The following is a 72089-nucleotide window of genomic DNA, read 5'->3' as shown; positions in this document are numbered from 1 at the left end:
AAATGTTCTTTGTGCCCCCACCTTTCATTTCAATTTGATATTTGTGCGTCAATTATGTAAGACTCTCCATTGCCTTCTCACTTTTTCTGCTGACTTCTGTTTTATTCAGGACCTACGCTCGATGAAGATGATTGGACTGGGAACTGAGTGTGATGGTCTATACTACTTCACTAACACCCGAAGTGCTCATTGTCAGATGGCACACACTACTTCTCAACTATGGCACCGTCGCCTTGGTCATTCTTCTAATAAAAATTTGTCATCTCTTTCTTATAATGTTTCTGAAATTCATAATACAAATTCAGAACCATGTTTTGTCTGTCCACTAGCTAAACAGACTCGTCTTCCCTTTTCCACTAGTTCCATATCTTCTCATGCTCCTTTCCATCTCTTACATGTTGACATTCGGGGAGGATATCGGGTACTTTCTATCCACGGTGCCGAATATTTACTTACCATAGTGGATGATTTCACTCGGTGTACTTGACTTTATTTAATGCATCATAAATCTGAAGCACGTTCTTTTTTGCAATCTTTCATTCAATACATTGAAAATCAGTTCTCCACCACAGTAAAAATCATTCGCAGTGACAATGGTCCTAAATTTAACATGTTCTCTTTCTATGCCACCAAAGGCATTTTGCATCAAACTAGTTGCGTTTCCACTCCTCAATAAAATGGAGTGCCTGAACGTAAACATCGTCATCTTCTCAACATTGCTTGAGCATTGCTTTTCCAAGCCCAAATGCCTAAACAATTCTGGGGGGATGCCATCCTTACCACTGCCTATCTGATTAACCGCACCCCTTCTTCTGTTTTAAATGGTGTCACTCCTTATGAGAAACTACATGGTGTACCACCCACATATCACCATTTACGTGTGTTTGGCTGCTTGTGCTATACGTCCACTCACTCACAAAATTCGTCCAAGTTTGACCCTCAAGCATCTCACTGCCTTTTCCTCAGCTATCATTTTCAACAAAAAGGGTATTGCTGTTCACTCCCCAAGTATAGGGTTGTGATGTAGTAATAAACTCGGTAAGACCGAGGTCGAATCCACAGGGACTGAAACCTGTACGTTTCCTGAAACTAGATAGAAAAACTAGCCTAAGATGCAATCTAAATCAAATAGAATTTCAGAAATAATTGTGGAATAATTATCTAAAAACTTTAAACAATTCAAGGAAGGGAAACTAGGGATTCAGAGGATCCACTTATAGAGATCAGGGAGATCTTATGCCTGCATCAAGGATTATGGGATTAAGTTGAACTTACTTGATCTGGTTTTCAAGAGATGAAAGGTATATGAATTAGAATGGATTCCATCATCTAACCATGCCCAGGCGACAAAGCAAACAACAGGATTAAACTAATTACCAACCAATCAACAGTGCATGAAAGTTAGGAAGGGTACTATCATCCAACCATGCCCAGGAGACGATGGTGAACAACAGGGCCTCCTGATAATCATCAAAAGAGAAAAAGAAATATTCAAAGTCATTGCAAACCCATTGTAATTTCAGTCACAACAGACCATTAAAGACTGAAAAAATATTCCTTTAATAATTAAACCACAATCAAGTTTAATTCACAATTAAATAATTAAATCAACAAATAAAGTCTCCCATCTCAATACAAGCTTCACCTCTTAGCCCTAGCTAAGAGGTTTAGCTACACATGAATGGGCTAAATAAAACAACAAAATAAAAATTAAAAAAAGGAAAGAAAAGAACAAGAAGGAAAGAGAGAAAACCAGCTTCACATTCCAGCCGCTACTTGCTCACATTCCCTGCCTGTGTGTTTCACGTTCAGCCCTCCTGCTCTCCATTTGACGTCCCCTATTCAAGCATACCCTCTTCTCCATGTTCGGAACTCTTTTTATAGCTTTTGGAGTGGTGGAAATCGGATTTGGGAAGCTATCGCATGCGCAGCGAAAGCCTTTTCGCAGCCAAGTTCGGGGCTTCATAACTCTCGCGTTCCTTGCATTATTTCTGTAAAATCAGCGTCTCTTGGAAGTGTTTTAGCTGGCCTACACGATGGACGGTTCAGATCTGCCATATGATCAAAGATGGTGGGCCACAACTGCTTGGAAAGTCCGATTTCGCGGACGTGCGTAGTCTTTCGCACGTCCGGCGCTGACGTGATTGGTGGGCCCCACAGAGGTATTTTCTGGGAAATCCACCCCGTCCATTGGATTCAGGACGGAATTTCGGTCAAGAATGGGTGATTTTGAACGTCCATTGATGCGGAATCAGAGAAGAAATCACCCAACCATCAATTTGAACGTTGCAGGGTAGTCCACTTATGGCCTCTGTATCGTGCACGTGTGCTTGCATGGGTCCAAAAGTTTAACATGGGTTTGAAGAACTCATGGCCCTCTACAATATGGACGGCTTGGATCATTCACTAGGACAATGTGTGGGGCCCATAGGCGTCCGCAAAAACGGACAGCGTCCGTCCGTTACACGGCTTAAAACGGCGACTTTCGTGTTTGGGAAGAAGACGCGTCTGTGAAGAGCTTTTGTTAATTCGGTGCGGCTCGCGTCCGTGAACACGTTGTGCACATACGCTGTACATATGGGGCTGTTATGATCTTCAATCAAAATCCAATCCATTCATTCAATTAGTCCCCCTATTTAAGGCGTTGAGACCAGATTTTAGGCAGCTCCAGTTATCAGGCGGGCCCAGAATCAACGGTTTATGGGCTGACCTGTCAGTTGGGGCACTTCCATAGTGATCCGAGGGTTGAAATTTGATATGTACGGTTAATTTATGGCCCTCAGGCCATATATGAAGTTTTGAGCCAATCAGATGGCGAGAACTATGTGATCTTGCATTTTTCACCAATTTCGGGCCTCTTTAACGTGAATGGCTTGATTTCCTCGGATCCCTGGTGTGTAATTCCATCGATCTTGGTCCCCTGGAGTCCGTCCCTTGCCTTGGGTGTCATCAGAGCGTCAAATCCATAGTTTAAGCACCCTTTTTCAGTTCATGCTTGTAAATACACTCTGCACCACAAACACGATTAAATCAGGCTATTAAACGGTATCATGCTTGTAAATCCATGCAATAAATGGGTCTGATATGCAATATTTGACCCTCAACAATTGCCTTTATGACCTTGCCACTCACAAAACTTTTGTTTCTTGTGATGTCATCTTCTATGAGGAACAATTCCCTTTTGCCTTATCTCCAAACACTTCCATGAACCTTGTCCTGCCCTGTCCCATACTTCCCACTGACGATTCCAATCCTACTCTTCCTGTTTCCATTGATACCTCACACCCCTCATCACCTTCGTCGCCACCACTTGTGCCTCGATGCTCCACTCGCCCCACTCAGCCACCGACATGCTTACGAGACTTTCATGTTGGACAAGCCTTATCGTCTCGCCCCGCTCAATCTTCTTATTCGGCAATGGTTCGTTCTTCAGGTAATCTCTAGCCTCTTTCCAATTTTCTTTCATATACACCATTATCCCCTACTCATCGTGCCTTCACTACCACAATCTTTCTTGCACAAGAACCCACTTCTTTCTTATAGGCCATGGAAGACCCTACATGGCGCGATGCCATGCTGACGCAGGGATGAACGTGATGAGGATAACTACTCCGAATCCACGGAGCTTCTCTGGACTCCTCACAGAGACTTCTCGAATCCACGAGGAAAGAAAACAGAAAATAGAAATAAATTCTAATAAATTCGAAATTGATTAATTGATGAATAAAAACAAGTTTACAACCCTTTAAATAGGGCTACCAAGCAATGGGAAAGAAATTAGAATCAAACTACAACTCAAACTCTTAGAATCCGCGACTTACTATAAATAGTAAACTTACTATTTATAGACGGTCGTGATGTCTACTAGTGCGCAAGGTTTTCGGCCAAAAATAGTAAGTGTCCTATTTGGCTTCACCAAACCGTTCTCCTAATTATTCTAAGCTCTTTTCACGTTGGGCGCAACTCCTAAAGCCCGACGGATGAAGAGTTATAATCAAACTAAAACTTACTATTTATAGTAAAAACGAAATTAAAACAGGAAAACGACCGTCAATCCAGGGGTTTTTCACAATTCCGGGCTGCGCAACCCGGCATAGCAGGGTTGGTTGGCTTCAGTAGCTCGTTCTACCCCAAAATCATATATTTTACGTCAGATAACTCATTCCGGATTGCAAGATACGCCCGATTTAAGGTTCGATGGTCTGGATCACTTCTGTCGTCGACCAGGCCTTTTCTGATCCATCTTGGCCATGTAATTGTCCGCAACCCGCTCTACATCAGTCTTCTCCACTTCAAAAGAACTCGTCCTCGAGTTCTCGTCATGCTCTGGTTCATGATACTCGGTCAGGTCCGCGACATTGAAAGTCTGTGAGATTGCCATGTCATCTGGAAGATCAACAATATAAGCGTTATCATTAATCTTTCGGATGATTGGGACGGGTCCAATCTTCTTATTTTTCAACTTGTTGTACGTCCCGGTCGAAAATCTCTCTTTGCGCAGATGGACCATAACGCGGTCGCCCACCTCGAACACTTTTTATCGCCGATGCTTGTCCGCTTGTTCCTTGTACTTCTCGTTCGAGGCATGTAGCTTGGTCTGCACTTCTGCATGGATGCCCATGATCTTGTCTGCCATATGTTCTGCTGCAATGCTCGTGCCCGGGTGCTTGGGTAGAGGGACCAAGTCAAGTGTGTGGCGAGGCACTCGTCTGTAGATAATTTGGAACGGTGATCTCCCTGTCGAGCGGTTCACCATGTTATTGAATGCAAACTCTGCTTGGGACAAGGACAAATCCCATTGCTTTGGTTTTTTTCCTAAAATACACCGAAGGAGGTTTCCCAATGTGTGATTCACAACTTCGGTCTACCCATCAGTCTGTGGGTGGTATGCACTGCTGAATTGAAGTTGTGTATCGAATCGATTCCATAAAGTCCACTAAAAGTGGCTAATGAACTTCGTGTCACGATCGGAAGTAATGGTCTTGGGGACCTCGCGTAGCCGAACGACCTCCCTGAAAAATAAATTCGCCACGTGTGTTACATCGAGGGTCTTCTTGCATGGGATAAAGTGCGCCATTTTTGAAAAACGATCTACCACCACGAACACTAAATCCATGCCGCGTTGTGTTCGTGGGAGACCAAGAACGAAGTCCATTGATAAATCCTCCCAAGGACCGTTAGGCACGGGTAACGGGGTGTAGAGGCCCGTATTCTGAGATTGCCCCTTGGAGGTCTGACAAACATAACAACGTTGTACGGCTTTTCCCACATCACGTACTAACTGCTGCCAGTAATACCGCTCTTCCACAAGAGCTCGCGTCTTGTCTCGCCCCAGGTGTCCACCAAGGCCACCTCTATGTAACTCTTGAATAATCTGCTCCCTCAGAGAACTTTGGGGGATGCACAATCAATTCCCTTTGAAGTGAAAATCGTCCTGTATATGAAGGTCACTGGGGTGACCTTCTTGACACTTCATCCAAGAATCTTTGAAGTCCTTATCCTCGGCATACAGCTCCTTGAGACAGTCGAAGCCGACTACCTCATTACTCATTGTAACTAGTAGTGATGCACGATGGCTAAGTGCATCAGCCACCTTGTTCTGCTGCCCCGACTTGTGCTTCAGAACGAACGTGAATTCCTGTAAAAACGCAACCCATCTAGCATGCACACGATTCACGTTAGTCTGACTATTAATAAACTTTAATGCTTGATGGTCAGTGTACAAAACAAACTCTCTTTGAATCAGATAATACCGTCAATGTCGCAGCGCCTGAACAACTGCGTACAACTCAAGCTCATAAGTCGACCACTTCTTTCGGGCTTCGCTGAGCTTCTCGCTGTAGAAGGCTACCGGCCTGCCTTCCTCTGATAATACTCCTCCAATTTCGCCGTATGAAGCGTCACACTCAACCTCAAACAATTTGTCGAAATTAGGAAGCACCAAGACCGGTGTTGTAGACAAACGATGCTTGATCTCATGAAAGCTCTTATCAGCTTTATCGGTCCACTGGAACGGTCCTTTTTTCATGCAATCTGTTATAGGCGCGACTATGGTGCTAAAATCTCGTACAAATCGACGATAGAAAGTCGCCAACCCGTGAAAACTCCTCACCTCATGAATGTTTGTTGGGATCGGCCATTCCCTAATAGCTCGCACCTTTTCATCGTCCACACGAATGCCTGTGGACGTTACAACAAATCCTATAAACAATAGGCTGTCAGTTAAAAAACTACACTTCTTCAAGTTGAGGTACAACTTGTTAAGTTGTAGGACCTGTAGCACCTGCCTGAGATGTTTCCTGTGCTCCGCCTCATCCTGGCTATATATCAATATGTCATCAAAATATACTACCACAAATCGGCTAGTGAACGGTTTTAGAACTTGATTCATGAAACGCATAAAAGTACTTGGTGCGTTCGATAGGCCGAAGTGCATGACCAGCCACTCATACAACCCTTCTTTGGTCTTGAATGCCGTTTTCCACTCATCACCGGGTCGAATACGAATCTGATGGTACCCGCTCCTTAGATCTAGTTTAGAGAACACCTTGGCCCCTTCTAACATATCGAGCATGTCGTCCAATCGTGGTATTGGAAACCGATATTTGATGGTAATTTTGTTGATTGCTCGGCTGTCGACATACATGCGCCAGCTTCCATCTTTTTTTGGCGTTAATAATGCTGGTACGGCACATGGGCTCATGCTCTCTCTCAAGAGACCCTTACGGATCAATTCCTCCACTTGCTCCTAAAGTATCTCACACTCCTTCGGACTCATCCGATAATGAGGGCGATTGGGCAGGCTAGCCCCAAGGACGAGGTCTATGTGATGTTGGATGTCCCTCATGGGGAAAATCCATCAGGTAAATCCTCAGGCCAGACTTTTTTGAATTCGTTTATCAACAGTCTTAAACTTGGAGTGATGTTTGAGGGTTCCTCTTCCTCGCCCTTTACTACTACAGCGTATACCTCGCCAATTTCCTTGGATTCCTCCATGAAATCCCGAATGGTCAAGAGAGAACTCCCCTCCACTTTAGAGGCTTCAGGGTGGTTCTCTGGTGCCACAGGGGCAAGGATTATTTTTCGGCTATCCTTGACGAATACATAGACATTATCTCGTCCCCAATGGGTCGCATCACGGTCCGACTGCCAGGGTCGACCGAGTAACATATGACAAGCTTCTATATCGACCACGTCACAAAGTATTTGATCCTTATAATTTTTGCCAATTGAAAACGAGATAGTTCATTGTTCAGTTACCTTAGTCTCATTCACCTTTTTTATCCAGCCAATAGAGTATGGGGAAGGATGTTTCATCGTTGGTAGCCGCAACTTGTCCACCATTACTCTCGAGACGATATTTTCTCTACTACCACTGTCTATGATCACATCACAGACCTTTCCATTGACGGTGCACCGAGTACTAAATATATTGTGTCGCTGTGAATGTAATTCCTTTCGTGGGGCATACAGTAATCGCCTCACAACTAGAAATTCGCCACGATCCTTGCCCGTCACTTCATCGCCACTTACTATTTCTTCAGTAGTTTGTTCATGTTCATCAAAGCGATGGTCTTCTTCTGCGGCCTCATCTTCAGTGCCTCCTTCGTTTATAGTCAAGTGCGCTGTGGGACGTTGAGGACAAGTGTTTGATAAGTGGCCTGGTTAGCCACAGCGGTAACAATTGTTCGACCTTGGCCGATTATAAGGATTTGGAATCCTACTCGGACCTGCTGTTATGGGTGCTGCACGTTGAGGTCTGGATGAGCCGCTCCCCGTATCACGGTTTACGGTTGTAGGAAGTTGAGGTACTGGATCGTTTTCTCGTGGCAGCACTGGATCCTGCGTGGGACCCGTCATGAGGGGTCGATTTGAAGGATATGGACGAGCAGGAGCTCTTGCAAGTTGTGTTTCTGCCCTACCTGCCAATTGAACTGCTTCATCGATGGTCCCGACTGGGTACATCTGAACTCGATCCTGAATTATCGGTCACAACCCACCTATAAATCGTGCCACCTTCTGTGACCCAGATTCTGACAGATCGATTCGTGTAGCCAACCGTTGAAATTCTTCTGTGTAATCTGTGATAGTTCGATTTCCTTGTCTGCAATTTTGATATTGCTGGAATAATATCTGCTCATAATCACTGGGGAGAAATCGTGATCGAAGAAGATGTCTCATCCGTGGCCATGATGAGATGGGTGTCTTGTTCTGGCGGGCTCGTGAGAGTTGTAATTGTTCCCACCATGCAGAAGCACCGGATTTTAATTTAAACGCTACCAATTTTACCCTTTTATGATCTGACACGTCCATGTAATCAAAATATCTCTCTACTTCGGCTAGCCAATCGAGAAAATCTTCTATACGTAATAAACCGTTAAAACTAGGAAGTTCAGCCTTACCTCGATAGTCTCTTTCAGCACGATCTAGATGATCACCTCCATGGATTGGTCGTCGAACAAAACCCTCATTAAGGTCCTCGTCGCTAGAACTTGAATCATCTGGTGTAGCCCTACGGTTTGCCACTGGTAGTGCTCTACGAAAATTGGGGTTGTGTCGTACAGCAACCATGGGTGGTGGAGCACCGCTTAGGGCTCGGGGCGGAAGTAGTGCATCTGCAAGACGGTCGAGAGTTGCCTGCAGCCCTTGCATGGTCAACTGACTCTCCCGGTGGAAAGCTTCCATTCTTTCCGAAAGATAACGAATCCCTGGATCACCGTCCACACGATTTTGATTCATACCTTCGTTGTTTGCCATCGGCCCGAGGAAAATCCTCGCTCTGATACCAATTGACGTAGGGATGAACGTGATGAGGATAACTACTCCGAATCCACGGAGCTTCTCTGGACTCCTCACAGAGACTTCTCGAATCCACGAGGAAAGAAAACAGAAAATAGAAATAAATTCTAATAAATTCGAAATTGATTAATTGATGAATAAAAATGAGTTTACAACCCTTTAAATAGGGCTACCAAGCAATGAGAAAGAAATTAGAATCAAACTACAACTCAAACTCTTAGAATCCGCGACTTACTATTTATAGACGGTCGTGATGTCTACTAGTGCGCAAGGTTTTCGGCCAAAAATAGTAAGTGTCCTATTTGGCTTCACCAAACCGTTCTCCTAATTATTCTAAGCTCTTTTCACGTTGGGCGCAACTCCCAAAGCCCGACGGATGAAGAGTTATAATCAAACTAAAACTTACTATTTATAGTAAAAACGAAATTAAAACAGGGAAACGACCGTCGATCCAGGGGTTTTTCGCAATTCCGGGCTGCGCAACCCGGCATAGCAGGGTTGGTTGGCTTCAGTAGCTCGTTCTACCCCAAAATCATATATTTTACGTCAGATAACTCATTCCGGATTGCAAGATACGCCCGATTTAAGGTTCGATGGTCTGGATCACTTCTGTCGTCGACCGGGCCTTTTCTGATCCATCTTGGCCATGTAATTGTCCGCGACCCGCTCTACATCACATGCGCACTGAGATTGATGCCCTCGAACTCAATCACACTTAGACTCTCATAATGCTACCTCCTGGAAAGCGACCCATTGGCTGTAAATGGGTCTACAAGATCAAATATCATCCTGATGGTTCTATCGAGCATTACAAAGCTCGCTTGGTCGCTAAGGGCTACAACCAAAAGGAAGATATTGACAACACTGAAACCTTTGCTCTCGTTGCCAAGATGGTTACTGTTCGTACCCTTCTTGCCCTTGCCTCCACACAAAATTGACACCTTCATCAACTTGACGTCAATAATGCTTTCCTCCATGGAGACCTCGATGAAGAAGTCTACATGCAATTCCACCAGGCTTCGGACGAAAGGGGGAGACCAGAGTTTGCAAACTCACTAAATCCTTGTATGGCCTCAAACAAGCTTCGAGGCAATAGTGTGCTAAATTCTCATCAACTCTCATTAATGTAGGATACAAAGCAATCTAAGGCAAACTACTCACTTTTCGTCCAATCATACAAGGACACTTTCACTGTTATTTTAGTATATGTGGATGATATCATTATTGTAGGATTGAAACAAATTAATAATCTTAAGAAATATTTGAGTGACTGTTTTAAACTAAAAGATCTGGGAATTTTGAAATATTTCTTGGGAATCGAAGTAGTACGCTCATCAAATGGCATATTCTTATCACAGATGAAATATGCACTTGAGATACTAGAAGATACAGGCTTTCTTGGACCAAAACCTGGAAACTTTCCTATGGAGCAAAATATTGTACTTAATGAAATTGACGGAGAACTCATTCAGGACCCTTCATCATACAGACGGCTAGTGGGAAGGCTAATCTATTTGACAATCACAAGACCAAATCTATCATATGCCATACACGTGTTGAGTCAGTTTATGGATAAGCCACGAATTCCTCACTTAGATGTCGCTCATAAAGTTTTTCGATATCTTAAGCAATCATCGGGACAAGGGATCCTCCTCTCAGCCTCTGGTGAGATTCAACTACACGCCTACTGTGATGCAGATTGGGCACGTTGCAGGGATACCCGACGTTCGGCCATTAGCTATTGCATTCTTCTTGGGGAATCTTCCATTTCTTGGAAAACTAAGAAACAAACAACAGTTTCTCGCTCCTCAGCAGAAGCAGAATATAGATCCATGGCTTCCACATGTTGCGAGATTACTTGGTTGAAATGTTTGTTGACATATCTTAATGTTATACATCAATATTAGTCCGCCAAATTGTATTGTGACAACAAAGTAGCTATTCACATAGCCTCGAATCCAGTGTTCCATGAACAAACAAAGCACATAGAAATTGTCCGCCACATTGTTTGAGAAAAGCTCCAGAGCGGCATTATTCGGACAGTCTCACTACAGGAAATTGCTCTTTTACCGACGACATAATTTGTCGTTATTTTATCTTTTTTCCTCGGTAATGATTATTACCAACGAAATTTGTCGTTGGAAAGATCGACACAATAAGAGCGTAGCTAAAGGCTTTTCCCGACGAAATATGACTTCGTTGGCAATGATAAAACAAATACCGACAACTAAAATCGTCAGCCAAACATGTTACTTTTGGTAGGAACTTAATCGTGAGCCAAACAATAATTCGTCAGTATAAGCCCACTTGGGACAATGCAATTCAATTATCTTCTCAGCAAGTTGGGTGTATCGAACATCCACTTCAACTTGAGGGGGAGTGTTAAGGAAGACCGCCGTGATTCACGGCAACAATCAAGCAAGGGACAAACAGGCGTTCATTTAGGGATTCACCAACCTCAGAATGATTGAAATTGACAATGTTCTCCTACGCTCCATTCCATATGTTTATCAATCTCATTCAATGCTTTGTCTCACCAATACATGTATAAATAGCACTGCATAGACCCTAAAAATACACACAGAAATGAAAACACATTTCTCTTATATCTCTCTTTCTCTCTCTTGATTTTTCTCTCTGTTTTTATCATGCTGAAACTAAAATGTAGAGTAGTAATGGTCTTTCAAGGATAGGCGGCACTAGCAATAATAGATTTTGCAGGTACTTCTTAATCTTGTTGAAAGCAGGCTGATAGTCATTATTTCATTTCTTTAGATTCTTTCAAAGCAACTTGAAGATGGGTTCATAGCTGGGTGTTGGCTAGGCAATGAAGCAACTAATGTGTTGGATTTTTGTGAATTGAGACGGTGTTTGAATTTTTCTTAGTCCAAAGCCTCTTGAGGTCTTCGAGACGCCTTCGATGGTCTGAAACTTGACAATTGTGTCTTTCACACAGACTTTCATTTTCTTATTCATCATGTGAACAAGGCTATCATAACTTGTTGATATGTAGCTTCAGCATTCTTCGACTTGAAATTTGCTCATCCTGCATTGACACGCACAATCCACATAGCTTTTTGTGGCCCATTTCAAACAGAAATTTGTGAATTTTTTAGGGTTTATTGCATAAGAATCTAGATTTTTAGCATACGGTGATTGGAACGCTTCAGGATTTGTGCCCGTATGTAATGGGCCTCGGCCCAAAAGACAAAACATGTCATGTGGTCCAAACGATTTATCTTGATCATTAAATCAAGGGACCCATGATGCTGAATGTGATATGTTACCAACTTGATTCAACCATCCATTTACTTCACAACAGCGCCTACAAATCAGGTGTGTGGCCCAGTCCATTCAACATGGGTACAAATCAGGTGTGTGTGTGTGCATGTGTATAAATAAATAATTTTTTAAAAAAAGAAAAATAAAAGAAGAAGCATGCACTCAACATTCAATATAAAACACACATTCTCTACAAAATCCGACGTGAAAATAACAGGCCGCATCCAACTTATTAGGACAGTCTACCCAGATCGGCAGGTACTTGAGTTAGCCAAATAGATTTAAACTAGTCCAAGTCCAATTTCTGAACCTTTTCTTTAATTTGGATCAACCATGTTGGCCCCAGTAAAATATCGGTAGTGTCACCCAACTTTCAAGTCGAGTCACTGGGAGAATCGGTACTTCCCAGTGACTGATTGAATGACGTGCATTCATGTGTTCTAGCGATTGAATGACGTTTGTTAGGCCACAATGGTGTAAGAAGACCCATCTACACATCATGGGTCCAACCGGTCGATGCCCCGATCCAGACAAACACAACCAAACCCAGCCCAGAAGAACCTAAACCTGACTGGATTTAGGTCCAGGTCTTCACATATGTTATCAAGACCCAAATGCAGCAGTTCTTCTTTTCTTCAGGCAGATCCAGACTTGTAATAATAGATATTTGGCAAGTAATATCCAAAACCGAACAAACAATCAACTTGATAATGGCATCCACAGACTCATAGGAATCACTGACTGAGAGTCGCACTAATAACACAAAGGGAAGTAGGTTATACATACAACTCATACTTCACTCACTGAATCCCATTAATAACAGAGAGAGAAGCAGGTTACAATACAACTCAAGCTTGCACTATCAAATGTTGTTTTTAATCATATACAAAGTATCTTCTCTTACTTGACATACTTAGTGAACCAGGCCAACATGTCCTGACGCGCTTCTTCTGCCTTCTTCACAGCTGCTTCATCATTAACGTCATACCTTGTCGTCCATCCATGTGCCACCCCCGGGAAGATCTTCACAAAAGAATCCACCTGTGGAAAGGCCAGCAGTTTTCAGCCATTGATCAGTAGAATCGTATGAATGCAATTTCTGGAAGTGATAGAATGCCATGAATGCAGTGATTGATATCAAGCTAACACTACATATGTAGATTCACTACTTCAAGATCAGGTCGGGACACTAGTCAGGTAGGCCATGTTTAACTGAAAAAAAAGAAGAAAAAAAAGGCATGATTGTTAAAAACCGGCTGAATTTTCCTAACCCATCCACTTATTTTTAGTATCATGGCATACCTACTGAGTGAACCATCTTTATCCTTAGGTGGTAACATCTACACGTTGAGTTCCACCTGATGAACGGCTTGGATACTTCACATCTGCCTTGCTGGCACATCTGGTTGCATGTGCTGACTTGGACACTCATGTGGACTTAGCAAAGCTCATATAGACTAGTGGTATTCAAGCAAATTGAGATTTAAGGCAAGGGGATAGATTGATTTTGCACATATGGAGCTGTTTTGTACGAGAATTCTTCAAAACTAGTTAAAGGGGAAAGAAATCAGCATCTAAGGCTTAGGTGCACATATGGTACATTTTGTAGAAGGTACTGAGTACTGATCGTACAAAAAAGCAAATTTGTGTGCATGGTGATGGAACTAAGACAGACAATCAAATGGCCATCTCTTGGATAAACCTTTAGCCCAAAATCTGCCTTTGGAAGTTCATAACTGTCTGATCCATGACCAGCCTTCTGAAAGATTAAAAAATGTTCAGAGCAAAGACCGGGGAAAGAATATGTAGACAGAATGGCACGTGTCCCATCCATAAGGTATAGGGGAAGCAACTCAGGCCAGTTGGGTCAGGTTGAGGGTCAACCCGAGCTGGAACCAACCTCAAGAGGACCCAACTTGCAACCTGACCTGACCTGAATTCCTCTGTACTAGACCTTAAACCACCCAACCAAATTTCAAACTCAGTTGAAGTTTTCCAAGTTCGGTCAGTTGGTTCAACCCAAACCCAAGTTGCAGCCCCGATAAGGTGGCATATGAAATCATTGGTCTGGATTTATCGACAGATCAGCCAATGTGCACCGCTTCCAGCCTTGAACAAATGCCTGGTTAGTTCTAGTAAAACTTAATCACAAAGACACGTGTTTCAGTTTTATGGAGAACACAATGAAGTTAATAGTGACCAATTGTGTATGTGTAAATATCTGTTTTTACATTTCTGTATTTGGGACTTGTTCGGAACCACACCCGATCAAGGTTATTTGATTGCAGGTCACTCCAGTATAAGGTATGGAAACTGGCAGAGGGTATGCTACTTCCTCCAACACGTTGTATGCTAGGGCGGAACCACACCCACACACTCACTCCGTAGTGGGATTTCACCACCTATGGGTACTCGAACCCTTGACCTGGTGTTGAAACTTTTGTGAGTCTACCACCGGGGCAAGAGTAAAGACCTAGAAGTATATGCAATACAGCAATCTACATTTGAAATAATGTTATAATTATAGATCTGGCACGCATACTATTATCTTCTTGGCTATTGCATAAATCAAATTACAAATCTCTACACTCTAAATATAAATTTAGGTTTGATCTTAATAAAACACCTAGAGATCCATAATTTCAGGTCGCAAACAAAAGCAATCAGGATTGAAAACGACCCACAATGAGGATTACGAAATTCAGAAGGGAAAATGTCGGGTATTTGGCTGTTTAGGCAACACTGCTTCTGATCAAGTTCCTTATGTGGGTAAATGGGTAAAAGTCTGAATGGGAGAGGTCTGCAGTGTTGTGGACCCAGATTTTCTTTTTAGGGAAATGTGTTTTTTGGGGAAATTCATATACAAAGGGAATACTAGATAGTATTTTCATTTCCACAAGGGACCTATGAAAAATCCTTCAAAACCCTCAAAGCACCAGTGTCAGATGTGCGTCATGGGACACAACATGGGATCCATGTGGTATAGAAACTCAGCAGTTCTAGGGCTTAGCCACCTCCACTAGGGATCGATACCAGGACCTCAAGTGTTGAAACGAGGTATCTCCACTCAGTCTACCAATTGAGCTATGGATCAGGGTGTTTGGTTTAGCATTCATTTTAGAGGATAACCAGACAGTTGCTACAAATACTACAGCACTTGGATTCTTCAAATCCATCAAAGCAATGTTTAGAGATGAAGAGACATGGATATTGGGTACAGAATAAATGTCTGATGCAGCTTGGCAGTAACCAATATTTTATGTCGAAAAATAGTAAATGATTATATATTCAGAACTTAATAAAAATATGTTATAAATATTTTCGTAATACATACATAGATGTGTCAACATACTTTGACATATGGAGTGAGTTTGACAACTAGAGCCATACAAAGCACCCGTACAAGAGTAAACTAGACAAAATATACTGATGGCAGATGATATAGCATGCTGAGTGCTCAAAGCAGATGATATAGCATGCCAACTTCCATTCATCTGTATTGAGATTGGAAATGGTTCCAGTCTATATGAAGGGGCTGAGTGATGCGGACATCAGTGGTGCACCACTTAGATTGTAACAGAGGAGGCGTCACCGACAGAGTACCGGAGTGGAGGAGTTGATGTAAATGGACGTTGGGTCCATCAGACCCATTTTCTGACACGCTATGAGTGCAGGAGCGGCATGACCGCACCTTGACCATAGATCCACGGGTCGTATTTCACACCCTACTACACGGATGTTTTAATTTCAGATGTTTTTTTTGTTCTTTTTCTTATTTCAGGGATTTTATTGCACTTTCTTTACTTTTCATCTTTTTTTGTTATTTTCTTGTTTTCAGGGGCTTTAGTGCACTTTTATTTTTTCCATAGCTTATATATACGTTGTGAGAAACTCTATTTTCATTATTATTGAATGAATAGAAATTCGTCTCTTTTCTTCATCTTTATTAAAGAGATTAGGGTTTCAGGATGGGTCCTTGGGTGTTGAGAATTCCGCCCCGATTTCAGGTTTCCTTCTTTCTAAGATCTTCGAGGTGTAGGAAAAGGTAAGAATCATCCTTTTTCTTTTCTTTTGACGACAAAAGGACCTATACCTTCTTCATCTCGAACCCCTCATCCTTCATCCCTTTCGTTCCTCTCTGGATATCCCCTTTCTAGTTCGAACGGAAAAGAGAGATGATTAGTCAGTAGAATCAGATCCAAGCTTAATCGTGGACTGACTTATACTATATCTGGGATATCCTCATATCCCGAAGTCCTTCCTTTTTACTGTTTACGTGATCTTATGCTAAGGGTCATGATCCTGACAAAATAACCTTATCTTTGTATTGAGATTTACGTAATCTCTTTAATTGAAAACAGTTAGTTAATTGGTGTATTTATTTAAAATTTCTTTAACCTGATTATACATGCATATAGGGTTAGGTCGTTATAAGTCCCTGCATCACCGAGTGATATCCACGACATTTCACCAAAACAAATGATCATGCATAAGGGGGAAAAAAAATGTTTAGCAATTGTAGTTCTAAAAGCTTGGAGATCCCTCACCTCAGCTTTCGCAGATAAAGCTTCCTCAAACTGTTTCACCAGCTTTGGTGGAGAAACGTTGTCATTCTCGGCTCCAAGTATGGCGATGGGAGTTTCAACCTCTGAAAATGAATAAATCATTATTTATAAGATATAAATGGCAACAGATTATTAAAAAAAAAAAAGAAAAAAAAAAGAAAATCTCAAGTGAATCAGCATTCAACAAAAGCACGGGAGCTCAATGAAATTTACAAATGCTCTGAAGTACCGGAATATGAATACTATCCTCAGGTAATGAGTTTCTACAAGTGGGGCCCATCGTCTGGTGATCCCGACAATTATCTGACAGGCCACACAAACCACGTACCAAAAATCTCCCAGGCCCATCAGATCAGTGATCTAATCATAAGCCCCACAAGCGCAACCTCAAGACGCAAAATGTAGAAATATTCTTACAACCATGATCATCTGATTCCTCTGACTCGCAAGTGTTTGAGAAACTAGATGCTTGCCTTTAATATCATCAACAGTGACAAATGAAGGATGACAAAGCACTGCAGCATTGATGAGACGGTGCTTCCCTAATTCCACCACTACCTTCGCTGAAAAAAAGACGCAGGAAGTTGAATGTTAGCCATGAGTAACAGTAATACTTAACAAATAAAATAATAATAGTATTTTTAATGGGGCACTATAGCTCGCTGATGGGCTAAAATACTCCACAGAAGGAAGCTTATCTCAATGAAAGAGGACAAGAAAATCTCACCACCCCAGCAAAAGCCCGCAGCCCCAATTGCAGATACTTCTTTACTTTTCAAAGCTGCAACAACTGCTTTCGCATCTTCAGTTCCTTTATCCTGTAAGAATGTTATAAGGTGTTGGATGCTGAATTCTTATCATAATATTGCAATTAATCATAGCAAAAGGATGCATCATTGAAGGAATGAATACAGATAGCTGTGCCATGATAGGTGTATTGCTCAAGTTACTGACACTGAAAAGCAAAATGCCTCTAGGTTAACAAATAAATGACTCTTAAACCCACCCACCCCCCAGTGCTACCACTTGAATGCGCCTTGAACCAAGAACGAACTCCAAAACATGCCTGGAAGAATGCTATAGCAACGTCTTCAAATAGCAGCCAATATCAGCATGAGAAAAATCAAGGGACCATTTGGATTACTTCATGTCCAACACTGGCACTTTTAGAAAGAAAAGCTATGCATATCTGATGCATTAAAGGGTAACAAAAGTGAATGCTACTACGATATATGGACATCATGAGTTCAGGATATGCACAGTGAGACATCTCTACCATACATGCAACAGTTTTGAACAGTGATCAGGACTGTAGGTTTGGTAGACCATGGCTTGATGGCCCATCTAATGAGAAGCTTGGGAAAGGGGGCAAGTCACTCAAAATGGAGAAATGGTCCACATGCAATGGAAAAACTCACAAAACTTAATGGTTATTATTGTCCCATTACTGAAATAATTGCCACTAGCTGATCCACCAAGTGGCCCACCAGATCAACAGTCCCAATCACCACACATGCTCATCACACCTGATGCACATTTCTGGCCAAAATTTTGCGAAGCTGGTGGCAGATATGTAGGGATTCCCCTGCTAACAGGATAGTGGGAGATGTTGATGTAGAGTGGGTCGCGGACAGTTTCATGGCCAAGATGGATCAGAAAAGGCCCGGTCGACGACAGAAGTGATCCGGACCTTCGGACCTTAGATCGGGCGTATCTCGCAATCCGGAATGAGTTATCTGACGTAAAATATATGATTTTGGGGTAGAACGAGCTACTTTAGCCAACCAACCCTACTACGCCGGGTTGCGCAGCCCGGAATTACGAAAAACCCGTGGATCGATGGTCATTTCCCTGTTTTAATTTCATTTTTACTATAAATAGTAAGTTTTAGTTTGATTATAACTCTTCATCCGTCGGGCTTTAGGAGTTGCGCCCAACGTGAAAAGAGCTTAGAATAATTAGGAGAATGGTTTGGTGAAGCCAAATAGGACACTTACTATTTTTGGCTGATATAACCTTGCGCACTAGTAGACATCACGACCGTCTATAAATAGTAAGTTTACTATTTATAGTAAGTCGCGGATTCTAGGAGTTTGAGTTGTAGTTTGATTCTGATTTCTTTCTCATTGCTTGGTACCCCTATTTAAAGGGTTGTGAACTCGTTTTTATTCATCAATTAATCAATTTCGAATTTATTAGAATTTATTTCTATTTTCTGCTTTCTTTCCTCGTAGATTCGAGAAGTCTCTGTGAGGAGTCCAGAGAAGCTCCGTGGATTCGGAGTAGTTATCCTCATCACGTTCATCCCTGCGTCAGATGTTAGGTAAATGGTACCAGGTGCACCAATCCATGTATGTGACCTTTTCCCTAGATAATGTTTGCCGGTTTTATTAGACGAACTATATGGAACACCACCCTCAACTTTGCACAATATACATGGGTCTTCAATTCTAAAAAGTGGGCTCATGGTTCAGCAATCAGACAACTGGTTTGTTACATCCCAACTTCATTGGACCATGCCTCGGAAGTAACACAGGTTGCAAGATCCTACCCACCATGCCTGGACCTTTTTCAGTTGAATGCTGAGCACCAAAAGGCAAAAGCATTCCATTTCGGTTGAATGAGCCCATCCATACAGAAGCAAAGTTCGGTGAGTTTGCTTGTATCAGTGCAAGAATCTCTTCATCCATATAATGCACAAACAATCATGCAACAATGCATGCACACATGAAGATATACGTGCAAGTATATGCTTTGTTAACCTACATAAGCATACATACCATACACACAACCAGGCAATCATGCATGCAGGCATGAACCATACATTCATGAATGCTTCCCTAACCTAAGATAAAGAGACATGCATCCAGAAATAACCATACGGTCATGATGCATGTGTGTATGCATACCATGTGTGCTTTGTTAACCTAAATAAATATTTTTCAAATGAAAAGAAGAAACAAAAGCATAATGCTCGTTATAATCAATCATCAATAAGAGACCTTTCGATTCAAAAATTCAACAATAAACTTTAAACAAAGATATGAGAGAGAGAGAGAGAGAGAGAGAGAGAGAGAGAGAGAGAGATCAGAAACCAACCGTTCCATGATCTTTTAGCCACTCCACCATGGGTCTCTTAGGATCATTGGGATTGTACGGATCTCCGTAAAAGAAGTCAGGAACCACCACATAGAAACCAGACACTGCAATTTTATCTGCGAGCTTCCTTTATAGTAAAATGTAGGTAATATTAGCTTTAAAAAATTAACAAAAAAAAAAGTTTCTTACATACACTGGGCCTAGCATTCCATTGGGCCTATTTGGATAGGAGGAATCCAAGGTGAGGATGTGGAAAATTGGAATCATGATTTTCAAATCACAATAAAAACAGGGAAATTGTATTCTTGCAATACAAACAACGGAAAATAGTTGTTTTGATGAAATGGTAATCATGGTTTCCCTTCGAAAAGAAATCCACAATAAATTCTAGAGAAGGTTCCCCACCGTTTCTTGCAATCCAAACAGTGGGAAACAGTGAAGGTGGGGGAAAACGTAATCATGATTTCCAAACCACAGTAAATGGAGTGGAATTGGAATTGAGGACTCCTTTGTGGAAAACAGTGATTTTCTGCAAAAGTAATACTTTTCCTGCAGATTCCTCTCATGTTTGGAGTCCAGAGTGTTATGATCCGTCCACAACCATCAGAAGATTTTCATTGCCAAGAGATGGCATCTAAGAGAAGCTGAAAGAATCTTTGAACTAGGACGTAGAGTGGGAGAGTAAATATAAACATAGATTGGATTATACCATTATTATTATTGGTTTCACAAAGTAGCATGTTCACTCCCCAAGTATAGGGTTGTGATGTAGTAATAAACTCGGTAAGACCGAGGTCGAATCCACAGGGACTGAAACCTGTACGTTATCTGAAACCAAGCAGAACTAGAACTAGACTAAGATGCGATCTAAATCAAATAGAATTTAGGGAATAATTTGTGGAATAATTATCTGAAACTTAAGTAATTCAGAAGGAAGAAACTAGGGATTCAGAGGATCCACCTGTAGAGATCAGGGAGATCTTATGCTTGCATCAGGAATCATGGAAATTAAACTGAACTTCCTTGATTTAGGCTTTACGAGATGAATGGTATATGAATTAGAATGGATTCCATCATCTAACCATGCCCAGGAGACAAAGCAAACAACAGGATTAAACCAATTACCAACCAATCAACAATGTATGAAGATCAGGAAAGATACTGTCATCCTACCATGCCCATGGAGCAATGATGAACAACAGGGTTTCCTGACTTCATAAACATAAAAAGGGAAAAAAAAAAATACTCAAAATCATCGCAGATCCATTGTAATTTCAGTCACAACAAACCCTTAAAAATAACTGAAAGTATTCTTTTTAATTTGAACAAAAATCAATATTAGTCCATCTAAACAATAGGTACAAGCAAAGTTTCTCCCATCAGACTACAAGCTTCACCTCTTAGCCCTAGCTAAGAGGTTTAGCCACACATGGGCATGATGCGGCTAGATTTAAAATAAAAAGAGAAAGAATAGAGGAAGAACCAAATTTCTCTCTTTCAGCTCATGTACTCCACGTCCTCTTCTGCTGCTTCCTCAGATTTGTCTTCTTTCCAACCGCTGCCAGCAAACCAAGCCACGTCCAGCACTCTTTCTTCTTTTCTTCTCTTTTTTTATTTTTTTCTTCCTTTTCTCCTCACGCTGCCAGACGACCCAAACTCTTCCTCTCCTCCTCACGCTGATCCCGTTCAAGCCTCCCAGAATGCCTCCCTCTTCTCTCTCTCTTTTCCTTTTATAACAGCAGCAGGAGAGGGTGGCGGCTGGCTGTATACGCACGGCAGCTTCCGTAGCGGATTCGGTTGACGCTCTGCGCAGCTCTCTTTACGCAGCCAAGAAGATGAGCGGAACACAGCCCACTTCAATTGTATCTTTCCAAAAAAAGCAACGTCCCTTGGGGTTTTTTTGGATGAGGTACACGATGGACGGTTTGGATTATCCGTCTGACCGCAGACAGAGGGCTACAACCGCCCGGATTTCCCGGACGGTCTCGGATGGGCGTAACAGGGGGTGCGCTGGTGCTTGGTGGGGCCCATAATCAGCATCTGTTAGGGAATCTACTCCGTCCATTAACTTCGTGACGAAATTTCTGGTGGAGGTAGATGGTTTTGGAGTGCTTTTGATATGGCCCAACTGCTGAATCTTACGGCCGTCTAATCTGCTTTTGAACGGCTGAAGTTCTCCCCTCGCAGTCTTTTGCGATTCTGCCACCTAGGCAGTAACAAGAGGTGTCATGAGGATCTGCTGGACCGTCCGGATTGGTCCGTACAAACACGATGATGGCCCACAATCGCCAGCCGCGAACTCTGTTTGCGCGCTGGAAGGACTTTGAATCGGAGAGGGAGACATCGGTCAGCGTGCGCTGACCGACTCTGAAGAATACAGTGCACGGCTGGTGCACTTATGTACCATGCACACGTGATGCACATGCGGTCCCACGAAGATGTTTGTGAGAAATCCGCTCCGTCCATCCGTATTGTCAGCTCAGTTAACGCGTTGAGACCAATTTTCAAGTACATCTGGATAGCGGGCGGGCCCAAAATCAATGGTTTTATGGGCTGATATGTCTGTTGGGCCAATTCCACAGCGATCCAATGGATGAAATTTTACGTGTACGGTTCATTTATGGTCTTCAGGCCACGTATGGAGTTTCGAACTGATTGGATGGTGGGAACCTTATGATCTTGCATTCTGGACACTTTTCAGGCCGCTTGAGCTTCAATTCCTCGATTTTCTTGGATCCCTGGCGTGCAAATCTATCGATCTTGGTCTCCTAGGGTCCGTCGCCTGCCTTGGTGACTTCAGACTGTTAAATCCATGCTTTTAGTACCATTTTTCAGTCCAAGCTTGTGAATACTTTCTGCATCGCAAACATGATTAATTTAGTCCGATAAACAGTACTATGTTTGTAAATCCAGGTAAAAACTGGAGTCTGATATGCAATATCTGACCCTGAATATAGGACAAGTGACCGTCACCGCCTTTATTGTGCACATTCTTCTAAAAGGGTGCTGTGCACATGTCACACTCCAATGCTTCATGGAAGTGGGTGAGACATTCCTGGATTGGTTTCTTTTCTAAGTTTTTTCTCTAAACTGCACATAGCTGCAACGTAAGGTCAATATTAAGCATATGTTTTTATAACTATATTTACCATAGGTTTTTAGGATCTTACCATTATCAAGGGAGCTTTTATATGGAAATTCAACATTGCCCATATAATTAATTATGTGGCCTATTATATAACCTATAATCATTGTATGACAGTTGATCACCCTTCTATATCGAAATTCAACTCTTTTCATGAATTGCTCGCGAGGTGGCCTTTCAAGTGATGACAGGGTCACTCTTTCTGATTCGCTCCTGGAAATGCTCCCTTTTTCCTAGTGGAAATACCACTCTTTCATGAATTGCTCGTGAGTTGGCCTTTTCAAGTGATGAAAGGGTCACTCTTTCTGTTTCACTCCTGGGTATGCTCCCTTTTCCTATTCTAGTGCATTTTCTGGCTCAGTAAAATTGGGTGTTAACTTTCGAAAAGAAAAAAATTATTAAATGAAAACATCAGTATCAGACTGAATAAAAACAAATGGTTGGATCCAATAACATTATTTTTTAGGGTTCCTTGAGTGAGAGTCAAATTCCAAGTTTTGAACTCCTGATTCGAGGTCCTACAAAATGGTGGGCCTGATTCAAGGTCCTACAAAACAGGGGGCCCGATTAATACCATATTTTTATACTATTCAAGTAGTTGTTTCTTCTTCTTTTTTTGGATCAACAACAATAATTTAATTGATAAGATGATGAGAGGAACCTATCAACCATTAAGGCAATGAATAAGAGGTTCCGATGCATAGAGAACGGATAGATGCCTTCCTCAGCAAGAGAATTCACTAAGGGTCTGTTTGGATTTGTGGAAAGGAAACACTGTTTCCCATGAAACTAGCTTTACACTGTTTGTAAAGCCTTTGTATGTGGCAAATGAGGCTACCCACTTCCTCATGTTGCTGGTAGGAAAATGGATTTCTCACTAGTTAAACTTGCATGTGCCACCATCCATCTTCAATCCTCTCACATGTTGCTGCATGAGACACTATAAATCTTCCCTTGTGCCCAACATGTACCACTATGCTACATGTGACAATTTGCCACATGTGCTACAGTCCATTCTCGCTTGCCCCCCACATGCAAAGCATCCCACATGTGCCACAACGTGCGTCTACGTGTTGACATGCACATATCCCACCATCTAGCTTCAAGCACCTGACAGGGCAAATGTGTCAATTCATCACTCGTGCCACATGTGCCAACATCCAACTTCAAGCGCCACATGTGCCAACATGCCTTGTATGCTACATGTGCTATCATCCATCCTCAAGCATCCCACATGTGTCACATGTTCTAATCTTGGGCATGTTAGTAACTACGAGGAAAATTTTCCCCGTAAAATTTTGTTTTGTCACATAACAACTTCGGAAATGTGCCCACATTTTCTAGGAAGATCTCGTTGAAAAATGTAGATATTTATGGACGGTGGGCCCTCTCCCTGGACCATGGGCCTTCTCTCTCCAGACCATGGGTTGTCTCTTATTCTCTTGTTATTTTTCTTACTAAGTTTTTTGTTGTTTTCCTATTTTGCCCTTGGTTTCAAGGATATTTTATGTAATTTGGGACGTCACTTAATAATTTTTTATTTTTTTAAAAAGGATGTTGGTCATCCAGCCCCAGTTAGAGTTTTTTCCTTCTCCCAAAGGCTTTTTTTCTCTTTGACATTTTTTTCTTTTTTTTTTTACACACGCACACACACCACCACACACTCACGCCATGGTGGGATTTCACCACCAATGGGTACTCGAACCCTCAACCAGGTGTTGAAACTCCTACCACTGGAGTAAGAGTAAGGACCCTCTTTGACATGGTATCAAAGCATAAAAGCTCCGAGGGTTTTCTCCCCTTCCTCCCTTCTTGATCTCCCTCTCTCTCCTCTTTCTTCTTTTCTCTTCTGTTTTTTTTTCTTCTCAGATTTTTCTCAGTCTGAGAGTCATTGCAACCTAGTCAGCGATTGAAAGTGATTAACAGGGGATCTAGTGGCAGTTTCTAGTCTAGCGATTGAAAGATTTGCTAGATATTTTCGTTTGGACTTTTTTTTGTTCTTTCCATCCTGATTTACAGCGATTCTTTTGTGGCCAACAATCAAGCATTTAAGACTTGTTTTCCTTTTTGAAGATTATCAAGATTTGTTGATACTTAATGACTTGAGCCATATGATCCCTTCTCCTCTTTGGTGGTTTGGTTTGAAGCTACGAGGATTGGAACCTTTTTTTAAAAAAAGAAAAAATTTAGACTGCCACAAGCTATAGCTGGTTATAGTAGTTCTTTTTTTCTTTTTAAATTTTTCTTTTTAAATTTTTTTTAAAGGTTAAAATATGGCTTCATCACTAATATCTAAGATAGTTGATCCCAAAAACTCCAAGATGGAGACGTTGATTGTTCATTATGAGAATCTTGAGTTGCAAAACTTTACGTCCAGCAATTATCTTCAATGGTAAAAAAAACTGTTAAGATGATTGTTGGAGGAAAACAGAAGTTGAGATATATAGATGGCAGTACATCAGAACCTCCTATGATTGATCCTAAGATGGGGAGTGAAATCAAACAACTTGTTAGTTACGTCTTGGCTCCTGAATTCTATGGAACCAAAAGTTTTAACTTTTCGTTTGTCCATTGCGCATGAGATTTAATTGACTACTTACGAATTATATGTTGATCAGAATAATTTAATCCACATTTACAATATTTATCAAGGGATTAGTCATATGAGACGTGGAGAGATTAGTGTCTAATTATTGTACTAAGATGCATGCTTTGTGGCAGGAATTGTCTTTCCTGGATGATTTTCAATTTGTTTGTTCTACAGATACAGAGGCATTAAAAGACGTGTTGAGAAGGAAATGGCATTTGAAATGTTGGCATGTTTAAACCCTAAGTTTGGGCATGTTTCGAGCTACGATTCCTAATTCTCCTTCTTCACCTTCACTTACCAGTGTATATACCTTGCTTTTACTAGATGACAAACGTTGAATAGCTTGGACCAACTGTGGTTGAGAAATCTGGCCTATTGACAGGATTCAAAATTTTTGATAATATTAATGCTGGCTGAGGTCATGGTTGTAGTATTGGTTGTGAGAGTTGTACGGATAGTCAGTGCACACTCACTGTAGTAGATACGGACATATTGTAGATAATTGTTGGGTCTTTCATGGTTGACCTTAAGGCCGAGTCATTAATTCTACGGCTATAGATGATTAGGATTCTTAAGATATTATTGGGACTTTGTACCATTGGCAAATTCACTTGTTTTCCATCAGCTAGTGATGGGCTCATCTCTCAGAAAGTGAGTATTAGGTCTCTCATTTCTCTTTTTATTTTTCTTTTATTTTTCCCTTGATTATAAGGGTATTTTATGTAATTTAGGACATCACTTAATACAAATAAGAAGGGAGATGGATGTCAAACCCCCAGTTGGAGTTTTTTCTCTCTAACAAAAAGCAAGTGGGGAAACAAGGTTTCCTTTCCCACAATTTTCTGGAGATAAGGTTTCCTAAGAAACAATATTTCCTCTTTCATGCTTTTCACAATCTAGACAGGCCTTTAGGAGTTCACCCCCTAGACACCTACCTCAAGGAAATTTTCATACAACCAACCATATCTTTAATCTCATTTAGAATAGACAGGCCTTTCCACAGAAACAGGATATTACTACAAATTAGTGACACAAGAGAAGGTTGTCTTCAAGCTTATTTCCACCATAATGGGGCCATTTAGAGAATTGAAGAAAAGTTGTAGTTCTTTGTTATAGCCCGATGCAGTCCTTTGTTGTAGCCCTCAATTCTATATAATTGGATTCACCAATTCCAAAGGGCTAGGAAAACGAGTTGCACCAACCCAACAAGCTTCTTCTCTAATGACACCCCCAACTACCAAGCCACCAAGATTCCCCCTTGAACTTCCATATTCAATTTTCACAAGCCTAGGCACCAACAGGTCAATCTTGTCCCAATGCTTGACATAATTAAAAATGACCAAGTTCCAACCACCACCCAATATTGAGGCATTGGTACCTTAAAAGCTTCAGTACTAGTCCTTTTTAAAAAAAAATTATTTATTTATTATTTTTTGTTTTTTTTTTAAAGGAGAGATTTTATTCAAAACAACCCAAAACGGCTGTACAAAAACGAACAAAACATTCGGGCAGTCCCAGCAACAAAAAGGACGTGGGGGGCCTATCATAAGGGGTCACAGCACGACCACCTATTTACAAATAAGAAAAATTGAACACAACCTGCCTAAGGGGTAGACGGCTCTGACCTGAGCGTCCCTAAACCGACTTTATCAAGGAAAATCTGACCTCTCACATGATCCGGAAGAGACGCCATATGGAGGTACAGAGTTGTCTCCTTATTCCCGGTTCCAGCTCTTGCCATACTGTCTGCTCGGCCGTTTCCTTCTCAAAGGGTGTGATTGAAGGTGAAAGTGCCAAACTGATTTAAGTCGTTTATCTGTGCAGCCCATGGTTTCCATCTCCATGGGGTCAGTACTAGTCCTAACTTATGACGAAGTGTTCAATTCTTTCCTTCACTACAAATATCAATGACAAGATATTACAAGAAAGCTCACCTACTTTGTTCTTTCCATATTCCCCACATACAAGCTAAAGGGAGCAACCTCCATACAACTCACCGACTCAATTGGAAGGACCCTACAATCCACCATTTAAAAGATCACAATCTACTTTGTAATGACCATGAATGTTGAGTAACTTAAAGAAGAAACCCCAGAGTTTCCTCACCATTTATAAGTCAAAGGCTTAAGAGAGGTCTGGTTTCTATAGTCAGAAGAAAGGTCTACTTACTTTTCTATAATAAGAAAAAAATAAAATAAAATAAAATAAATAAATAAATAAATAAAGGGTCTCTACTTTCTATAAATAAAATGGAGCAAGAAAACATGTTAATAATCAAAGAGAGCTATATCGAACGTGCTGATTGAAATCACACAAGCGTTTGCGAACACACATGTAGCATAGCTTTATAATAAAAAATAAAAAATAAAAAAGACAAATAATATGATTTTAGATCATTTGGTCCACAAACTTGTTTAGTGCAAAAATTTTAATCCTAAAATTTTCACCAAAACACTAACAACTGGACCTATAAACTCTAATATGTATAATCATAAGAGAAATACAAGAAAACCGTGTTTTATCATATCATGATACCAGTCATAAAATTAAACAATTAGGTCAAGAACATAGATGGCCATACCTCAAATTCTGTACTTCATATCCTGTAAAATGTTCAAGTCAAACATGTAAGACATAAGTAAGCAGGTGCCACATATGACAATGATGACAATGGCAAACATGACAACAATATGCTTATAACCACGGAAATCATGGCAACAATAAATAAAATAATAATAATAAATAAATAAAATTTAAGAAACAAAAAATCAATGTAGCGTAAGTAGTGTTTTAAATATCGACGATATCAGCCGATATATCCCACGATATATCTTGTATCCCACCATGCGATATGAAACGCATGGGCAGTGCCAATACATCTCACTTATTCAATCCAGTGAGCATTTGTTGTGAAAAATTGAGAAAAATCAAAATTTCTCAATTTCTTGCAAATCAGTTACAATCTTTGTATCCAAACACAAATTTAAACATGTATGTAACCTGATCTAGTGATTCTTCTTTTTCTTTTGAATGTATTGTTGTGTTTCCATACATGTCTTCTTACATTTATAAATTACATGAATAGACTTTGAATATATTTGCATCAGTTCAATTGGAAAGCGCATATATTAGGACCCCATACAAAGGAAACCCTTATTATGTGCATTTTTTTTTGGTAATGTTTTGATTTCTAAATGTGTATTGATGCCTTTTTCAACCATCCTTAAAGTTTCATTGAAAATTTTGACCAATTTTCCATGTTTCCCAACAACAGCGATACATTACGCGATACAACCGATATATCCCATACGATAACTGATATGTATCCGTATCCCAAGGGTGCGATACATTACGCGATAACGATATTTAAAACACTAGGCGTAGGGATATTGTAGGAAATATAAAAGAAGAATTGATAGGGATTAAATCACACGCTTTTCACACAATCCCATTTCTAGAACCTACTTTTCCTTACATGGTATTCCAAGTCATATGTCATCTGCGAAACCATGCATTTCTTGAAAGATATCCAAACCTGAATTTAGTCTCAAACTCTGACAAATCTCAGCTGCAGTACTGCAAGGTATGATGTAGCATTTACTATAATGCAGTACGGTATCAAGTATTATAGCGAGTTTTCCAGCACATTATTATTTGTAGAACCAATTGGGTCTGGTAGGTCGCACAAATCCAAATATCTCTGTTCTCCATAATGTGTAAGGGATCAGAGAATCTGCTTTTGCCGCTTCCAACATCGACGTAATCAGGTTATCCAAAATTACGCTTCTTATCAAGCTCAAATCCAAATCAGAATTAGAGCTATTCCTGGGTGAAACCGATCTTCATAGCAAATTGGGGTTACAATCAATTTCCCCTTGGTCTCCGGAAGAAGAGGGGTTTGGTGGGGGTACATGGATCAGACTCTTTGGGATCCATCCCATGGATGGTTTGAATCGACACTATTGGATCTGGGAAACTATTTCGGAAAGGTGTTAGCGATAGATTCCATTTCTAGACTTGGTGTTGAGGGTCAAATATTGCATATTAGACTTCATTGATTGCATCGATTTACGATTATGATATTGCTTAACGGCCTGAATTAATCGTGTTTGTAATGCAGGGTGTGTTTACGAGCTTGAATGAGAAATGATGCTAAAAGCACGGATTCAACGTTCAGAATGCACCAAGGCAAGGGACGGACTCCAAGGGACCAAGATCGACAGAATTACACGCCAAGGATCCGCGAAAATCGAGAAACTGAAACTCAAGTGGCCTAAAAGTCAACCAGAATACAAGATCACAGGGTTTCCACCATCTGTTCAGTTCGAAACTTTATACATGGCTCGAGGACCAAAAACCAACTGTACACGTCAAATTTCAGCCATTGGATCCCTCTGGAAGTGGCCTAACAGACAGATCAGCCCATAAATCAGTGATTTGGGGCCCGCCTGGTATTTGAAAATGCTTCAATTTTGTTCTCAACGCCCTAAATGGAGTGACACAGCAAATGGACGGAGCAGATGTCTCACAAACATCACTATGGATCCCACATGTACATTGAATGTACGTAAGGTGCAAGTGCACCCACGGTGCACCGTACGAAGTCCCTTGGTCAAGTCGGTTGACCCAACCTTCTTCACAAAGGAAACAGCGTGCGGACGCTGTTTCACCGGCTTGGAGTAGTGGGGCCCATTCTTCGCCCCAATGCATGATCAGAGCTGTCCATTCACTCCATAGATGGGGTAAAACCCTGTCTTAGCTTTCCTTTTCAGCCCATACACGTGTACGCACGTGGATCGTCAAAAATACAAGATTAACGGCTAGTTGATTTTATACAGTGGACAACACTAAAACTCCACAAAAACTAGTCATTTCTAACCGAAATTTCGAGAGGAATCCAGTGGACGGAATGGATTTCTCAAAACAAAATCGAAGTGGGCCCCACCGACTTCAACAGCGAACCCATCCTTGCGCAGGCCCTATTTTCTGCGTCCGGAAAAACCGAAAATTGCGGGCAGTTGCGGGCCACCGTCCGTGATCGGATCGATGATCCATACCATTCAATCTCTTGAAAGGGTGGTCCTAACTCTATCCATGATGTCAGTTTCGAAAGAATTGGACAGTCAGTCGAGCAAACTGAGTTCAAAAGCAGGGCGTTTTCACTCATTTTTGTGCATGCCGTTTTTCTGCTGTGGAGGCTTCTCACCGACTGTTGTTGCGAAGGCTCTCCACCACTCCTAGCAAACTATAAAAAGAAGAGAGAGTGAAGGATAGAGGGGGATTTTGAGAGGGATCTACGGCTGGAAGGTGGAACGTTAGACAGGGAGTTAAAAGGAGTTTTTATTTTTCTTTATTTTATTTTATTTTATTTTATTTGTTTTGGATCCAACCCATTCATGTTGGGCTGAACCTCTTAGCTAGGGCTAAGAGGTGAAGCTTGTGGCGTGATGGGGTTGATCCTACGGCTTGGATGACTGTAATGAACTGACGTTGATTTTAGTTTGATTAAATGGAATGCTTTCAAGTTTTTAATGATTTATTGTGACTTAAATTACAATATATTTGCGATGGCTTTGAGTATGTCCATTCCCTTATTGTGACTATGCAGTTAGGAAACCCTGTTGTTCACCATTGCCCCTTGGACATGATTGGATGATAGAACTCTTCCTGACATTCATACACCACTCAGATTGGTTGTGAATTGGTTTGATTTTATTGTTTGCTTTGTCTTATAGGCATGGTTTTGTGATGGAATCCACTCTAATTTACACCCGTCTGATCTCTTGAAACTAGATCAAGTAAGTTCAGTTTAATTTCCATGGTTCTTGATGTAGGCATACAATCTCTCTGATCTCTACAAGTGGATCCTCTGAATCCCTAGTTTCTTACCTCTGAATTCTTTAAGTTTTAGATAATTATTCCACAATTATTACTTAAATTCTATTTGATTTAGGTTACATCTTATTCTAGTTCTAGTTCTACTTAGTTTCAAATAACGTACAGGTATCAGTCCCTTGGGATTCGACCTCGGTCTCACCGAGTTTATTACTACATCACAACCCTATACTTGGGGAGTGAACAAGTTTTTGGCACCGTTGCCGGGGATTGACGGTTACATTTTCTGAAATTAATTAGTTTTAGAATTAGGTTAGGATTAGGATTTTACTAACTTTAGGTTAAAGGTTTTTATTTTATTTTATTTTTAGAAACTATTATTTTATTTTTAGAAACTAACTTGTTTTCCTGTTTCATAGAATCCTGAAATAACTTCTAAACTGGTAATTTCGTCCTAATTCCTCTGCTTTTTCTATTTTTAGAATTAGGGTTTGAGTTTTGAAAATTTTCTATTTTCTAGTATTTTTCTATTTTTAGGAACTAGTCTATTTTTAGAAACTTTCATCTTTCCTTTTTAGAAACTAACTTTCTATTTCAATTGTAAGAACTTTCTAACTTTAGACTTTCTATTTTAAAAACTAATTTCTTTTGTTTTCTTTTACAGGATCTTAACATAGGAACTTCTCATTTGGTACATTCTTTCTAACTTCTCCTCCTCTTACTTTACACATTGCTGTAGGATATTTTCTTCTGTTTTTCTTAAGATTAAATTCAAATTAAGGGTTTCATCATGTATATGCACGAGTGGGAACGTCAGTATGCTGAGAAGAATAACCTATTTTGGGATGATGAATATATAAATCAACATATGCCTCAAAACTTTTTTGAAACTATCAGTGAGAACCGATCAGAATATAAAGATCCACCGACTAAGAAGTCCTTGCGTGATTATATGCATGAGAACAATTACACCCCACGGATTAACAAAACACTACGTGAGTGTTGGGGTTATCATAATTATGGTTGTAAGAATTATTATCACCCATCTGATAAAAAGAAAACAATGCGTGATTATATCATGAATAATAATAAGTATTACCAACCAGCAGATTCTCCCACCTATGATCAGTATGACTATAACCGGTGGGAACATCAAAATTGGGTAAATGAACCATCAACATGTTATACTAATTCTCTTGGATCCCATACCTTTGAAATCCAACCAGAAACGACCCAAGAGGATTCACTTCAACATGACATGGCCTATCTTGCGGAAATTAGAAAAGCAATGGAAACACTCACTTCGCGCCTCGAAAGGATAGAGGAAGCTTTCTCATCCCAACCACAACCCAATCCAAAAATACAATGCGAGGAAAGTGATCCTCACTCACTTTTAAAGGAATCTGAAATTTGGAATGAGGAGTTGGATTCCATTAATGAGCATGCGGTTCAATCTCCCGATGAGAAGATCTCGATGACTGTTCAAAGGAATGGTGAAGATACATGGGTGTCTTTTAAATATAGTGATGATGACACACCTTCCTTACATGACACACAGGATTTCAATGATGAGGTAAATGTTAGTTTATTTGAACCTCAACCGAATTTAGGAATAGAATGTAAGGAAGGCGATCCCATCCCAAATGTGCACTGCACTGAACTAGAATATGATGAATATTGGGACGGCGATCCTGAATGTGCAGCCACAGTTCCCCTGAAATCTATCTCAAGTTTGGTCCAGGTCAATGATCAAGATATACACAAAGTGGTCGGTCATAATGAGTCATTCCCCTCACCTGACATGTTTGATTTAAAGGTGGAGGAAGAGCTCCTTACAACCGACCATTTTAACTCTTGTAAAACATGTTTGGACCACGCCTCTGAATCGAATGATGATGTGATTCAGGAGAAGGACGAGTTACTCGCTACGACCCTGGAATTTGAAACCACTCAATTGAGGCCACCATCTGAGCTATACACATTTGACAATTCAACGCCTCGATTGAGTAGTCTCAATAAACAAAGTGATCACATCGATGCTTACCCTATTGATTTTCAATCTGTCTGTGCAGGACTGGAGGAAGAAAGCGTACATCTGGCTACTGTCAAGGATGATGGTTTCCTTAGGCAGATCATCGCGAGCTACAATATGGATAATAAGTCACACTCAGCTGAACTTCCTAACTCTTTGGATGATTGCTTGACATACTTTGCAGATTCAAACGATCCCATGTCAAAGGATAAAGTGGATGCCTTGCAAGACGACATCTCGGTAGTCATCACTGACTGAGAGAACCTTTATTCTGAAGCCCCTTCTTCCCCTGATCTTAAACGTCTACCAGTAAAGGAAGAGGAGCTGAAAATTGAACCGAAGTTTGGAACTTCGGAATGTGTTGAGACTACATCACTTCTTCAGAAGTTTTCTAAACTTTATTTACTTGTAGTCTTTAATTCACCATGGGATACTAACGTTGAAACTTCTTCTGTCACAGGTGAATCGTATATACTCTGAATACCTCAAGCAATTCAATGAAAAATTTCTTATGAGGTACAAAAGTTTCTCTAGAAAGTCATGCTCCAGAGCGTCTAAGCCTGTTGCAAAAAGGGCTTTTGGATGATCCTGTTGAGGAACTTACTAAGAAACTTATCAAGATATTGGCCGGAAGAGGAACCTTACGATATGATCGAGTCGTTTTTCCCTGCTTTCATAGGACTAAGGTAGTTTGTTTTATACTACTTTAGGATAGATGATAAACTTAGCGCTCCTGGGAGCCAACCCAGCTTTTCGTTCCGTTTCATTTTCCTAGTTAGTTAGTTCAATGTTTGTGGGTAACATTGCTGCAAACCCTCACGAGACTACAACTCGTCCACTAGGGGCAACCTAGGGGTTTAAAAGCTTGTTGCATACGCTAAATGCAATCGAGAGCACCTGCGAAAGTGGTGTAGATAGGATTTTATTTTTGTTATTTTTATTTTACTTCTGTTGGTTTCCCTCTTGTGCTGACCCGCTCTTACGTAGATATCTATGAAAAGCCTCTTGATTCTTTCGTCCAGGTACTATCTTTCCATCACTTCTCTTATATTTTCATTGTCCCATGTGCATTGCATGCTTATTTCTTTTACATTGAGGACAATGTAGATTTTAGGTTGGGAGTGGGTGATTAGGTTTCCTAATCAGTGTTTTCTTGATCAGTGTTTTCTTGGTCTTGAACAAAAATTGTGAAATTTTTTAATTTTTCTGAACTTCCTTGTGAATTCGAAGTGATTTTGACAGCCATCTAGGGCACTTGGAACTTCAAGATACGTGATGTTGATAATTTAAGATGCTTGGATTCAGTATCTGTTAGATTTCAGAGTTAAATTTGAATTGTTAATCCGGAATTAGAAGTTGTAAACATTGATTGAGTTATGATCTCACATGTCATATCTCGCTTTCACATTAAGGTTTCAGTCTGATATTGAAGGATTAACGTAGTGCTCACTAAGCATGAAAAGAACCAGCCTGAGAAAATTGAAAGGATTGTCCGAATAATCTTCACCATAGGTTTGCTCCTTATAAGTGAAGGTTCAATTTCCCAAAGTAGCCAGTCAGAAAGGGGTAGGCAATGGTCTTCACCATAGGTTTGCTCCCTATAAGTGAGGATTCGATTCCCCTTCTTGGCGTTACTTTTAATTTTTTAAAAAAAAGATAATGTGTAAGGCAAAGTTGGGTTATCGTGAATTCTCTTATTGGTTACCGATAATATCTTTAAATAGAGAGGTGAATCTTAATGTTAATAAGTCGAGATTATACCATACATCCATGGAATTCAATGTTTAGAATTTTTCTAATTCCTGGAATAATACTTTGAACTTGATTATGAAGTTTACCGTGCACCTGAGTCTAGGAGAAAGTAATACTCAACATTCATGAATCTGAGAACTCTCATATCTGGATTATTCTGCAAAAATTACTCGAGTTTATAGAAATTGTTCTGTAATTCTCAACTTACTTTTCGCATATTTTGCTCGGGACTAGCAAAATGCTGGTTGGGGGTTATGTTGAGGGTTAAATATTGCATATTAGACCCCATTGATTGCATGGATTTACGATTATGATATTGCTTAACGGCCTGAATTAATCGTGTTTGTAATGCAGGGTGTGTTTACGAGCTTGAATGAGAAATGATGCTAAAAGCACGGATTTAACGTTCAGAATGCACTAAGGCAAGGGACGGACTCCAGGGGACCAAGATCGACGGAATTACACGCCAAGGATCCGCGAAAATCGAGAAACTGAAACTCAAGCGGCCTAAAAGTCAACCAGAATACAAGATCATAGGGTTTCCACCATCTGTTTAGTTCAAAACTTTATACATGGCTCGAGGACCAAAAACTAACCGTACACGTCAAATTTCAGCCATTGGATCCCTCTAGAAGTGGCCCAACGGACAGATCAGCCCATAAATCAGTGATTTGGGGCCCGCCTGGTATCTGAAAATGCTTCAATTTTGTTCTCAACACCTTAAATGGAGTGACACAGTAAATGGACGGAGCAGATGTCTCACAAACATCACCATGGATCCCACATGTACATTGAATGTACGTAAGGTGCAAGTGCACCCACGGCGCACCGTACGAAGTCCCTTGGTCAAGTCGGTTGACCCGACCTTCTTCACAAAGGAAACAGCGTGCAGACGCTGTTTCACCGGCTTGGAGTAGTGGGGCCCATTCTTCGCCCCAATACATGATCAGAGCTGTCCATTCACTCCATAGATGGGGTAAAACCCTGTCTTAGCTTTCCTTTTCAGCCCATACACGTGTACGCACGTGGATCGTCAAAAATGCAAGATTAACGGCTAGTTGATTTTATACAGTGGACAGCACTAAAACTCCACAAAAACTAGTCATTTCTAACCGAAATTTCGAGAGGAATCCAGTGAACGAAATGGATTTCTCAAAACAAAATCGAAGTGGGCCCCACCGACTTCAACAGCGAACCCATCCTTGCGCAGGCCCTGTTTTCCGCGTCTGGGAAAACTGAAAATTGCCGGCCGTTGCGGGCCACCGTCCGTGATCGGATCGATGATCCATACCATTCAATCTCTTGAAAGGGTGGTCCTAACTCTATCCATGATGTCAGTTTTGAAAGAATTGGACAGTCAATCGAGCAAACCGAGTTCAAAAGCAGGGCGTTTTCACTCGTTTTTGCGCACACTGTTTCTCTGCTTTGGAGGCTTCTCACCGACTGTTGCTGCGAAGGCTCTCCACCACTCCTAGCAAACTATAAAAAGAAGAGAGAGTGAGGGAGAGAGGGGGATTTTGGGAGGGATCTACGGCTGGAAGGTGGAACGTTAGACAGGGAGTTAAAAGGAGTTTTTGTTTTTCTTTATTTTATTTTATTTTATTTGTTTTGGATCCAGCCCATTCATGTTGGGCTGAACCTCTTAGCCAGTGAAGCTTGTGGCGTGATGGGGTTGATCCTACGGCTTGGATGCATGTAATGAACTGATGTTGATTTTAGTTTGATTAAATGGAATGCTTTCAAGTTTTTAATGATTTATTGTGACTTAAATTATAATATATTTGCGATGGCTTTGAGTATGTCCATTCCCTTATTGTGACTATGCAGTTAGGAAACCCTGTTGTTCACCATTGCCCCTTAGACATGGTTGGATGACGGAACTCTTCCTGACATTCATACACCACTCAGATTGGTTGTGAATTGGTTTGATTTTGTTGTTTGCTTTGTCTCATGGGCATAGTTTTGTGATGGAATCCACTCTAATTTACACCCGTCTGATCTCTTGAAACTAGATCAAGTAAGTTCAGTTTAATTTCCATGGTTCTTGATGTAGGCATACAATCTCCCTGATCTCTACAAGTGGATCCTTTGAATTCCTAGTTTCTTACCTCTGAATTCTTTAAGTTTTATATTATTATTCCATAATTATTACTTAAATTCTATTTGATTTAGGTTACATCTTAGTCTAGTTCTAGTTCTACTTAGTTTCAGATAACGTACAGGTATCAGTCCCTTGAGATTCGACCTCGGTCTCACCGAGTTTATTACTACATCACAACCCTATACTTGGGGAGTGAACACTTGGGCTATTCCAAGGTTTTGCTAGAATTAAGATCTGCTTCCACCCGAGGGTGGATCTTCGTAGTGTTCTATGTCTGGTGGTGTATGGTCAGCAATACCTAGTTCATGCAGAGGTTGAATCAGTGCGGGTAGTTTGGACCAATATTGCTCCCTCAAGGCCAACAACTCAAGCTCAACCAAGCAGTACGAAACAATGGGTCGAGGAACGCTTTGCCAAAAGAGGAGAAGAATCGACATATGCAGCCAAGGATGATCAACCTCTCTGGAGAGTCGACCCTTATGACCGCCACCAAGGTGTTCGAAGAAATGCCCAAACGAGAAATGTGTCAATGCCGCAGACTTCCCAGCAGCCGACTCTTCTTTTGACCAATGGAAATAACGGGAAGAGAGCAACCCAGGAAAACTTGGAAAGAGCTATCCAAGTTCTCGACCAGTGCCCCAATAGAATTGAGCCACGTCTCGTTACCTGTGGGAATATGGAGGTGGAAAATGATCTTGACCAGGGATCCCCGAGAGATGATAGGCATGTTTCTCAACAGGCAATGCCTGTTCAACAGGGAGAGTGTTGTGATCAAGATACCTGTTGCCTTGCTCTCCCAAGGTGGTGACTTACAGCGATCTAAACAGAGGACGAGTTAGGGGAAAGTGCTCTCGGTTGCCACTCGAGGCGTTCCAAGTCTATGGTGGAATTTCGGAATTTCGACTCTACCAAATGGTCAGGAGTCCCAAATTTCAAACAGATGGAAGGCAGACTTCGCTCCAGGTCAGTAGGGGATTGCCCTCTTGCGGATATCAGAAATGGCCCAATTGATCAATATAGCTCCCCACTGTCCTCCAGATCCTATGAAGAGAGCCAGTCGCCACTCACTCCGCGTAATTTGATTCCTCCTCTGGCTACCTCATCGAGGAGCAGGGGAGACTTAGTGGTCGATCTTTCACCATTTTTCTCCCCTTCTGGGGATAATATGGCCACTTCCCCCATCACCCAACCTCAACACCCCGAGGGACAACAGGAGGACTCTGATGAGGGGAACAACCTGACTACGGGTCATGAAAAGGAACCTGTGCTAGATCAACTCACCCCCAAACAGCGTGGTGAAGCCAATCTTAAAATCCCTCCAAGTAAGAAAGGTACCAGAAAAGCAACTAAAAATCCACTACGAGCTGTCTCTCGAGATGAATGGCTATCCAGACTGAGGCACCTACAAAGAAGGTCCGTGGTTCAGCAACTTCCCCATGATGGATAAAATATTAGTTTGGAATGCTTTGGGGGTGGGAAATACTCCCATTATCAGAACTTTGAAGAGACTAATCAAGGACCACAATTCGTAGATCGTTACTATTATGGAACCGATGATCAGAGATTCCAGAAGAGTGAGTATTGGCCTCCGGCTGGGTTTTCATTACTCATTCTCCAATGCGGATAGTGGTGGAAAAATCTAGATATTTAGCAAGTTCCATGCGCCTATTAGAGTGATCTCCAAGTCGTCCCAAATGCTGTCCCTGTCCATAGATCTCTACCAGAGTAGAGTCCCCATCTCTCTATCGGTGGTCTATGCTTCCTGTTCGAGAATTCAGAGGAGAGTGTTGTGGGAGGAAATGGCAGCTTTCACCTTGACTGCTCAGGATCCCTGGGCAATTTGCGGTGACTTCAATGTTGTCAGTGGTGCTGCCGAATGTAGGAGCAGAAGTAGGTTTGATGTTGCTAGCTCACGGGACTTTGTTGGAGCCATTAATATAGCGGGTCTTCAGGATGCAGGCTTTCAGGGTAACAGGTTCACCTAGTCCAATAATCAAAATGGAGCTTCCAGAGTGTGGGCCAGGTTGGATCAGGTTCTGATAAATTCTGATTGGAGCATTGCTTTTCTCTCCTTCCAGGTACATCACCTTCCCCGCCACAACTCTGATCATGCGCCCCTATTGTTAGTTTTTCCTTCACATCATTTTGCAGGGCCGAAACCGTTTAGATTCCAAAATATGTGGTTCCATCACGAGGGTTTCTTACCGTTGGTCAAGGCCGCTTGGGACTCTTCAAATGACCCCCACCCAATGCGCAACATCATGGGAAAAACGAAGGCTGTCAAGAACCATCTGAAAGAATGGAACAAAACAGATTTTGGTAATATTTTCAATGCAGTGAAGCAGGTGGCCTCGTCCCTGGCCGAGCTGGAGGAAAATTTTCAGAATGGGATCGTGACGCCTACTGTCAGTGACATCGACAATGAGATTATTCAAGCTAGAACTGTGCTTGCTCAATTGGAACTCATGGAGGAGTCTTTCTAGAAGCAAAAAGCCAGAAACAACTATCTCCAAGAGGGCAACAGAGATATGGGTTTTTTCCATGTGTCTGCTACTGAGAGAGCTAGAAGAACGATCATATCTTCCATTCGTCCGAATTCAGGGCAGACTGTTACATCCTAGGAGGAGATTAGAAACAACGCGGTCAGTTTCTTCCATTCTCTCTTCTCTGCAGGGGCGGTCGATCAGGGCGATGATCTTCTCGATGTGATCCCGTCTGTTGTCTCTGATGAGGACAATGTTCGGTTGATGAGCCCGCCTTCGATTGAAGAAGTTCATCGTGTTGTCAAGTCGATTCCTCGTGACAGTGCTGCTGGTCCAGATGGTTTCACTAGAGCTTTCTTTGCTGGGTGCTGGGAGATATTGTGCCAGGACCTCCTCAAAGCTGCCACCTCCTTCTTTCAGGGTGTCTCTCTTCCCAGGGCCTTCACGTCTTCCCTCATTGCTCTCATTCCCAAAAAGGAAGCGTCAAAAGCTTTCTCTGATTTTAGGCGCATTAGCTTATGCAATGTGATATACAAGATTTTTGCTAAAATTGTCGCTGACCGTCTGAGCAAGCTGCTGCCTGCACTGATATCGCTGGAGTAGGGGATGTTTGTCTAGGGCCGGTCTATCGCTGAAAACATCGCGTTATCGTAAGACCTCCTTCGAGAAATGACCAGAAAAGTTAGGGGCGGGAACATTGTTGTGAAGCTTGACATGGAGAAAGTGTATGATAGGGTGGATTGGCTCTTTCTTAAGAGAGTCTTGAAGCGTTTTGGTTTTTCGGCCCCATGGCAGAATCTGGTGGAGCGCTGCTGGAGTAATTGTTGGTTCTAGATTCTTGTGAATGGAGAGGTTGGAGGCTATTTCAAGTCTACTCGTGGGCTCCGCCAAGGGGACCCGCTTTCTCCCAGCCTTTTCATTTTGGCTTCTGAGGTGCTCAGTCGAGGCTTTAAGAGGTTGGTGGCTATAGGTGCATGTCTTCCATTCAAAGGGCAGCGTGGCAGTGTGATGGTGTCTCATTATTTCTGAATGGGGGCATCCTCTCCGTCCAGGCGGTTAAGCAGTTCCTGGATCATTATCAATAGGTCTCGGGTCAAAAGGCAAACTTCCAGAAAAGTGTTTTCCTTTGCTCCGAGAATACGACGGTTTCTAAAAGAGCTAGCATCCATAGGGAGCTGGGGATGCTGGGATTCGTAGAGGGGATCACTTATTTGGGGGTCCCAATTTCGGTGGGGCGAAGAAGAAGGGACGCTTTTCAGTGTCTTGTTAATAAGGTGGAAAGATGCATTACAGGTTGGAAAGCAAGATTTCTATCTATGGCGGGCAGGGCCACTCTTGTTAACCACATTTTGGCTAGCTTGTCGATTCACATGATGGCAGCTATGCACGTTCCAGTGACGGTTTTACAGACGCTGGAGAGGCTCTTTGCTGACTTCATTTGGGGTTGGGCTGAAGGCAGGAAAAAACTTCATTGGCGCAGTTGGCGAGAGATTTGTTTACCAAAGGTTGAAGGTGGCCTGGGGATTAGGCGGCTCAAGGATGTCATGAATGCGTTCTGTCTAAAGTTGGCCTGGATCGTCTTGTATTGACCTCAGAGGGGGCTTTGGGGATTGTTTATGAAAGCCAGGTACAACCACGACATCCTTCATGTTGGCCATCCTATCCCTTTGGCTGTAATTTCTCCGTTGTGGAGGCGAATCAGAGCTTTTCTCCCCTCCATTCAATCAACAGCTCAGTGGCACATTGGCGAGGGTTCCTTAAATATGTGGTCAGCTAACTGGACCGGCCTTGGCCCTCTACTGGACAAGGTCACATCAGACATTCCTTCATCTCTATCTGCGCTCAAGGTTCACGATTTTCTGAGAAGTATGGACTCTCTGGCCCCTTCTGCGGTGTTCAATTTCCTATCCTAGCAAGACATAAACTCCATTTTTCATGGGGGTTTCTGCCTCACTGCTGGCCAGGCCACTCACTTCGAATGGCGTCTTCTCTGTTTCCTCAGCCTGGGAGATTTGTTGAGCTCGCTGCCCGCGCACCAGCTGGGGTGGGAAAATCTGGAACAAAAAAATTCTACCAAAGATTTCTATGCTTGTGCGGCGTCTCATCAGGAAAGCGGTGACAGTGGATGAGGCTGTTATATCCCGGGGGATCCAAATGGCGTCGCGTTGCAACTACTGCATAGATAAGCAAAATTGTACGCTTGCCATTGAGACGATTGAGCACACCTTTTTGCAAAGCGTCCAGGTGTCTGAAGTGTGGAATTATTTTGCTATGATTTATGGCATCAGGCTGTCCAATAGCAACTCTGTGGTGGAGCGTCTCAGTTGCTGGTGGGATTCTCGCCCCACTCAAAGGCCTTCTAACCCTTTCCTTTCGTTGATCCCTTGTTTTATTCTTTGGGAGCTCTGGAAGGCGAGGAATGCTTCCAGGTTTGAAAACTCAAAATTAAGATTGGGGACCATTAGATCTCGTATCACTGTTTGGGCGAACTGGATAATTAATACATGGGGCGCCCCATATCGTGCAGGAAGTGGCAACAGGGCATTTTTCTTTATGGGGCTTCGTGGCCATCCTACCCTTCATGATCATACCCAGGTGGTGTATTGGAAAAAAATGCTGACTGGTTAGGCGAAGCTCAACGTTGATGGCTCGTCTCGAGGCAATCCAAGGTTGGCAGGGGGAGGCGGTGTGTGTAGAGGGGACAAGGGTAACTTCCCGTTTGCTTTTCACGCTGGTTATGGTATAGCCTCAAACACTAGGGCTGAGCTGCGAGCCATCCATGACGGTTTGGCCCTCTGTCTTCAATACGGGCTGAAGAACATTGTGGTTGAATCTGACTCCCTTCTCGTGGTGCATCTCCTTTCGGGTTCAGCTCAAGCAGGGTAGAAGTGGAGGTATTGGATCGATAGAATCCTAAATCTATCTAGCCATGGTCAGGTAATGTTTTGTCATGTTTTTAGAGAAGGCAATGGGCCGGCAGACGGAATGGCCAATTTGGGCAGCAACAATCAACTTTCGTCCCTGTTCCACTCCCTTCCTGACCTTCCCCAGGCTGTTAGGGGCCTCTTGTTCCTTGATAGAGTGGGGCTGGGGGCGATCAGAAAGCGGTTGTATCGGTAGCTCGTCCTTTGGCGTCTTTTTTCGGTCTGTTGTTGCATACGATAGGTGTGGCTCGCCCTTTTTGTTGGGCCCCACCCGCAGGTTTTGTATATTTTGAAATATAATGAAGTTTTCTTCTTTTTTTTTCTTCTTTAAAAAATAAAAAAAAATAAAAAAAAAAATAAAAAAAACCAACTTGATGGAAGGCGGATGGATTTCAGTTTGTAGGACAAAAGAAAAGAAGAAATTATATCACATTCCTTTCACACAATTCAATAGAAAAAGATTTATTTCTTAGGATTGTATAAAGTAGCATACTGTAGCGGGTACTGTAGAGCATGTTGTACCGTTACTAGCATGGAAGCGGATTGCATCTGACCCTGCCCAGACAACAATCCGTCCATAGAGTTATCCACACTGTCCATCCTTTTTCTCATGACATTTTAAGGTACGAGAGGCAGGTCCGATGCTCAAGTGGACCACACCAAATAGTGAGCTTGGGTTGCATTAAATGCACAAACCATTAAATGCAAGAGTCATCTCTAGTGTGGTCCACTTGAGCGTTGGAGCTGTCTCATTTTTGGGGTCATACCTTAAAATGACCTGAGAAAATGGATGGTGTGGATAAACAGATACATCACGGTGGGTCCCACGGGAGCCCCTATATGGACGGATTATTGTCTGGGCGAGGGTCGGACGCAATCCGCTTCCTACTAGCACACCGTAGTAGAGCAGGTACCATAGTGGGTCCTACTGTTACTGTAGGAAGTTATTGCAGTTAATACTGAAGCACACTCTTACTTATAGAATGTCTATTAAAAACTAGTGAACTAATAAAAACCTGCATAGTGGCCCCGAACTGACCAAATTGCGGATGGAGCAGAACCAAAATTTACACTGGGAAGATAATATTTTTCCCATTGAATTTGGACTGCTCAATGTTTTACTTTTAACCATCCATTTGATGGCAATCATTGGATAGATGAGACTTCTTTTACCAATGTGAATTTACATATATGCTCCACCCACAATGCCCCCCTCCCAAAGTTTTGGAAGGTGCAGACGGCCACACAGTGCCACATGTGAGGAAGGTGAGTCACCACCATTTTCAAAATGGTGGTGAACTATCAAAGGAACCTAGCTAAAAAAGTTGAAAGCAAGCAGAAAAGGTCACAGTCAAACAAGTGAGTCAAATGACGATGACACCAACAAAACGAGGACGAGGATGGAAGTGATGGTGGCTGCAAGTTGCAACAGCCACAACGATGACAACACCAATTCACTATAAATACTTTTTTTCGAAAGATAATTCACTATAAATACAAATGCCCACTTCAAACAAAAAGAATTTATAGAGAAAAAAAAAATCCAAAAGGAATATATCAAGATCCTACTAATATTATCACAACACGCAATCAAGCATGTCACACATTCAAATTTCATAGAAAGCATGAGATACCACAGTGAGAACAAAAACAAAACCGGCAACAACAACAAACACCCTTCTCACAAGAGTTGGGCATCGATTCAAGTTAGATCGAGTTAGGGCTAACCCGACTCGACCCAGTTTTGAAATAGACCTGACCCGAACTTGACCCAACTCGGTACTGAGTCCAGCATGCCTGACCCGATCTGAGTCCGGGTCTTTCCTAGACTAACCCAGACCGAGTCTGACCCGGTCACAGGTATTGAGTCAGGTTGAGTTAGCAACGAGTCGAGTCGGGTCGGGCATGGCAGGTATCCACGAGCTGAAATCACAGCTCGGAACCTAGGTGCACCTGCTGAAATTGCAGCCTCTCCATCAACTACACGGGATCTTAGATCTAAAATGTCAAATCTAGGTGTATGCCTTGCTGCAACCCACTAGCTCAAAATCAACATTTGGAGGACCCGTATCCCATCTAGATTTGTAAGCATCAGCTTCATCTGTGTTTTGTGCAAGAAAAATCCATTTTGATTACGGCACAATCATCTTCTTTGGACCCAACTATTCTACAACCATCAGCCTCATTTTGACTATAAAACCCATTTACAGTCATTCTTCCTGCATTTGCATCTTCCCACCTGTCCATCGCCATATCTATCCTTTCCCCTTGCAGAATCCATCTACAACAATTGTCGCTTCCACGAACCCCGTGTTAACCCAACTGTTAGATTTAGCGCTTTTTTTTTTCTTTTTCTTTTTCTTTTTTTTTAAAGAACCCTGCATTGCCCCAACCATTAGATTTAGGTTTTTTTTAATGTACGAGTCGAGTTTTAGATTGAATCAAGTCAGTACTAAGTCAAATTTCAGGTCGAGTCAAGTTGAGTTATTGGGTGACCCGAACTCGACTCGGTTTAAGTTCGAATTGGACGAAGTCTACTAGGTTTGGATTAACTTATCCACTCCGTTCAGGTCAAGTCAGGTTTGAACAAGTCGGACGAGTTGACTCGTCCCGTGCCCAGGTCTACTTCTCACTACTTAAAGTAGGAAAAAGTGTTTGTACCAAAAAGGGTAGTTGTAAGCAATGTTCGAGTTGTCGGTATTGCTACAAGTTTTGCTGACTGAAGATAAAGATATAATATCATTATCGCCGATAACCAAAAATGTGAAGAAAAATGACGAAACATGAGGAAAGTGATGGAATTTTTCAGTGAAACTTCAGGGCATGCCTAAATACACATTTGCATATTTAGGAATAAAAAAAAATACAAAAAGAATACATTAAATAATAAGTTTTCATTTAATGGTGCCCAAAAAACATGCGTTGTTATAAGAAATCACTCCAATTGTAACAAAAATGAGTTCATATAATACAAATGCAGCTAGCATATAATAATTAAGACATGTAAAAGTTAATGAACTAAAAAAGTACACTTTTCTTAAGACATGGAATCTAAATAGTGGTATACTTGATGATGAATGGCTTGGATATAGCACTTGTCTGACATACTGACACATCCATCCAACTTTCCAATCATTTTATGGTATAAGCCCAAAAAATAGGTAGATCCAAATCTCAAGTGGACCACATCACAGGAAACGGTGTTGATTGAACGCCCACCATTAAAAACTTCTTAAGGGCCACATGTTTTGGATCAAACTGGTCCGTATGACCTAATCAACAAGTTGGATGTCAAATAAACATTACAATGAACCCTGAGATGTTTTTAATGGTGGGACATTCAATCACTACTATTTCCTGTGGTATGGTCCACTTGAAATTTATATATGCCTGATGTTTTGGATCAAGATCTAAAATGATCTGAAAAAATGGATGGACGGCGTGGATCAAATAAATACATCAAGATTAGGCCCACATAGCACCAACCACTAGCCATCTGGATAGTGGCAACGTCACTAGCTAAATCATATCGTGGCGTAAGGCATGTGTTTTATCATGTTACCAATAAGGAGGTGGCTACTGGACAGTGTTCCATGGCCCCACCATGATATATATGTCAAAATCCACCCCATTCATTCGTTTTAGCATATCATTTTAGTACATGGTCCCAAAAATGAGGTAGATCCAAATGTCAAGTGGACCACACCAAAGGAAACAATAGCGATTGAATCCCACCATTAAAAGTTTCTAAGGTGTCACAAAAGTTTTCAATTAAGCTGATAATTGTGTTTTCGATTCAATCAAGCGCATCCAATGATCAAGTGGGCCACCTAAGAGGTTGGATGGCAAAAAAACATTACAATGGCCTTAGAAAGTTTTTAATAGTGGGCGTTTAATCACCACTGCTTCCTTTGATGTGGTCCACCTGAGATGCGGATCTGCCACATTTTTGGGCTCATGCCCTAAAATTATCTGGCAAAATATATGGATGGCATTGATAAAATATATCAAATCACCCTACGGAGCACCGAGCCACCTACCCTGGAGACCCAAACAAGTTGGACGTGAAAAGTCGATTGCGCACAAGGTAAATTATTACGCCGAGTGGACAGAGTCAACTTTGTGGGGCCCCTGTGATTTTTATACTTAATCCACTCCGTCCATCCATTTTACCATATAATAATAGTGCTTAATTCCAAAGATGAAGCATATCCAATGATCAAGTAGACCACACCGCAATGAATAGTGTGAATTGAATGTTTATCGTTGAAAATTTCTTAGGGGCCATAATCCGTGTGATTTTTGTTTTTTTTTTTCCTTCATCGATGACTATGTGATTTTATGGACAGCTTGGATGACAAATAAACATCACTATGGGCCTAGGAAGTTTTCAACCATGGGAATCATTGTCCCCACTGCTTTCTATGGTGTGGTCCACCCAAGCTTTGGATTTGTCTAATTTTTTGGCTCATGACCTAAAATGATCTCTCCAAATGGATGAACCGTGTGGATATAACGCATACATCATGGTGGGGTCCAATGAACTTGGTGACATCCACACCACCGAGGTCGCACGCTCCAAAACAACACACGTAACACCTAATCTGCTTTCGCTCCCTGTAAAAGGGTTTCAAAACCCTAAACTCCCGAAAAACACTCTCCAGAAAAAAAGAAAAAAAAAGAAAAAAAAAAGCCCGTAGAAGAGGTTCCAGAAGAGAACCCTAAAATCCCGAAAAATCTCAGAAAATTCCTAAGATTTTGCATATTCTTCGCCAAAATCATCATTTGATTTGAAATTTGTGATCTATTTAAAGAAAAACAAAATGGAAATTAGAGATTTTTAGACACTTAGTTAAGAAAGGCGCACTGATCGATCGATTGGCCCACTGTTACTTCCGATCAACGATCCTATTTCACAGTTACACTTATAAAAGTTTCTTTTTCCCCATTTTTTTTGATTTTTTTTTTTGGTATTTACGTAGCCCCCGATATTATCGTCGAAAAGGAGTTGTTGGCTACAGTTATCCCTTGACAGGGCCGCAATTTCTAGTCGACAACTATATTTTACATGAAAAATTGATAAAATTGCCGAATATTTGCGATATTAGGAAGAGAAACGAAAAAAGTGAGTTTCAGTGTCGCAACTCCAGTGACACTGATAATATCGGCGATATTATCGATTTTGCGCCGATAATATGAACACTGATTGTAAGCACAAAATGACAAATATCCAAAATTCCACCATCAAACAGGCAAAGGCCCATATATTGCATGAATGAAAAATAAAAAGACCATTAATATGGAAAAGGACAATTACAGCAAAGCCCAGGAGAACCTACATATGGTAGAGCACTCTCTACAATAAACTCGCAGGGTGATGAATCAAACGAAGCCTTACATTTAGTGATAACTATCATGGATGGCCTACTTATCAAAAATGAAAAATCAGACATGCCGGACGAATCGTATTGATCCGATTTCTTTACTTTCGAGCAATGAGGCCACTGATCAGATGTCTAGCATCATCTGATGGATGCAAATTTTGAATAAATTGCGATCCACAATACAGTAAACTAGATGGCTGAACGTGATCGATAGTTTCAATACTTCATCCTGCAGCATGTACTGCAGAGAGATGGTTCTATGATATTCCAATTCATCCACCTCACTGTATCATCTTCCAATAAATAAATAAATAAAACCAAAGCCCAATAATATTACACAAACCAAGATCAAATACTCTCATGCCAAGCATAAAAAATTGAAAAGAAAAGAAAAGAAAAGAAAAGAAAAACCCACAGCCACATGTGAAACCCACTTAAAGAAGAAACCCAAACAAAAAAACAGCATACTACATCAAAGAAAATTAAAAATAAAATACAAAATCAAAAGAAAAAAAATAGAAAGCCACCAATATTTCTACAAACCAAAGATCAAATGCTCTCATGCCAAGCATCAAAAGTGAAAAACAATCAAAACCCACATGTGAAATCCACTAAAAATATAACACTCAGACAAAGAACAACATACTACATGAAAGAAATTTATTTATTATTTTAAAAAAAAAAATCTCTCTCTCTCTCTCTCTCTCTCTCTCTCTCTCTCTCTCTCTCTCTCTCTCTCATATATATATATATATATATATATATATATATATATATATATATATATATATATATATATTTATAAAAAAAAATCTAAAGAAAATTATTATTGAGGGTCAAATATTACATATCAGACTCTAGTTATTGCCTGGATTTACGAATATGGTACTTTTTAATGGCCTAATTTAACTGTGTTTATGCTGAGCAGGGTGCTAAAAGCATGAAATTAATATTTAGAAGTCACCAAGGTAAGAGACAAACTCCAGAGGACCAAACTCGATGGATTTGCATGCCAAAGATCCAAGGAAATTGAAAAACTGAAGCTCAAGTGACCTGAAAGTCAGCCAGAATGCAAGATCACAAGGTTTTCACTATCCGTTCGGCTTAAAACTTTATATCTGGCCTAAGGACCATAAATTAACCATACATATAAAATTTCAACCATTGAATCTTTGTGTAAGTGACCCAAAGGGCAAATCAGCCCTTAAATCCTGATTTGGGGATCATCTGATATCTGGATATGCTTCAATTTTTCTCTCAACCCCTTAAATGGGGTGATAAAATGAATTGACAGAGAGGATTTTGGATCACATATCCATGGGACCCACACGCATAGTGAATGTGCAAGGTGCACAAGTGCACCGGACGTGCACTAAAAATCCAAAAGTCGGTCAGCTCTTCTTCTCAAGAATTCAAAAACGCAACAGCGTCTTATGCACGCATCCGTTTTTTATTGTGGGCCCTACTCATCATGTATTTTTATGATTTGTACCGTACACTGTGTCTCTGGGGTAGGCGTAACCCTTGCCTAGGTGGCATTTTGGTCCATGCACGGGGACATTCGTAGATCTCAGCCGCACGCAAGATGAACGGTAGCACAGAAGATCTTGTGGGACACTCCGAATCCAATATGAAACCAACCATTTCTTACTGGTTTTTTGAGAGGATCACGATGAATGGAGTGAATTTCTTTGTATAAGCCGATAAAGGGGCCCACCATCGTCACAACGTCCACTACGCTGCCCTGTTTCGCAGTCCAGAAGAACCGGACGTTCCGAATCATCCTGGCCCACCAGCGATGATCGGATGTCCGATCTGAACCGTCCATCATGTAGAGGGACTCAATCTGGTCAGAAACATTTTGACCGTTTTCAGCCATACATGCATATATGTCCACTACAGCGATCACAAGAGGACCATTCAAATACCGTTGCAGTAAGAATTCTTCCCTGGGCCGCATCAATGGACGATCAAAATTGACCATCTCCGGTCAAAATTCTTAGTAGAAGCTGATGGACGGAATGAATCTCTCAAATGACAGCTAAAGTGGGCCCCACCAATCATCCTTATGCAGGAAGGCTCTGTTGTTGCGCGATACAGAGTCCGACCCTGTTGTAAACATCCTGCGAAAGGCAGCTCGGTGCTCTACACACACCCACCGTCTTCAGCGTCTATAAAAGCGAGAGAGCAAGACAGAGAGAGGGGCATCCACGGCTGGGACGTTAGTGAGAGAAAGAGTAGTTGTAGAGTTTTTTTTATTTACTGTTCTTTTTATTATTTCTTTTAAGATGTTTAGCCTAATTATGTCTATTATAGGCTAAAACTCTTAGCTAGGGCTAAAAGGTGAAGCTTGTAGCGTGATGGAAGACTTTTTGCTTGTGTCTTTTGTTTAGACTGAATTGATGTTGATTTTAGTTTAATTAAGGGAATGTTTTTAATTTTTAATGATATGTTGTAAATAAAATTACAATGGGTCTGCGATAGCTTTGAGCATGTTCTTTTCTTTTTTATGTTTATGACGTCAGGAAGTCCTGTTGTTCACAATCGTCTAGTGGGCATGATCGGATGACGGTACCCTTCCTAACCTTCATACATTGTTGATTGGTTGGTAATTAGTTTAATTTGATTGTTTACTTTGACTCCTGGGCATGGTTTAGTGATGGAATCTATTCTAATTTATATATCTTTTATCTCTTGAAAATCATATCAAAGGAAGTTCAGTCTTGATTTCCATGGTTACACTTTTTAACTGGATGAAGATGGGACTCTAAGTCCAGTTGAGTTCTTGAAGCAGGTATAAGATCTCCCTGATCTCTACAAGTAGATTCTTTGAATCCCTAGTTTCCTATCTTTAAATTTCACAAATTTTAGATTAATACTTTCACCATTATTCTCTTAATTTCAAACAATCAAAACCCACATGTGAAATCCACTAAAAATATAACACTCAGACGAAGAACAACATACTACATGAAAGAAATTTATTGAAAAAAAAATAAAATCTAAAGAACAAATATATATAAAAAAAAACCACCAATATTTTCACAATTCAAGATAAGATACTCTCGTGCCATGCATCAAAAGTGAAACAACCAAAAGCCACATGTGAAAAAGCCACTTACGGGTCATTGGTAGCTTGGATTCCGAGGGATTTGTGGGGATTTCAGGTTTTTTGGGACGTTAGGTAGCAAGGATTTATGAGGATTTGGATTTGGATTGCTCCAAAATCCCTCCAAAGAGCCTTTTTGCATTCCCACCTCAAGGCTGATCTGCAAAATCTTCCCGATTCCACATATTTCAAAATCCACCGAAAGGATCTTAAATCCACGCCGCCAGACGACACATAAAAAAAAAAAAAAATAACACTCAAACAGAGTACAGTACACTACATGCAAGAATATTCCAAATAAAAAAATTAAAAAAAATACTAGCAACCCACCAAGTAATCCCAAAACCCAACATCAAACACCCTCATGTCAAGTATCAAAATTTTAAAAAATAAAAAACACCCACATGTTAAAATATTCCCAGAGAAAAAAACAACAACGAACAGCAAACTACATGAAAGAATCAAAAATACGATCCACATCAATAGAAAACGAATAAAAAACATCGGTATTTCAACAAACCAATATCGAATGCACACATACAAATCATCAAACACATCAAATTCCCAAAACACAAACGAAAAAACAGAACTAAAACTGGTAGAAATCTGCATAGCACGTGAAAGGAGGAGAAATCGGCATGTACCGAAAATATCGGAGGCGAGGAGAACAGCAAGCTTGGAATCGGAAGGACCGGTGATGTAGGCCTTGAGGCCACCGATGTCTTCTACGCACCCCTGTCCGCATGTAGGGTTCAACGTTGGAGGATTTTCACAGCACTGAGAGCTTGCCATTTTCCCTGTTACTACTAGAGAGAGAGGGAGGGAGAGAACTGAGACGCGGCGGAGGGTGAGAATTTATAGAGGCAAGGTCGATGTTGTAGACCGCGGACTACTGAAGTATATTCATCCTCCGCTAATTGGGATCGGATTGCATGTGACCCGGGGCACTGAGATATTCATGTGCCCGGGGCTGTGTGGGATCCAAAGAGAATCCGTGATAAATCCATTCCGTCCATCTGTTTTTAAAGACTATAAAAGGAAAGGATTATAAAAATCAGGAAGATCGAAAACTCAAGTGGGCCATACCACATGAAACGGTGGGGATTGAACGCCTGTCAGTGACAGAAGTTTTTTAAGAGGATGATATTTGTTTCTACAGTTTTTCTTAGTGGTAATAATCCCATGAACAGTTTGGATGGCATATAAATATGATGTTCAGCTCTAAAATGGTTTCAACGGTGGATGTTTCGCTTCCCACTATTTCGTAGCGTAGCTCACATGAGCATTTGATCTGCCTGAGTTTTTTCAATATTGTTCTATCATGGTCCTTCAAAACAGATAAACGGAGTGGATTCATCACATAAATCTCTTTGGGCCCCTAATAGCCCCGGGCACAAGCATAATCCTATGACCCAAGTACAAGATATTGCAGAGATATCCATGCCGAATCCACTAACGATTAAAAAATAATAATAATAATTAAAAACACGTGGCTTGCGACACGAAATACCGGGGGATTGAACGGACGTGGATTGCGTCCTACCCCTGCCCGGACAGTAATCCGTCCGGGTAGAGCTCTGTGGGGCCCACCATGATGTAAGTGATTTATCCACACCGTTCATTGCTTTTCCCATATCATTTTAAGATGTGTTTGGAAAATTAAAGCCGGCACGCACCTCCAGTGGATCACGCCGGAGGAAGCTGCAGTAATAATGACACCCACCGTTGAAACCTTTCTAAAGTTATACCGTGATGTTTTTTTTATCATCCACCTATTAATAAGGTCATGTAGCCGTGGATGAAGTGAAAAAGTAAATATTAGCTTGATCCGAAACTTCTCCAGCTCCTAAGAATTTTTTAATGGTGAACATTTAATCCCTACTTTGTGGTCCACTTAAGCACTGTACCTTGTTCATTGTTTGGCTTATACCTTAAAATGATATGAGAAAAGCGATTAACAGCATGGATAAAACACTTACATCAATGTAGGCCCCACATAGCCCTGCCTGGACTGTAATCCGTCCGTGCGGGGGTAGGATGCAATCCGCGTCCTCCACTCCCCACCCCGGTGGCTCAACCCCAGACGCGGATTGCGTCCGTGGGGCCCAAAGTGATGTAAGTATTTTATCCATGCTGTTCATCGCTTTTCTCAGATCATTTTAAGGTGTGAGACAAAAAATTAAGCAGATCCACAGCTCCAGTGGACCACATCAAAGGAAGGTGCAGTGATAATGACTCTCACCGTTGCAACCTTTCTAAGGGCGACCATGATTATTTTTTTTACCATCTAACCTATTAATAATGTCATGAAGACGTGGATGAAGTGAAAACACAAATATCAGCTTGATCCGAAAGTTCTCTAGCTCCCAAGAAGTTTTTAATGGTAAAAGTTAAATACCCACTTTGTGGTCCACTTAATCCATGGACCTGCCTCATTTTTTTGTATCATACATTAAAATAATCTGAGAAAAATTATGAACCGCGTGGATAAAATACTTACATCACTTTGGTCCCCACAGAGCCCTGCCCGGACGGATTACCGTCCGGGCGGGGGTAAGACACAATCCGCGTTCGCGAGCGGATTAGATACTTAACACTTCAGTGGCTACTCTGAAGTGATGTGGCAAAACGCCATTGGTTATATGCCAATAGCATCTTCCCTCAGTATAAATGCTACTCCCTTAGATCCGTCAAGGGATCTTTCTATGGGACGCGGATTGCCTGATACCCTTGCTCATCCCTAGCTCCGAACGGGCAGTTCTGTGGGTAGGCCCACTGTGATGTATCTATACATCCAAATCGTCTATTCCTTTTCTCAAATTATTTTAAGGCATCAAAACAAAAATGAGGTAGATCCAACGATCAAATGGACTACACCAAAGATGACTCTTGCATTTAATGCAACTGACCTTCAATGTTTTGTGCATTTTAATGCAACCAAGCTTATTATTTGGCATGGTCTACTTGAGCGTTGGATATGCCTCATTTTTGTTTTCATGCCTTAAAATAATATGAGAAAAGGGATTGATGGTTTGGATGTACAGATACATCACGGTAGGCCCACCCATAGAATTGCCCGTTCGGAGCTAGGGACGATGGGGGTTGTACGCAATCCTCGTCCCTTTCTCCATTTCCGTCGTGCATCTACTCGGCCACGAAATATGATTTTCGTACCGAGAAAATTCAGTTGGGCCCACTGTGAATTTATGTGATTTATCCCCACCTTCCATCCGTTTTTCCATTTAATTTTAAGCGTTGAGCCCAAAATTGAAGCTTATAAAAATCTCAAGTGGACCATACCACAGGAAACAATGGAAATAATGATTTCCACTATTGAAACCTTTTTGGGCCCCACAGTGACCTTTATTTTTCATCCAAACTGTTCAAAGGATCAGAAAACATGGATGAAGGTAAAAAAAACAAATATAATTTTGATCCAAAACTTTTATGGCCCTTAAGAATTTTTCAACTGTATAAATTCAATTCACATTGTTTCCTTTCGTGTGATCGATTTTAGCCTTTTATATACTTAGGTTTTGAGCTAAGGCCCTAAAATTATCTTATAAAATGGATAGACATACCTGATAAAATACATAAATCACAGTGGACCCCACAGAGTTTACTCATTACGCAATCCGCTTTCCTTGGCCATGTACCGATAAACTCCAGGTACATTCTTTTTTTATGCGGATTTCCTGCGGGAAAATTGGGACTGTGGACCCCACCTTTTATACAGTTGTTTTTATGAAACAATACAAACTTAGTTTACTTAGACATGCTCATACGGACTGCGAATTTGAGAACGAAAATACCCCTCCCCTCTATCGAAGAAGATCGCTAACGCTCCTCAAACTCCGAGTTGTAGGAACGGTTCAAAAGAGATCAAAGTTACATGAGCCCCATAGTGATGTATTTATTATATCCACAATGTTCATCCATATTTGAGATCATTTCAGAGCATTATCAAAAAAAAAAATCATATCCAAAGATCAACTATACCATATCACAAATAGCAGTGGGGAAATTGATTTTCACCGTTAAAACTTCGTAGGGCCCACCATAAAAAAAAAAAATTCATCCAATCTATTCATAAGGTCATAAAGACCTAGATGAAGAGGAAAAACAAATTTCATATTGATCCAAAACTTATGTGACCCCTAAAAGGGTTTCAATGGTAGACGTTCAATCCCCCACTGCCTTTTACCGTGTGGTCCACTTGATAGTTAGATATGTCTTATTTTTCGTCTCAAGCCTTAATATGAGATCGCCAAATAGATGGATGGTTTGGATATAACACATACCTCATGATGGGACCCACAAAAGCAATAGGGGATTGCAGTAGCAAAAAAGAAAAAGAAAAAAAAAACACTGCACAGTCTGCCACCGTAGTCTATGCAATTTTATTTTTATTTTTTTACAAGGAGAACCTTTTTCCCCCTACATTTTTCTCTAATACGGACAGCTTTTCACAGGTCGAAAATCCCTGCCTTTTTATAAATGTGAATCGAGAAGCTGGGGTACGGATTATAACCGTAGCTACTAAAATTGATCCGGTGGATATCTATACACTTTCTTCTTCTTCTTCTTTTTATTTATTTATTTTTTAACATGAAGAACTTTATTCTACCTACATTTTTCTCTAATACATATTTATAAAAATATGTATATATAAGCATATAAGATTTTTTTCTCTCTTTTTTTCACTTCTTTCTTTATCCATTTAACAAGAATATCTTCTAAACCAAATTTAGTTACTTGATGTATCACATAAGATTTTGGGGTAGGAGAAGCTACTTTAGCCAACCAACCTGATTATTTTCCAAGATTCCTTCGGGTCGATGGTCGAAAATCCATTTCATTCACTTCGTGGTCAATTTCAATCACTTCGCGGTCAAACTAGATATTCAGCGGGGCAAATAGACATTGAGTCGGGCAAACACGAAATTGAGTGGGCAAACACGGAAGGCAAACGGGGCAAACATGAAATTCGAAGCAGGCAAACTAGAAATTCGAGCGGCAAACATGAAATTCGAGCGGGTAAACTACAAATTCAATGAGGCAAACATGAATTTCGGGGGCAAACATGAAATTCAAATGGGGCAAACACGAAATTCAAATGAGGCAAACATGAAATTGAGTGGGGCAAACTAGAAATTGAGTGGGGCAAACATGAAATTCAAGTGAGGCAAACTAGAAGTTGAGCGGGGTAAACATGAAATTGAGCGGGCAAACATGAAATTGAGCGAGGCCAATGAGAAATTCAATGGGCAAACATGAAATTCAAGGGGCAAACATGAAATCGAGCAGGCAAACTAGAAATTTAGTGAGGCAAACATGAAATTCGGGCAAACATGAAATTGAGTGGTGCAAATTAGAAATTCAAACTGAGGCAAACATGAAATTATGGCTGAAAGTCAAAAAGATGTGGAAAGCACATGAAATGGAAATGACAAATATATTTGTGTTTTCTGTTCATTAATGTTTAAGAGACCTTATGAACCAGTTAGATGTCAAATAAACATGTTAGGCCTAGGAGCACTAGTCTGTCTGGAGCTCAAAACTGGCAGGGCAGTACCTAATCTACCGTTAGACTTTCTTAACATGGCAACGCCTCAAATGATCGCGTGTTGTGCTAGAGAGGGAAGTTGATTGGCTGGTGTACGACTGCTGTAGGTACATGTCGTTGAAAGAGGAGCACTGACGCTCCTCAATCTCTAAGTTGTACGAACGGTTCAAAGGAGATTAAAGTTACGTAGCCACACAGTGATATATTTATTATATCTAGATTATTTTAGAGCATTATCCAAAAAACTGAATCATATCCAAAGATCATCTGGACCACACCATAAATAGTAGCAGCAATAATGATTTTTACCGTTAAACATTTTGTAGGGCCCACCGTAATGTTTGTTTTACATCTAATCTTTTCATAAGGTCACAAACACCTGAATGAAGAGTAAAAACAAATTTCATATTGATCCAAAGCTTCTGTGACTATAAAAATGGGTTAATGGTAGATGTTCAAGCACAACTTACATCGGTCATATTTTCGATGGTAGAGACTTTTCATCCTAAGTACACACACACAAATGTATCCTAAGTATTTGTATTAATCATAACTCATCAAAATATTAAGATCCATAAAACATCTCTCTCAGCAGCTTCCCTATATAAAATGCATTTGGTCCCTAACATAGACCTCATGTTTGCCTCGCTCATTTTCATGTTTGCCCCAATCTTTACTAGTTTGCCCCACTCAATTTCATGTTTGCCCCACTTAATTTCATGTTTCCCCTGCTTAATTTCATGTTTGCCCGCTAATTTCTTGTTTGCCTGCTCAATTTCTAGTTTGCCCAGATTTTCAACCATCGACTGATGGAATCTTGAAAAATAACTAAGTTGGTTGGCTAAGTAGCTTCTCCTACCCCAAAATCATATAGGTACATCAAGTAACTAATTTTGGTTTAGAAGATATTATTGTTAAATGAATAAAGAAATAAATGGAAAAAAAAGAGAGAGAAAATTTTTATATGCCATATATACATATTTATATGAATATGTATTAGAGAAAATTGTAGGTAGAATAAAGTTCTCCATGTAAAAAAAAGAAAAATAAAATAAATAAAATAAAAAATAAATAAAATTTCATTGACTGGTACAGACTATAGTTATGGCTATGGTTATAATCCATACAAGAGAGTATAATTGTAATGACGCGAACAATTTCGAGCCAAGACCCGAGTAGTAGCTCTATTTTCCTTTGAAGCTATTTGTGGGGTTATTATCACTAAACTCGATTGCTTGTGAAATTAACATCAATCATTTTAAATTTGATCTGCAGGACTTAAAACCTGTAGAATCGTTAGTGCTATGTTACTCGAAAATCTGAGATTCAACGCTAAATTCAGTTGCTCTTGGGAATTTTTAGAAGCTTTGGATCGGACTGGACGGGCGTCGAAAGTCCGATTGTGATGATCTTAGCATTATGGTCACCATGTTGGACTTGACCATCACCTCAAAAATCAAGTCCAGGATGATGTCCTGGGTCGATTTGATTGAGTCGGAGTAAAGAGTGTGAGAACGGTGAGAAATTAAATATGATTTTATGAAATCGAGTCGTGTCGCTTGCATGATGATTTTAAGCAATCGACCGTTGGATTCGACCCAATTTCACCCTCGGATCGGGGAAGTGGCCCGGGCATGTCATAATGCTTGTGGACTTGATCGAGTTTCGATGTTGAACTGAAACTGGTTCGCCATGGTCGATCTGTAAATCCGATCGTTACAAACTCAGGCTGACCTAGATCCATGGTCGGTGAACTTAAGTTCGACCGCACGTGGAGAAAGGACCACGGGAAGGCTCCGTTGGATCGAGAGAAACCCGATTTGGTAATAACCTAAGTTTACCAGGTTCCATCGGGTGATTTTAATCATTTGCCTTGTAAAGACTTAAACCATCACTTCTTTCCATCGAATTTATGGCAAATAAAGAGGAAAAGTAGAAAAATTGGGAATCATCTAAATTCTTTCATTACTAATCCTTAAACCATAATTTAATCGTTATGAAGATTAATTCCGTCTTGAGCAAGTTAATCAACCGTAACGTTAAACTTAGAAAGTCTATTTTGTGAAACATTATTCTTGCTTAGGTATCAGTCGACGGAACTATCAGAATCGATTCGAGGCTTTATTGGGTTAAGGTAGGACATTTCAAGGTTATGTTTTCAGGCATTCAATTGTAATTGGTTTAACTGTTGTGGGAATTTTACATGCAATGCATGTTTATTTTGATTCATATGTAGTTTAATTGAGTTGTGTATATATAAATGAGGAATATCGGTTCGATAAAATATGAATTGTATTCCATTGAGTTAAGACTATTTGGCAGTTATGTAAAACATTTGGCAAAGGATTGTCCATTGGTGTATCCAACATACGTCATGTATGTTAATTGTTTGTCATAGAATGATCTAAAGTGTAACATATTATCCTATTGGAGTTGTTGGAAGCGTTCAACTCTTATGTGTGTTAATTTCCAATGCAGCCATTCTTGTGTTTAACTTCAAGATTTATGTAAAAACATTTAATGATTATTTAGAATTTATGATTATGAATTGTTGTTCCATTACTGTTCAAAATTGTATATGCATATCCATAATGGAATGTTTGGGACTAAATGTCACTGAAACTTAGGCCTGACGTATTGGGTTGTTTTCCCTTTAAATGTGATTTGACGAAGGTGTATTAAGTTTTCGCAATTTTGGTACCGGAGTGTTTCAATTATGTTTTAACCAATGCCTCTGGTCGAGTTTGTTGGTACCCGATTGTCCGTGTATGTTCACCATGTAGGACGCTATTGTTTAATCTAGGGTATAAACTTGCCGATGAAATTCCGTTAACCTGTACCTTGATCGCAAGACTCCTGACGGACATGTGGTAGGGACACCGTGTTCAGTTCCGCCTAATTTGGGTGCACCTCCCGTATGACCGTAGCCAACCAACTCGTGAGCCGATTATGTGGTATGGGACACTATTCGTGTTGTCGCCTACATTGATTGGTGACAGCCCTTTGTAGTGACCTCGAGCATACCGAACTGCATTAAGGCGGCGAGCCTTAGAGTAGTAATGAAGGTATGATAGGCGTGCATTGATTGGTGACGAGCCCTTTGCGGACCTAAAACCATATGATCGTATGAGATGGCCTAGGATGACGACCCTAGAATGGATCACTTTGTTGGAAATTGATATGAGGAAGGTACCTTAGCTTCCGAAAGTTCTCTAGCTCCCAAGAAGTTTTTAATGGTAAAAGTTAAATACCCACTTTGTGGTCCACTTAATCCATGGACCTGCCTCATTTTTTTGTATCATACATTAAAATAATCTGAGAAAAATTATGAACCGCGTGGATAAAATACTTACATCACTTTGGTCCCCACAGAGCCCTGCCCGGACGGATTACCGTCCGGGCGGGGGTAAGACACAATCCGCGTTCGCAAGCGGATTAGATACTTAACACTTCAGTGGCTACTCTGAAGTGATGTGGCAAAACGCCATTGGTTATATGCCAATAGCATCTTCCCTCAGTATAAATGCTACTCCCTTAGATCCGTCAAGGGATCTTTCTATGGGACGCGGATTGCCTGATACCCTTGCTCATCCCTAGCTCCGAACGGGCAGTTCTGTGGGTAGGCCCACTGTGATGTATCTATACATCCAAATCGTCTATTCCTTTTCTCAAATTATTTTAAGGCATCAAAACAAAAATGAGGTAGATCCAACGATCAAATGGACTACACCAAAGATGACTCTTGCATTTAATGCAACTGACATTTAATGTTTGGTGCATTTTAATGCAACCAAGCTTATTATTTGGCATGGTCTACTTGAGCGTTGGATATGCCTCATTTTTGTTTTCATGCCTTAAAATAATATGAGAAAAGGGATTGATGGTTTGGATGTACAGATACATCACGGTAGGCCCACCCATAGAACTGCCCGTTCGGAGCTAGGGACGATGGGGGTTGTACGCAATCCTCGTCCCTTTCTCCATTTCCGTCGTGCATCTACTCGGCCACGAAATATGATTTTCGTACCGAGAAAATTCAGTTGGGCCCACTGTGAATTTATGTGATTTATCCCCACCTTCCATCCGTTTTTCCATTTAATTTTAAGCGTTGAGCCCAAAATTGAAGCTTATAAAAATCTCAAGTGGACCATACCACAGGAAACAATGGAAATAATGATTTCCACTATTGAAACCTTTTTGGGCCCCACAGTGACCTTTATTTTTCATCCAAACTGTTCAAAGGATCAGAAAACATGGATGAAGGTAAAAAAAACAAATATAATTTTGATCCAAAACTTCTATGGCCCTTAAGAATTTTTCAACTGTATAAATTCAATTCACATTGTTTCCTTTCGTGTGGTCGATTTTAGCCTTTTATATACTTAGGTTTTGAGCTAAGGCCCTAAAATTATCTTATAAAATGGATAGACATACCTGATAAAATACATAAATCACAGTGGACCCCACAGAGTTTACTCATTACGCAATCCGCTTTCCTTGGCCATGTACCGGTAAACTCCAGGTACATTCTTTTTTGATGCGGATTTCCTGCGGGAAAATTGGGACTGTGGACCCCACCTTTTATACAGTTGTTTTTATGAAACAATACAAACTTAGTTTGGGAACTTAGACCTGCACGTACAGACAACGAATTTGAGGATGAAAATACCCCTCCCTTCCTTTCGAAGACGAGCGCTGACGCTCCTCCAACTGAGAGTTGTACAAACGGCTCAAAAGAGATCAAAGTTACATGGCCCCATAGCTATCTATTTATTATATCCACATTGTTCATCCATATTTGGAGATCATTTCAGAGCATATTATCCAAAAAAAAAAAAAATCATATCCAAAGATTAACTGGACCACACCACAAAGAGTAGCGGGAAAATTGATTTTCACTGTTAAAAATTTTGTAGGGCCCACCATAATATTTATTTTCCATCACAAAGGCCTAGATGAAGAGGAAAAACAAATTTCATAATGATCCAAAACTTCTGTAACCCCTAAAAGGGTTTCAATGGTAGACGTTCAATTCCCCACTGCCTTTTACAATGTGGTCCACTTGATAGTTGGATCTGTCTTATTTTTCGTCTCAAGCCTTAATATGAGCTCGCCAAATAGATGGATGGCTTGGATATAACACATACCTCATGATGGGACCCACAAAAGGCGGTGAGGATTACAATAACAAAAATAAAATTAAAAAATTAAAAAATTAAAAAAAAAAAACCCAGAAACCTATGGCTATAGTGTTTTTGATAGCTACGGATTATAACCGTAGCCATAGTCGTGGCCTCTGCTTTTTCAATATATCCTTCAATATGTATCAAATGTCTTTTGATATGATCAAAAAAGGTTCAGAATTGTCCAGCAAGTTTGCCTAAAAAATCCTGCAGTTTTCCCTATGGCTACGGATTATAACCGTAGCCATAACTGTAGTCCGTTGCAATCTGTGCATTTTTTAAAAATTTTTGTTTACAAGGAGAACTTTATTCTACCTAAATTTTTCTCTAATATATATTTATATAAATATGTATATATAAGCATATAAAAAAAAATTCTCTCTTTTAATTCATTTCTTTGTCTATTTATTCAACAAGCATATCTCCTAAACTAGAATGATTTACTTAATGTACCACAATAATTTTGGGGTAGGAGAAGCTAATTTAGACAACAAACCTAGTTATTTTCCAAGATTCCATCGGGTCGATGGTCGAAAATCCATTTCATTCACTTCGTGGTTAATTTCAATCACTTCGCGGTCAAACTGGAAATTGAGCGGGGCAAAAATGAAATTGAGCGGGACAAATACGAAATTGAGAGGGTAAACACAAAATTCAGCGGGGCAAATATGAAATTGAGCAGGGCAAACTAGAAATTCAGCGGGGCAAACATGAATTTCAGTGTGGCAAACATGAAATTCAGAGGGGTAAACACGAAATTCAGCGAGGCAAACATGAAATTAAGCGGGGCAAACATGAATTTCAGTGGGGCAAACATGAAATTGAGCGAGGCAAACTAGAAATTGAGCGGAGCAAACATGAAATTCAACGGGGCAAACTAGAAGTTCAACGGGGCAAACATGAAATTGAGCAGGGCAAACTAGAAATTTAGCGAGGCAAACATGAAATTTAGTGGGGCAAACATGAAATTGAGTGGTGCAAACTAGAAATTCAGCGGGGCAAATATGAATTTCAGGGGGGCAAACATGAAATTGAGCGGGGCAAACGGTGGGAAATAAAATATATTTGTGTTTTCCCTTCATTGATGTTTAAGAGACCTTATAAACCGGTTAGATGGCAAATAAACATGTTAGGCCTAAGAGCACTAGTCTATCTGGAGCTCAGAACTGGCAGGGCAGTACCTAATCCACCGTTAGACTTTTTTAACATGTTAGCGCCTTAAATGATCGTGTGTTGTGCCGGAGAGGGAAGTTGATTGGCTGGTGTACAACTGCTGTAGGTATGTGTCGTTGAAAGAGGAGCACTGACGCTCCTCGATCTCCAAGTTGTACAAACGGTTCAAAGGAGATCAAAGTTACATAGCCACACAGTGATGTATTTATTATATCTAGATTATTTTAGAGCATTATCCAAAAATTGAATCATATCCAAAGATCATCTGGACCACACCATAAATAGTAGCAGCAATAATGATTTTCACCATTAAACAATTTGTAGGGCCCACCGTAATGTTTATTTTACATCCAATCTTTTCATAAGGTCATAAACACCTGAATGAAGAGTAAAAACAAATTTTACATTGATCCAAAACTTCTGTGACCCCAAAAAGGGTTTCAATGGTAGATGTTCAATCCTCTACTGGTTTTTACAATGTGGTCCACTTGATAGTTAGATCTGTCTTATTTTTCATCTCAAGCCTTAAGACAAGCTCCCCAAATGGATGTACGATCTGGATATAACACATACCCCGTGATAAGATCCACAAAACTCTCTCCCATAGCCGCTCCCCTATATAAAATGCATTCGGTCCCTAACACAGACCTCATGTTTGCCCCGCTCAATTTCATGTTTGCCCCACTGAAATTCATGTTTACGCCGCTTAATTTCATGTTTGCCCCGTTCAATTTCATGTTTGCCCCACTGAAATTCATGTTTACGCCGTTTAATTTCATGTTTGCCCCGCTCAATTTCTTGTTTGCCCCGCTCAATTTCTAGTTTGCCCGCTGATTTTCAACCATCGAACTGATGGAATCTTGACAAATAACCAAGTTGGTTGGCTAAAGTAGCTTCTCCTACCCCAAAATCATATAGGGTACATCAAGTAAGTAATTTTGGTTTAGAAGATATTCTTGTTAAATGAATAAAGAAATAAATGAAAAACAAAAGAGAGAAATTTTCTTTATAAGCTTATATATACATATTTATATAAATATGTATTAGAGAAAACTGTAGGTAGAATAAAGTTCTCCATGTAAAAAAATAAAAATAAAATAAAATAAAATTTTGCATAGACTAGTTATGGTTGCGCTTATAATCCGTAACTATAGGTAAAATCACCTTCGATACATATTTAGTACTCTTTGATATGTATCAAAAATTGCAGGATTTTTTAGGTAAACTTGTTGAACAATTCGGGACCTTTTTCAATAATATCGACATACCTTCGATATATCGAAGTACATATCGAAATACCTTCGATATATATCGAAGGACATGTCGAAATAGCAAGAGCTATGGCTATGGCTACGGTTATAATCCGTAGCAATAGGGAACCCCAACTTTTCGAAATCACATTTCTTTTGTGGGACCCATCATGAGGTCCATGTTATATCCAAACCGTCCATCTATTTGGTGAGCTCATATTAAGGCTTGAGATGAAAAATAAGATAGATCTAACTATCAAGTAGATCACACTGTAAAAGGCAATGGGGAATTGAACGTCTACCATTGAAACCCTTTTAGGGGTTATAGAAGTTTTGGATCATTATGAAATTTGGTTTTCCTCTTCATCCATGTCTTTGTGACCCTATGAATGAACTTAGACTGGGAGGATTTCTCAAAAACATCACAGTGGGCCCCCAAAAAGTTTTATGGCCCCCAAAAAGTATTTAATGGTCGACGCTCATTCAACACTGTTTCGCGTAATGTGGTACACTTGAGAATTGGATATACCTCATTTTTGGTTTCATACCATAAAATTATGTGGAAAAATATATGGACGGCATGGATGAAAAGCATACATCATGGTGGGGCCCACAGACCACCGACCATCCGCCATTGGCCGGTGGCAAGGGGAGTACCCAGTCCGTTCCGTGAAAGGAGGGGTATTTTCGTCCTCAAATTTTCTGTCCGTACGAGCAGGTCTAAGTTCCCAAACAAAGTCTGTATTGCAAACCTGCTGGTTAAAAGGTAGGGTCCACAGTCCGAAATTTCTCATTTCCTGCTAATCGCAAAAAGTTCCTACGCTGGAACCCAGGTGGGGCCCACTGTGATGTTTGTGAGAAATCCTCCCCTTCCATCCGCTTTTTGAATTCATTTCAGGACATGATGCCAAAATGAACAGTATCTAAAGGTTAAGTGGGCCGTACTAAAAGAAAATGTGGTTAGGGAAATTCCTCCTTTTAAAATCTACCTAGGTTTGACAGTGATGTTTACAAGCCATCCATACCGTTAATAACTTCATTCCTACTGGGATGAACTGAAATCACAAATATTAGCATGACTCAAAACTTATGTAACTCATGAATATTTCAACTGTGGACATTCAATTATCATGTTTTTGGCCCACTTAAGCTATGGAAACGGTTCATTTTGGGCTTCATGTCCTGAATTAAACTCAAAAAATGGATGGACGGGTAAGATTTCTCACAAACATCACAGTAGGCCCCACCTGGTTCCCGGTGCAACAACTTCATGCAAATGTCTTTTTTTTTTTTCTTAAGACAAACAATTATCTTGCGTGGCCGAGTGCGTTCACGGCCTAAACGGACGCTGACGGATCTCCGTTAGAAGAGCATTTATGGAAAGGAAGCAGGCGATTTGTATCCACCAGTGCCATTTCGCGCATCACTTCAGTAGCCTTTTGGCTGCTGAAGCGTCCAAGTATCCAATCCGCTCCTACCGGGGTGATAGAAGTTTCTATTGGATAATATTTGTTTCTACAGTTTATCTGAGCTGTAATAACCCCGTAAATAGTTTGAATGGCATGTAAACATCATGTTAAGATCCAATAAAGCATCAACGCTAAAGTGAACCACAGGGCATAAAGTAGTGGACGGTTATAAAAGATAGTTTCATGATAATATTTGTTACTACAGTTTATTTGAGTGATAATAATTTTATTAACAGTTTGAATGGCTTATAAACATTATGTTCAGCTTGACCACATCACAAAAAGTAGTGGACGATTACGCCTACTGTTGAAACCTTTGTAAGTTCTACTGCTTGATCTTTGGATATGTCTCATTTTTGGGCCAATAGCCTAAAATGATGTTGCAAAATGGATGAACCGTGTGGATATGCCACATACATCATGGTGGGGCTAGATATAACACTACATCATGGTGGGGCTCGCATAACCTACTACATCTACACAACATTGAGGTTGGTGGTAAACGCAATGGCTACCACAGGGCATAAAGTAGTGGACGGTTATAAAAGATAGTTTCATGATAATATTTGTTACTACAGTTTATTTGAGTGATAATAATTTTATTAACAGTTTGAATGGCTTATAAACATTATGTTCAGCTTGACCACATCACAAAAAGTAGTGGACGATTACGCCTACTGTTGAAACCTTTGTAAGTTCTACTGCTTGATCTTTGGATATGTCTCATCTAATGATGCGGACCATGGGTCTATCTACTGGCCAGGTGAGGCGATTAGGTAGACGATTGGGCATCTCTACCATACCTTGACATGATGCTTGATTGGCCAAGGATTGCCTACACAACATTGAGGTTGGTGGTAAACGCAATGGCTTCCTTCCCTAGTAGACTTGGCTTCTGTAGTAACTCCCATTGGTCGTAAGTGCGTATTATTGAAGTGGAAGTATTTAGTTGAGTTGTTTCCTCGTTTTAAATTGAGATTGCATTGGTTTTTAGTTCGCAAGTGTTTCGAAAATTTTGGTTAGGCACTCTGACCTTTCATACAGCCAAAACGTCAGTTATTATCGCGCTTGGAAAGATAGGGGTATTGTCAAACGTAGCCAAGCACATGAGATGCCCGAGACTAGTCAGGAGCATTTTGCATATGACGATGCTCCAATTCACCCGTCTCCTTGATTTTCCCCATTGACTACTTCAATAAGGGGCGAGCAAACTCCAATTCTTTGGAGGGCCCTAATTGAAATGGGGATGGGGGAGCTTAATTTGAGCATAGGAATGAACCTGCCGTATGACTGTTGGGATGATCCCAAGTGAGGTGGTGGCAAGGAACTCCAATAGGTTTTTGCTTTATACCTCGCCCAGACAATCACACAATGAAGCCATCTTAACCTTAATGTGCATCCACACTCCAATTGTTTCCAATTCTTCGAATTCAACACTCATATCCGTCGAGCTCTCTCACCAATTTTTTTTTTTCTTTTGGAAAATAATAGGATTTGGTTTGGCTAGGGCACCTGAGAGATGATTGTCTTAGGAAGATGTTCAGACCTTGTTGACTATGCCCAGATTTCAAAGCCGTAGGTCGTGGGCTACTACCCCTATTGTCGGTGCTGGAAAAGCTTTATGGGCCCACCAGATGAATGTGCCATGTTGTCTGTCCATTTTCAAAGCTCATTTTTAATAGAATTTTAGAGATTTCTTGTGTGTGGTTAAATTATTTTTTTACATAACATTAAATGGATCAAATATTTTGCCATTTCATTTTGATTAGATGTTTTCTTCTTATTATTATTATTCTTCTTTAAAATTTTTAGACATTTTCTGAAAATAATTAAAAAGCCAATTTATTTTAATTATTTGTCATTACTTTTAGAGGTTTTTCTATAAGTTGCCTCTACTTTGGTGTATGGATGAAAAAATCCATTATTATTAAATTATTCATCAGAAATCACTTGATAATTTCATCATTAATCCAATATGGCTCACCTATAAACATGGGTTTAGTATGTTTTGACCTAAATATTTTTATATTTATCAATTTACCCATCTCTCTTTTACGTGTAAAAACCTTTGCATAAAGTCAGGAAACTTCATATGGTCTGCTTTCGTAATATTTGTGACAAATCTTACCTGTTCATCATTTTTTTTGTCTCATTTTAGGGGGCGTTTGGCACAGGGTATTAGATGGGATTAGGTGGGATAGAATTGCATTTGTCCCATACAAATTTTATCCAGCATTTCATTTGGGGAGGAAAGGTTGGGATTATGTAGGATAGAATTGCATTTGGTCCCATGGAATTGCATTTGGTACCATCCCCGATTTCTATGGATTTTGAAATCCACTATACATGTGGGCCCCACATTGATGCATATTTTTATCCATGCCATCCATCCACATGTACTACATTCACACGTAACATTTTGGTTATATATGTGTACAAGTGAACAACATATATTGTGAATTTGGTCCGTTGATTGCAATTCCATGGTCCACCAAACATGATTTTGATTAATCCGGTGTTATCCTGTAGCAAACAATTTATCCCAAACATGGGATTGGATGGCTACAATACCATGGGATTTTTGGACATGCAATCATTGTGTAATAATGATGGTAATCCCATCTAATACAATTCAATAGCATATAATTCCACCGGCCAAACACGGCCTTAAGGTATGGGCTAAAAATACAAGCCAATCTAATGCTACGATAGGTCCAAAAGTGAGGAAAACCTTTAACGGTCCACTCTTTCTTGACTTGTGGGTCACTTTACTACTAGATCTAGCTAATCTTTTGGTCACCCAATTAAATTTACATGGTCAAACTTGTGAACAGGGTGGATTTCTCTAAAATATCATGGTGGCCCCATAGTCATATAAGCCATCTCCATAGCATTATGATCAACCATAGAGACATGACACACAAACCTTGTTGTCATGTGACCATTCAATATAGGTGGGGCTTACTTTCACTATGCTTGTGATAAATCTAAATAGTCTATCATTTTTATCATCCCCTTTAGGACGTGAGCCTAAAATCTAAGTTGATCCAACAAATGTGGGTTATATTGTAGAAAAATGTTAGACAAAGGTCCTTAAAGATCCGCTCTTTCTTGGCTTGTGGTACTAATTCTACATCCCATTTGATTGAATGCTTGTAACCTCGTACACTAAATCAACTGTAGGATTTATTCTATGAAGGTTGACCAGATTGTCAAGCCATCAATGTTTTCTGCAATTGGGTGATTTGAAAGGAGAGGTTGAATGAGATTTTTTTCTTGCCTATAGGTTGAAAAGACTTCAATATTCACGTGATTGCAACTACCATTCAACAATAGAATAATAGAATGGAAAAAAAAAAGTCAAAAATATTTTATTAATGATTTTTACAATATTAATACTCATGATTTGCTCGAGGGACGATGATCTGTTCGTCGCCCAACGTGAATTGAGCTTCATAACAAAATAGTCGTGAGGTACGGGATGGTCATACATTCATTATTCGATCGAAAACTAGGCTTCATAACAAGACAATTGGTGGAGGGTGAATCTTAGACTTTGTTTGTTCATTGATAAAAAATTAAACTTCATGGTGAGATGGTTGGTAGGATAATAGTATGTTCATGGACTTAGTAGGAACTGAGTACATGGCAATGCGATCATAATTTGACTATTTGTTCATCGTCTAATGTAAACCAAACTTCGTGGTGAGATGGCCAATGGAATCACCTAGCTTTAATAAGAAAACCCCATAGCCTTCTACTCGAAATAAAAGAATTACAATCCAGTAGGATGTCCTGAATGAAGGGTTCAGGAATAAGCTAATGATAAAAACTAGGCTTTCACGCCATAAGTAGTGATTGGGAGCTAAATTAAAACAAAGTAAGGAAATAAGTGTCTATGGTAGACGGATAGATGAGGTGATGTAGAGCTGGGTTTGGTGCCTGGAGCTCTTTAACGAGTGTTGCTTTCATAGAACTCGGAGAGGCAGTGGTCACACATAAGTTTTCTCGATGTGAGAGATTTGGATAGTTAGCCGTATGAATTTATTTAATTCTCTAGATAAGCATAATCCATTACATACCACTATGTGTATAAAAGATTGCACATGCCTATTACCATTTCGATCTTACAATGTGTGTTGGAAGTATTGTTAGAATCTTTACCGACTCTTGCGTAGAAAGCTTTATTGGAGACTTGCTTTGATGGGACTTAAACTTTATGAGTTTCTTTTGACGTAACTCGAATATTTAATAGCTGCAGAGAAATATATTTTTGATGGGACACTTGCTTTGTAAAGAGTTTTTTTTTTACAAATCCTATAATTTAATGCTCCTGCATATACATGTCTTTAATTACTCACTTTAAAGCTCAGCTACACCAGGTGTAGTATGGTTGTACCTGGCATCCTTTGAACTATTTGATATGGCCTTAATTGGTTGGTGGTAAATGGATCTAAATCTCACATGTACCACACAATAGGAAACAATATTGATTGAACACCTACCATTAAAAACTTCCTAGCACTGAATGTAATGTGTATTTGTCATTCAACCTGTTGATTAGGTCACATTAACTTGAAAAGGAAAACACAAATATGAGCTTGATCCAAAACTTTAGTGGCCCTGAGAAATTTTTAATGGTGGGCATTCAATCACTGCTTTTTCTTATGGTGTGGTCCACCTGATATTTAGATTTTCCTCATTTTTTAGCTCGTGTAACGAAATAATCTAAAACAAAATGGATGGACAGCAAGTACTTAGCTTGATACTCAGAGGAGTCACTACTGAATTAAAGTCCTCCAATACCCAAGCGGGTGCTGAAAAAGCTTTGTGGGCCCTTTCATGATATATATGTTTTATCCACCCCAGCTTGTTAAGCATTTAAGGGCATAAGCCTAGAAATGAGGTAAATCTAAATATCAAGTAGACCACACCATTGGAAACATTGGTGATTGAACGCCCACCATTAAAAACTTCATATGCCCGCTATGATGTTTATTTTCTAGCTAACATATTATTGATTAGGAAAAACACAAAAATCAGCTTGATTTAAAATTTCCGTGGCCCCCAAGATGTTTTTAATGATCCTCATTCAATCACACTGTTTCCTATGCTGTGGTCCAACTGAGCTTGAATCTGCCTCATTTTTATTTTTATTTTTTTGCCTCAAAACACATCCATACGGCAGATACAGCACCAATGTCGGTGCTAGTGGTGTAAGTACAGAATGGGCGTCCATGCGCATGGATGGTTGGAACTATTAAAGAGGTGGGTCCCACCATGGCCGGCTATAGGTAAAGGTATGATTCAATTTATGGACAGATTAAATCATGTAACCCTCAATGGTTTAATTCAATTCTATTTTTGAATGGTTAGGATTGTTTTTAGTGAGCCGATGTACTTGGCCCATTGAATGGTTTGGATTCATTTTCATTTTTGAATGGTTAGGCAGAGGGAGGCCACTGTCCATAGAGTGTCCTTAGTGGGCCCTACTTCTTGGGAAACGGATTGGCTACTCCCCCCTGCCACCAGCCCGGGAGATGGTGGTCGGTGCTATGTGGGCACCACCATGATGTATGTGTTTCATGCACTCTATTCATCCATTTTTACCTATCATTTTAGGGCTTGATATGCACCATTAAAATCCTCCTAATCAGTGCTCCGTGGCCCCACCATGATGTATGTGTTTCATCCACTCTGTTCATCCATTTTTTACCGATCATTTTAGGGTTGTACTGTTTATTTGACATCCAATATGTTAATTAGGTCATACAGACCGGGGTCCATGCTCTTGCGCTGGACGTGGACTCTCAGGAGTTTCAACACCTGGTCAAAGGTTCAAGTACCCATATGGCAAAAAAAAAGTCATAGGTCTTACATGAAGCGAAAAAACCAACAAAGATCAGCTTGATCCAAAACTTGTATGGCTTCCAAAAAGATTTTAATGGTCCATGTTCATTCAACACTTTCCTGTAATGTGGTCCACTTGATACTAGGATATACTTTATTTACGGTCTCATACTATAAAATGATCTAGAAAAATAGATGGACGGCGTGTATGAAATATATACATCATGGTGGGGCCCACGGAGCACCGACCACCAGCCATTGGCTGAGGGCAGGGGAGGAGCCAATCCCTGTTTCCTACTTCCTGAAGTGGCCCCGCGTGAGTCGCATGATCCATTGGCTAACCGCAGTTACACCCCAGTGACCCGAGGACTACCCGGCTTTGTAAGCGAACAAGATAAGGCAAAAGACAATCCCCTTCTTGGAAAATTTTAAAAACCAATGCAATTAATATAGAATTTAGGTTCAGGTGCCCTTTTTTGAAAACACAAGCCACCTAAT

The 72089-nt window shown here is 40.5% G+C and overlaps 1 protein-coding gene across 1 annotated transcript; it reads right to left on the bottom strand.

Moving 5' to 3' along the window:
• Window positions 1-12732: 12732 nt before the first annotated feature.
• On the bottom strand, window positions 12733-27221 carry LOC131225007 (endo-1,3;1,4-beta-D-glucanase-like). The gene is made up of 6 exons (XM_058220435.1): window positions 27106-27221; window positions 19746-19872; window positions 17374-17464; window positions 17109-17209; window positions 16629-16727; window positions 12733-13122 (listed from the first exon to the last, which is right to left on the bottom strand). Exons 1-6 carry the CDS (start codon window positions 27219-27221, stop codon window positions 12982-12984), a joined length of 675 nt encoding a protein of 224 aa, XP_058076418.1. The 3' UTR covers window positions 12733-12981.
• Between the last annotated feature and the right edge of the window lie 44868 nt (window positions 27222-72089).

This window comes from Magnolia sinica, chromosome 14 (genome assembly GCF_029962835.1).
Source record: "Magnolia sinica isolate HGM2019 chromosome 14, MsV1, whole genome shotgun sequence".
In the NCBI taxonomy this organism is placed as follows: Eukaryota; Viridiplantae; Streptophyta; class Magnoliopsida; order Magnoliales; family Magnoliaceae; genus Magnolia; species Magnolia sinica.
This window is presented reverse-complemented; position numbering and strand designations above follow the sequence as displayed.

Bases quoted from the DNA above. Each gene is read 5' to 3' on its own strand.
- LOC131225007 (XM_058220435.1), bottom strand. From the start codon at position 27,221: ATGGCAAGAGCTGGAACCGGGAATAAGGAGACAACTCTGTACCTCCAT. The intron at 17,210-17,373 runs GTGAGATTTTCT...TCTTTTTTTCAG, and splicing joins TGCGGGCTTTTGCTGGGGTG to CGAAGGTAGTGGTGGAATTA. The intron at 16,728-17,108 runs GTTTCTCAAACA...TCATTTTCAGAG, and splicing joins ATATTAAAGGCAAGCATCTA to GTTGAAACTCCCATCGCCAT.